General features: G+C 39.7%; 2 protein-coding genes across 6 annotated transcripts; one reads left to right on the plus strand and one right to left on the minus strand.

Moving 5' to 3' along the window:
* Positions 1 to 41,328: 41,328 nt before the first annotated feature.
* Positions 41,329 to 45,371, minus strand: DNAJB9 (DnaJ heat shock protein family (Hsp40) member B9). The gene is made up of 3 exons (XM_069588026.1): positions 45,064 to 45,371; positions 42,754 to 42,979; positions 41,329 to 41,822 (listed from the first exon to the last, which is right to left on the minus strand). The coding sequence occupies exons 2-3, from the start codon at positions 42,968 to 42,970 to the stop codon at positions 41,368 to 41,370; spliced, it is 672 nt and encodes a 223-aa protein (XP_069444127.1). The 5' UTR covers positions 42,971 to 42,979; positions 45,064 to 45,371; the 3' UTR covers positions 41,329 to 41,367.
* Positions 44,615 to 54,016, plus strand: THAP5 (THAP domain containing 5). Of its 5 annotated transcripts, none has more exons than XM_069588017.1 (4): positions 44,933 to 45,625; positions 45,916 to 46,085; positions 49,144 to 49,336; positions 49,846 to 54,016. In XM_069588017.1, exons 3-4 carry the CDS (start codon positions 49,190 to 49,192, stop codon positions 50,758 to 50,760), a joined length of 1,062 nt encoding a protein of 353 aa, XP_069444118.1. In that variant the 5' UTR covers positions 44,933 to 45,625; positions 45,916 to 46,085; positions 49,144 to 49,189; the 3' UTR covers positions 50,761 to 54,016. The 5 variants fall into 5 exon arrangements, with proteins under 5 accessions (XP_069444117.1, XP_069444118.1, XP_069444120.1 ...); XM_069588019.1 differs by having other exon boundaries at positions 45,414 to 45,625; positions 45,916 to 46,140; XM_069588018.1 differs by having other exon boundaries at positions 45,434 to 45,625; positions 45,916 to 46,297.
* Positions 54,017 to 65,420: the final 11,404 nt, after the last annotated feature.

The raw sequence follows: 65,420 nt of genomic DNA on the forward strand, positions 1-65,420 counted from the left end.
TGCTTGAAGAACATACCAGCATGTGGAATATCAGGCCTTCATTTGAGGAGCTCAAAACATTTTGTAAACACTCTCACAGTGGCCCTCACAAAAGAATCCTTTTTATTCTGTGCCCTGAAGTTAGAATTGGAATATTAGAGAATCCAGTACCTTCATACAACCTGTGGGATATCCTGTACTTTCACCAAGGCTAGAGAGAAGACAGTGATGATTTAGAAACTGGAATCTCAGTTTGTTTTGCAGGGATTACACATACTTCTAGAACCTCTGAAGGATCTGTTACTTACTGTGAATCAAAGCATCTGTGGTAGAGTGTACCTACCAGATTAATCGCATTTCCTGTGTTGATTTGTTAAGCAATTAGAACATGTGCCATATAAAGTCTTACACCCATTATGCCATGCTGGTAAATAGCCAGCTTTAATCTTCAGTATCTTTAAGCAGTTGCCATTGTGTTATATTGTCCTCAGTGGATCCATGCATTTCTACTTACAATTCCTCTATTTCTAGAAGTGTGGTTTGTAAAATAGCTCTGACCTGTCAAATCTATAATATGGAATTGATTCTCTTTACTAAATATATTTATAGCACTTTATATCTAAAAATGGATCTGTTTAGGTAAATGTGGCTATTTCTTTTTTTTTTAACTGAAGTAGAATTGCTTTACAATGTTGTGTTTATTTCTGCTTTACAATAAAGTGAATCAGAAGTGTGACTATTTTCATCTTACTCTGGAAGGCTAAAGATGACATGGCTATAATTTACCCACTAAACCCATGATCAAAACAATTAGAAGTCTATTGATACTCAGCACAGTTTTGGCTCATGTTTTTCTTTCACTGAGGCAAAAAAAAAAAAAAAAAGAAATATGGACAATTAAGGATTTTCACTTAACTAATGATTATAGATAGAAAAGCTGAAAGACTCAGACTAAATCCTTCCCTAATTCTCACTTTATATCAGTATTAGTGTTTCTGGCAAGAATTACTGTCTAAGTAGCCTATGAACTGATATTTCAACTTTTCTTCAGTTATTAAGGTTTAGGTAGACATATGCTTGGACTGTGAAGAAGGCAGAGCACCAAAAAATTGATGCTTTTGAACTGTGGTGTTGGAGAAGACTCTTGAGAGTCCTTTGGACTGCAAGGAGATCCAACCAGTCCATTGTGAAGGAGATCAGCCCTGGGATTTCTTTGGAAGGAATGATGCTAAAGCTGAAACTCCAGTACTTTGGCCACCTCATGCAAAGAGTTGACTCATTGGAAAAGACTTTGATGCTGGGAGGGATTGGGGGCAGGAGGAGAAGGTGACGACAGAGGATGAGATGGCTGGGTGGCATCACTGACTCGATGGACGTGAGTCTGAGTGAACTCCGGGAGTTGGTGATGGGCAGGGAGGTCTGGCGTGCTGCGATTCATGGGGTTGCAAAGAGTCGGACATGACTGAGTGACTGAACTGAACTGAGCTGAGACATATGCTATAGAACAAACACTGTAATTAGCTTTAGGGGCCTCTAAGGGCAATCACAGGACAAAAGGCAGGTCCAGCCCTCTTCAAGTGACTTCAAGTGTGCTCAGAAAAACACAGCATAGACACACAAAATATCTTGATTAACCAGTATGCCCAAAGATGTGAGACAGTATTCACATCAAATCCTAATAAATATATCCAACTGCAGAGCTGAGAAAACTTCCTGAGCCACTGTCAACAGCCACTTGGTTTCAAACAATATTGAGCCAAACCAAATTCCAGCATAACAAATGGGTAACATTCTTTAGGCTTTGCTGTGACAATATTTGAAAGCATAAACCGAATGAATACATGCTGAACTATGGTTCCCCAAGCGTGATCTCAGACTCGCAACATCAGCACCACCTGTCACTTGCTGAAGTACATATTCTCCAGGCCCTGCCCAGACTTACCAAACCAGAAACTCTGGGGAAAGAACCCTACAATCTGTTTTCAGAACTTTTCCAGGGGATTCTGAGGCACACTAAAGAAAAGTCATCTGTTTCAGGTGGAATGAGATCAGAAATGTTTCTTGAAGGAAGAGAATCTGTAATCAGATTTGACAAGAATTAGAAAGCTTGCCTGAACTACAAGCAAGACCAGAAAAACAGATTAAAATTTACGTTTTCAAAGAAATGTAGGCTCTGTTAAAACACTAAACCATATTATTCAGCCACTTTGGCTGATCTATTTTCCATTGATGTTGCAACCTCAAAAATATATACTTCCCAGCGAGCCATTAAAAAAAAAAATTGATCATCATCCCCAAAATATTTGAGAATTTACATGCTATCATTCAAGATGAAAAGTGAAGTATTTCCCATCGCTGATAATTATTATTTCTTTTCTTTGTCCATTTCATAAGCCATATATTTAGCTCAAAGGTGAAATTTGTAGAAAATTTACAAAATATAAAGAGACTAAGGCTTCTGTAGTGGCTCAGTGGTGAAGAATCCACCTACCAAGGCAGGAGACAGAGGTTCAATCCCTGGTCTGGGGATATCCCACATGCCGAGGAGCAATTATGCCCAGTGGGCCGCAACTACTGAGCCTGCGCTCTAAAGCCTGGAAACCACAATTACTGAAGCCTGTGTGCCTATTAGAGCCTGTGCTCCTCCATAAGAGATGCCTCCACAATAAGCGAAGTCCACACACCACGACTAGAGAGTAGCCCCCAACTGCCGCAACTAGAGACAAGCCCGCTGCAGTGAAGACTCAGCACAACCACAACTAAAACTACATAAAGTTATTGAAAAAGAGATTTCAGCTTTCAAAATATTCTTTAAAAATATTATATATATATATACACACACATATATATGAAGGGGCTGAAATTAATGTGAATATGAAGCCACAAAGATTACTAAATTCTAGTCAACTACTTTTTTTAAGTTCTCATTTTTTGTGCAACAGATTACGTTTCTTCTTAACACAAATGCCCTACATTTTTCATTAGCCGCCATTTCATTACAATTTTAGTGGTCTACTTCCCCCTTGTGGTGAAAATTAAAATTTTACTGTTTTTGACATCGAAAAGAATCCCCGATAGTCAACAGCAAAAGCTTATTAATACCCAGTATCGTTTAGTAGAAATTGACAGATTCATTCCTCTCATTGTTTCTGTATCCCTTTGAAATACCTAATAGCTTGTAGAATTTGTGCTTTTCACCTAGATATAAGTCGTTATCTAGATACAGACAAAAACAACTGATAGGAGCAGCCAATCAATAAATTTTTTCAACCATTCAACTGTTAGTTTTTCAAAGTGCCTGAAAAAAAGAAATTCAATAGTTCAGAATAATATGATTGTTACAGTTAAAAATGAAGTCACTAAAACTACACAGAGAAGGTGTGGTGGGCTTCTCACCATTTATTTTGTAAATACTGTACTACTTAACAGACAGCTATCGCTAGAGGGGGAGAAAGCCCAGTTTAATCAAAATTTCATTATAAAATCTAAAATTTGCAGCTCTAGAGCTGTGGCAGTTTAAGTGCCACGACAGCAACACATTTCATTCACCCATCAGAATGAACTTGGGCTAAATTACTGGGGTTATGAGAGTGGTTTCAAGACTGAGAACTTAAAAATGAAAAAGGGAAAGAACAAAAAAGAGAGAGAGAGAGAGACGACAATTTCAACACCTAAGTGTGTTGGCATCTATGATACATCCAGTTTTCAACTCCTATCTTCCTTTGGTATCTGTATGATAACCTAAGGAACCTTGATGATGTGATCAAAGTACGCCACACTAGAACCACACAGGGGTTCCATGAATGAGATGAACTGGTTCGACCTCAGTCCAACCAAAAACTGAGAGAACCAACAACGAACTAGAATTTCAAGGAATTCTAGTTTCCTTCGTCTCGGAGACTGTTAGACAATGACATTTATTAAACTGCTATATTCAGGATGCTTAGCTAATGAGATACTCAGAAACCTTCTTGTCCTTGAAGGACCAGCTCAAATGCCAGAGTGTGTCTAAAGCTAGACAAAATTAGTTCTTTCTCTTCAATATATGAGCAATTTACTTTTACAGCTAAGAATGCACTTCACATATCGTTTGAAAACTATTGTGTGCCCATCTGTCTCTTTCACTAGACTCTGAGCTCTCTAAGCAGAGGAACTATAACTTAATCATATAGAATCATTAACATCTAGCATAGTGCCTAGCAAATAGTTCAGTTCAGTTGCTCAGTCATGTCCAACTCTTTGCTACCCAATGGACCACAGCACGCCATGCCTCCCTGTCCATCACCAACTCCCAGAGTTTACTCAAAATCATGTCCATTGAGTCAGTGATGCCATCCAACTATCTCATCCTCTGTCATCCCCTTCTCCTCCCGCCTTCAAACTTTCCCAGATTCAGAGTCTTTTCAAATGAGACAGCTCTTCGTATCAGGTAACCGAAGTACTGGAGTTTCAGCTTTAACACAAGTATTTACAAGGAATATTCAGGACTGATTTCTTTTAGGATGGACTGATTGGATCTCCTTGCTGTCCAAAGGACTCTCGAGTCTTCTCCAACACCACAGTTCAAAAGCATCAATTCTTCAGCACTCAGCTTTCTTCACAGTCCAACTCTAACATCCAAACATGACCACTGGAAAAACCATAACCTTGACTAGATGGACCTTTGTTGGAAAAGTAATGTCTCTGCTTTTGAATATGCTATCTAGGTTGGTCATAACTTTCCTTCTAAGGAGTAAGCGTCTTTTAATTTCATTGCAGTCACCATCTGCAGTGATTTTGGAGCCCCCCAAAATAAAGTCTGACACTGTTTCCACTGTTTCCCCATCTATCTCCCATGAAGTGATGGGACTGGATGACATGATCTTAGTTTTCTGAGTGTAGAGTTTTAAGCCAACTTTTTCACTCTCCTCTTTCACTTTCATCAAGAAGCTCTTTAGTTCTTCTTCACTTTCTGCCATAAGGGTGGTGTCATCTGCATATCTGAGGTTATTGATATTTCTTCCAGCAATCTTGATTCCAGCTTGTGCTTCTTCCAGCCCAACGTTTCTCATGATGTACTCTGCATATAAGTTAAATAAGCAGGGTGACAATATACAGCCTTGACATACTCCTTTTCCTATTTGGAACCAGTCTGTTGTTCCGTGTCCAGTTCTAACTGTTGATTCCTGACCTACATACACATTTCTCAAGAGGCAGGTCAGGTGGTCTGGTATTCCCATCTCTCTCAGAATTTTCCACAGTTTATTGTAATCCACACAGTCAAAGGCTTTGGCATAGTCAATAAAGCAGAAATAGATGTTTTTCTGGAACTCTGTTACTTTTTTGATGATCCAGCAGATGTTGGCAAATAGTAGGCACTCAATAAATGTTTGCTAAAAGAATTGAATAAGTGAAGGTGGATTCTACTTCAACAAATAAGTTGAAGTATAATCATTGCCCTTAGCTAGTTTTTATGGCTAATCTTGATAGGTTTTCTAAGATTATATTGACGGTTTGGTTTGTTGTATGATTATAAAAAGTGTGATCTCTCCTGGGATTAAGGAGAGGTAAGAAAGGTGTTTTGTTAGCTAAATGCCATTCAAACCAGCTTTTTCAGGTTTTCTTCCACTAGCCCTTCCCTTGAAGCACAGAACTTGTTTGCAGCCAAAGTGAGCTGGGAACCATTTTCTTTCATTCTTTCTTTTTTTGTTTTAATTCATTTTTGGCTGGCCTGGGTCTTTGTTGTGGTGCACAGTTTTCTTATTGTGGTGGCTTTTCTTGTTGTGAAGCACAAGCTCTAGGGTGCACGGGCATCAGTAGCTGAGGCTCACAGGTCCAGAGCGCAGGTTCAGTAGTGGTGCACACAAGCTTAGTTTCCTTGCAGCATGTGGGATCTCCCCAGACCAGGGATGGGACCTGTGTCCCTTGTGTTGCAAGGCAGATTTTTAACCACTGGGCCGCCAGGGAAGCCCTGGGCCCCTTTTCATGATCAGTGTTATTTTCCTCTCTTCACAATAGCTACATGGCCCCCAGCTAAAGGTGCACATGTTCAGAATCAGGAAATGGTCAATAAGGTACGTTTCTAAAGATAGAAAGAAGACCCCCATTTTCCAATGATATTTTCCCCATTGCTGCTGCTAAGTCGCTTCAGTCATGTCCAACTCTGTGCAACCCCATAGACGGGCTCCCACCAGGCTCCCCCATCCCTAGGATTCTCCAGGCAAGAACACTGGAGTGGGTTGCCATTTCCTTCTCCAATGCATGAAAGTGAAAAGTGAAAGTGAAGTCGCTCAGTCGTGTCCAACTCTTCATGACACCATGGACTGCAGCCTACCAGGCTCCCCTGTCCATGGGATTTTCCAGGCAAGAGTACTGGAGTGGGGTGCCATTGCCTTCTCCGCTAGTATGTTAATTAAATTTCACAGAAAGAATTGATTCCATTGTGTTATAAATCTCTCTACCATTTAAAAGTGCAGTTTCCCCTTGGAAGAGCAGTTCACCCAGTTCTTAGCACTTGGTATTTGTTGGTGTTTATTAAGCTATCTTTTGTCTGCTCTAACAGGAACTGAAAAAGAGCATGAGGATTCTGGATACTTGTTAAGGGAGGTGCAATGCTGACGGGTGAGAATGAACATAAAACTGACAGTGACGAGAGGAAGCCCTACCATTCCAGACCCCTGCATTCCTGGGGCTGCTCGGGGACCTGTGAAGGCAGCCTTCCTGGACACTTCCTGCTAGTACCTAGCCACCCACAGTTTATCACTACTGTGCCTCCCCTCCCTTCAAAGTGACAGCTAATTAATTTGACTAAAATCATTCCTAGGAGTACTATGAACTCTCAGAATCTTCTTCCTTCTCTAAGTAACATCCGCTAGCCTTCATGATGTGGGCAGGCTGTGACTAAGCCAGAACTAAATTCCATTCCCAGCAAGAGGAGTTGAAAACTCTGTCACCTAGCCCTGGGGCAAAGTAGTCTCATTGTCCAACAGGAGAGCAGCCAGCTGCAAGTACACAGACACAAGGTAAGATGCAGAGCGGCAGCTTCATGGAGCCCTGCTTCCTTCCTTCACAGACTAGCAAAGTAGGCATCCAGTGCAGTGGGGAAGACAGTAATGAGACACTGTGCCCTGGGGAACTGCTCTGGGTTTCCAGAGGTTATGACTCTTCACTTCAAATGCAGAGCGTACAGGTTCCAACCCTGATGAAGGAACTAAGATCCCACATGCTGCTCAGAGCAGCTGGAAAAAAAGGCACTATGCCCTGAACATCAGCAGATGGTGGTTAAGTCCTTAAAGTTATGCTCTGGGCCAGAGCTTAAATAATGCTAACAACTCTACATGATCAGGTATGCAGATTTCAAAGGAAGAGGTATTCATCATCTCTCAGACAGGATGCCAAGAACAGCCTTAAATACATTGGAAGGGAGTCACCCTGGATGGATCCCCAGCTCTGAAGAAGCAAGAAGGATTTAGAAGCTAGTTGACATTTGTTGTCATTATTGTTATTATTGTTCTGCTAAAAAGGATTCATTCCCTCTTTCTTATGTTAGCCTAACTCCTTTTAGAAAAATTACTTCTTCACCTCTTTGTAAAGTCTTAGTCGAACTGTACCTTACCCCAATCAGAAGTAGCACCAACTCATGAAATGCAACCCTCTCTCCATGGACTTTGAACACTGAGAAGAGTAATTCAAAGATAGTTCAAATAAATAAATAAATTAAGTTTGGGTCACATTCATTCCAGGAGCAGAGCCTGTAAAAGATAGCTAGACAGTTTCCATTGCCTGGAGACCTACCTGCATGCCCTGCTTTCTGTTTCTACCCTGTTATTGTGTAGAAGCCATCACATGTCTAAGTCAGTATATTCTGTAATGAATCCCTCCAATAAATTCTCATTTCTCTCTCTCATTCCCTCTCTTTCTTTCTATACTATATATATAATAAATCTTTATATATACTAAATAATAAATACATACAACTAAATAATGAGTCTAAGTATGATTATACTTAAATACCTATATCAAGTGGGGCTTTCCAGGAGGCTCAGTGGCAAAGAATACGCCTGCCAATGCAGGAGACACAGGAGACATGCATTCAGTCCCTGGGTCAGAAAGATCCCCTAGAATAGGAAATGGCAACCCACTCCAGTATTCTCGCATGGAAAATTCCATGGACAGAGGAGCTTGGTGGGCTACAGTCCATGGGATCACAAAGAGTCAGGACTGAGCATGCATGCACCTTTATCAGATATCCCACTTGACTGATTGAAGACACCTGTAGTAGGCAGAATTAGGTACACAATTCTGTCTTAGAGCTTATTTTTCTCTGGATAAGCCACATGCTACATTTTAATTCTATCAACTTATTTCCAGCCTCTCACTCTGGATGATCTCTGCATGAGCCAGGAGACATGAAGCAAGGATAAAATGTTGAGCATAATCCTTTTGACCCTCATCACATAAACCTACTGAATTGAGAATTCAATCTCAGTCTCTTGAAAGGGGGAAAGATATTTCTCAGATGAAGTGAAAGAATCAATAAGCAGTACCAAGCCTGAAGTCTATCTAATCTTCAATTCTCCCAGTCCCCAAGAAGATTTTTCTAGTGATTGAGACACTCTGGCTCAGGGTGGATGTGGCTGGCAACAGATTCACACTAAAACAAGTCTTTTTGGATTATCCCTGGCTGGCTCATGGCTAAGGTTCCCGTGAATGAGTTGAAGAAGCTAAGTTCAGGCAGTTCCTGTGTGCCTTAGTTTGGGCTGCTGTAACAAAGTACTGTAGGCTATGTGGCTTGACTTATAAACAACAGATAATTATTTCTCACAGTTCTGGAGGTTGGAAGCCCTAGATCAGTGGACCATTATGGGCGGGTTCTAATGAGAGACTTTGTCCAGGCTGCAGACTGCCAACTGCTCCTTGCATCCTCACATGGCTAAAAAGAGAGCAAAAGCCTCTTTTATGAGGACACTCACCCCATTCATAAGGGTTTGAGACCCAATTATCTCCCAAAGATGCCACCTCCTTATGCCACTGCACTGAGGGTTAGGATTTCAACATACTAATCTGGGGAAACCCAAATATTCAGCCCATTGCACTGAATGGCAGAAAAACCCCAAACACAGCAGTGCCCAGGGGGAGCTCAGACTCAGTTTTCTGGTCCATCTGCCCTATTCTTCTCAAAAGCAGGATTCATTTCCATTGACTTTACTCCTAAGCCCCACTCAGAGAAACAAAGGCAGAATTTAATTATGAGCAGAATTTAACTTTCTCATAGTTCTTGAGGCTTGACATTCAAGATCAAGGTGCCATCAGAACTGGTTTCTGGTAGGGCCTGTCTTCCTGGCTTTGGGGGGTATAATTTAGTCGATAAGAGGCAGACATAAGCACCACAGATTGGAAGGTTTAAACCACAGAAATTTACTTTCTCACAACTCAGATTACTTTCTCCTTATTTGGCTTGTAGATGGCCATCTTCTCTCTGTGAACTTGACATGGTCTTCCTTCTATACATGTTTGTGTAAAAGTTTCCTCTTAAAAGGACACCAGTTGTATTGGATTGGGGATCACCCTAATGACCTCATTTTAAGTTAATTACCTCTTTAAAGATTCTCTCTTCAAATGTAGTCCCAGTATGAGGTACAAGTTATGATGTCAACATACAAATTTTAGTCGGAGAAGGCAATGGCAACCCACTCCAGCACTCTTGCCTGGAAAATCCCATGGACAGAGGAGCCTGGTAGGCTGCAGTCCATAGGGTCGCTAAGAGTCAGACACGACTAAAGCAACTTGGCAGTGGCAGCAGCAATTCAGCCCATAACAGTAAAATAATAGATAAGTCAAGAAACTGAACAAACATTAAGAATAGGGAAGATGGTAAGAGAATAAAGAGCAACATTTGCTAAGGCTGGGTTAGAACTCTGAGATTCCCAGGTGCCAACACGGGGAGGGGAATGTGATCAGTTACAAGACACTCACCATGCTCTGCACATGGATTTTTTTAAGTTGTTTTTTTTTTTTTTAACTGTGGCTCATTTTTAAAGTCTTTATTGAATTTGTTACAATACTGCTTCTGTCTTTGCTTTGTTTTTTCGGCTGCAAGTCATGTGGGATCTTAGCTCCCTGGCCAGGGAGTGAACCTGCATCCCCTGCATCGGGAGGTGAAGTCTTAAACACTGAACCACTAAAGAAGTCCTTGCACAAGGGTTTGGATGAAGATGCTCTTTCAGAGGCAGTGTGCTTCTGTTGTCTAATAAAAAGTCCTGACTCATGGTGGGAGACTCAAGATGGGAAGGAAAGCAGAATAGAACCATGGCAGCCCAGGATTCTTTGATACAGTTTTATTGATTCCTTCGCAACACTGTCATGGGGTCAACTATCTGTACTTCACAATTCCAGGGTGACAAAGAGTGTCTGCAAAGAAACCAATGTTTCATAAATAATACATGCTTATGTATGCTTGCTTGGAGTGTTTCAAAAATTGTATTACTTCAATTACTTTTAATAACACTCTAAAATTAACTAGTTTTAATTTCTCAACTCAGTGACTAAAGTCACAAGGGATATTTTGATCTATATAGGCTCTACACAGTCTCCGGCATGTTTATGTCTCTGGAAGACCATTGCAGCTCCGTGGGCCAAGATGAAAACGATCCAGGTACTGGAGTACAAACTTTAATCTTTGACTTATATCTTGGCAGACCATTTAGATCACCTTTGGAAGGGGAACCGCATATTTGCGAGTGAGGTAACACACAGGCATACATGAGGACGAATGTCATAGGCTGGGCCTAGATTGTCAGTCTTTCCAGTCCAGTTCAGAGATAAAGTTTATCTGTCAAACTGATAGGAATTATGAAGTAAGCCTCCTTTTCTACCCGCCGACAGAAGTTCTGTGTAGTGCTGAAAGGACATGAACTTGGGGGACAACCTTCCTGGGTTTGAATTCCAGAATCACCACTTATTAACATTTATGACTTTGGGATATTTCATTAAGCTCTGCACCCTGGTTTCCCCATCCAACAAGGAGAACAATTGCACTTATTTGGGGGGTTATGAGGATTTAGTTAAATATGTACAGTGCTCACAACAATGCCTGGTATTTAGTAAATGCTATTATTCTTACACAGTTCCTTAAGTTCTGAAAATTATAGGTTGTATATTCAAATTTCTGTTAAATTGTTTGGCTAGAAATGATAGAATCAGAACAGTTCTGGCCACGTGTGCATATTCACAAGACCCCAGTGCACTCTGTACCGTGAACAAGGTTCATTCGGTCAGCTGTGTAGTGAAGACCTCGCTCTGTTAGTAAAGAGGGACATAAGCTCCTTTGTCAATGCTTCATAATGAGACACCTCTACATTAAAAACCCCAAGAGGGAACTCTCACCTTTTGGAGCTGTTGTAATACCTTGCAATTCTAATAATATTTGCTAACTGCTTTCACGCCACATCCAGGCTTTACACAGGTTTTCTCCAAATAGGTATCTTTACTTAAGATTTTGTTCCCCAGGTGTGTTTGTGTTCACTTTGCTCAGTTGTATCCTGTATTCTTTTTCCTGTTTTTTGGTTCAAGCCTCTGAGCTCCCTTAAGCCTTTGTAAACTATCTCAGTCTGTAGTGTTCTCAGCATCACTATTTGGTGCTAGACTGTAAGCCTTATTGGAACATCTCTGCCGGATCATTAATGACGTTTTCAAATTTACATCCCAGTTCTTCTTGGTCTTTTGCTTACATCCCACAAGCCTTTCTCTACAAAATGCCGCTGGCTGACTTGGTTCTTTTTCTCTGTTCCCTCTCCTTCATTCTCTTTCTCCCCTTTCTTATGTCCTTTTAAGAATGAAGGGAAACTTTGTTACCCAAATAGGTTTTATTCCAAGATGACTTGTCTCTTAGTGTATTTGGTGCAGGTATATAATTAGTGTAGAACATATTTGTATGGGATCTTTTGTTTTATAAATTACAGCCACAGACTCATCCGTTTTTCTGTATGTTCTCTTTTTTTCCCTGGTACCTAAGGTAACCAGATTTATGCTGCTGTTTATGTTGACTCCCTGTTGTTCTTGTGATGTGTGACATCTGTTATTTTACAGCACTTAACTCATGTGCACTGGCAGCCAGGAACCTACTGGAAATAACAATTAAGGGCATAAATAACACACATCTGCGTGAGTTTTGGTTCCCTCTCAGGTATTAACTCTGCTTACCACCTTCCAGATTTTTTCTCTTCTGCATTGTGATAACCATTTGATTTTGAAGACTTTAGCTTTCCTCCCTGTGGAGATTTTGGCATACATTTTATGTAATTGTCTGTTTTTGTGGATTGGGACTTGTGTGTACTGTATGCTCTCTGATAATTGAACATTCAGGAAAAAAAGACACTCCCCATCGTGTTCTCGTATTACAGTGTTAGCCTTCCCACCTGAATAGTTTATACAACAACATCAAGCATGACTCACTGGTAATCCCTGCTCACATAAAAATTCATATGCCTGTGTTTTCTTCTGAAGGCAACGATTTGCATTTCTGTAGAGGTCTGAAAGAATAAGAGAGTGTCATTATCAGTTATTATTTGCTGACCACCCAGAGCATTCACAGTGGGGTACAAGAGACAGAAAGGGGAGAGGTCAGTTCTTTAAAATGTATGTGTAACCAGTTCAGAGCCAATGCAAGCATCTTGGTGGCACTTTAATTAGCAGTTTCCAGGGTGAGAGGACTCCAAAAATTTTCCTAACATCTACTCTGAGTCCATGGAAAGTGCCACTTCACAGACTCCTGAGATGAGAGGGCTAGCAGTGAACAGCTGTGAATTCTCTCTGCTTCTCAGCTAAGCAAGATGGCTAGCCCCACCTCACTCCTCCTTTGTAGAGCTTGAGGCTGGCATGCTCCCTGAATGCCACTAGCACCTGCTGGAGGCCACACAAAAGCTTGAAATGTTTGTTTCCCCTTAAAAAAAAAAAGAAAAGAAAACCAGAAATGAAGAAGGGAGGAACCATTTGCACACAGTGGTTGAGGGCTGGTGCTTTAGATGGCACTGTAATGGCAGGACAGCCCAGATCCACTGGGAGAGAACGTTGCTGGGCAAGGAGCTATTCTGATGGTTATGTCAGACTAGAATCCTAAACCCATGCTTCCTAAACTAATCGTTAGAAAATAAAGTGGCTTTTTCATTTTTCAAAACAAAAGCATAGCTTGCAACACCAACAGTACCCTTCCTTAGAACATTCTAATTTTTTTCTCTAAAAGCCTCTCAAATATTTCTAAATGACAGAGTATGAGGTCACAGAGTTTCTGTTTATTTTTGTAGGATAACAGGTGAGTGAGATTAAATAGGTCATGTATAAACTGTGGTTTCCAAACTATACACAAGAACTATACACTCAGAAATTAGGGCAAAGCTTTATGTCTAAAATGTCACAATATGATAATATTAAAACAAAAATCTAGATATGTAAGCGTCCAATGACAGGGAAATGATTTAGCTATGGTCCATCTATAACTATTAGACAACTACAGAATTATGCTTTCAAGTCATTTTAATGGTTTGCAAAAATGTTCACTATAATAATGCTAAGTGAAAGAAATATAACACAAAACTACTTCCAGTGTGATTTTATTTATATGTATATCTGTACAGATGTATACACACACATACATACCAACACTGGAAGGAAACACACCAAATTGTCAATAACACAGTTATATCCAAATTAGACCATTAGAGATTATTTTTATTTCTTCTGTATTTTTTCAATCTTTCCATGACTAATGTAGTTTACTATTAAAATCAGAAAATAAGTAAATAGTTTAAAATACCTAGCCTGAGCTGGAAAGATAACTCAAGTCATTAGCAGGACAAATATGCACTTATGTGATAGAAATTTAACAAGATTTGTAAAAGTCCATCTTACCCCCAGATCTCTTTCATTAATATCCTTCAGGTACCCCAAATTCCTAAGATTAGAATTCATTCAACAACAGTTGAATTCACCTGCAATGCGGGAGACCTGGGTTTGATCCCTGGGTTGGGAAGATCCCCTGGAGAAGGGAAAGGCTACCCACTCCAGTATTCTGGCCTGGAGAATTCCATGGACAGTTTAGTCCATGGGGTCGCAAAGAGTCAGACATGACTGAGCAACTTTCACTTTCAACAACAGTAAACAATCTCGAGCAAAGAGTATATATTTATGACCCCATTTCTTTTTTTTTAATGAGTATATACTTTAAATCTATTTACTTGTCATTTATTTATATTATTATACAAGTGTTGGGGCTTCTCTGGTGGCTCAGATGGTAAGGAATCTGCCTGCAATGCGGGAGACCTGGATTCGATCCCTGGGTTGGAAAGATCCATGGAGGAGGGCATGGCAACCCACTCCAGTATCTTGCCTGGAGAATCCCCATGGACAGAGGAGCCTGGAGGGCTACAGTCCAAGGAGTTAAAAAGGGTCAGACACAACTGAGCATCTAAGCACATACACAGATGTGCTGGGAACTGACCCAGTCCCATTTGTTCACAATCACAGGTTCTTTTTCATAGAGAATGGTAGGCTCTAAAGGTTAGAAGTAGGTGATAGTAAAGGGCTCTTCTTCCACAACTGTCCCCACTGTGGGTATCTGGTACAACAAAAGCAGGTCTCACAAGAACTTTAGCTCAGAAGACAAAGATTTATTAGCAGGTACAAATAAAATCACACTTACTTCTCTTAGCTCAAAGAATTGTCCCACAGGACAGAATAAAATCCTAAACCTAGTAAAAGAAATTGTTAGTCACTCAGTCATGTCCAACTCTTTGTGAATCTATGGACTGTAGCCCACAAAGCACCTCTGTCCATGGAACTCTCCAGGCAAGGGTACTGGAGTGGTTTGCCATTCCCTTCTTCAGGGGATCTTCCTGACCCAGAGAGCAAAGCCAGGTCTCCTTCATGAGCCACTGGGGAACCCAATATAATATTTCTAATCAATTCACATATTTCAAACAGTAATAATCTTACTAAGGGAATATTATTTCTAATGTCCATTATGCTAAAAAATAAATACTCGAGTCCCACCTAGGGTACCAAAAAAAATTGTTTTTTAATTTAAAAAATAAAAAATAAACCACTGGAGAACTAGTTTCTCCAGTGTAGGGGCTTCTGATTAGAACTTCAGTGGTAACTGACCAATCCTTGAACCCTAACCTTGATTAGGATATATCAAAGATTAACTAATCAGCTCTAAGGTATTGATTAAAGCTAAAACACAGGCACAATTAACTAATTTATAATACATTATAGATCATATAATGATATGCACTTGCTTGAAAAAAATTCTGAAAAAAATAGCCAGCAAATTATTATTAGTGATTTTCTCCAAAAAGAATGAAATTAGAAGAGGGGGCATTTTTCTTGATATTCTCCCTATTATTTGAAGTTAAAAAATATTACTTTTATACTGTATTAATATTAATAAGAATGTTTAAAGGATGACATAAATGATAACAGAATTTTACTCATCTGAATTAAAGATTTACCCCTACTCACATTCAAAAGTACACAGCAGTGCGCTGGAAGTTTGCAAAAGCACATGATGGTCAGGAAAATCCCTTGGAGAAGGAAATGGCAATCCACTCCAGTATTCTTGCCTGGAGAATCCCATGGACAGAGGAGCCTGACAGGCTACAGTCCAAAGGGTTGCAACGAGTGAGACACAACTGAGCATGTATACACACACACACACACAGTCACACACACAGGATGGACAAGGTATGTATAGAGTGTTTCTGCTGGGAATTTCAGATAGGCTACTGCATTGTTTAGTGTCTAAGTCGTGTCCGACTCTTTTGTGAACCCATGGACTATAGCCAGCCAGGCTCCTCAGTCCGTGGGATTTTCCAGGCAAGAATACTAGAGTGGATTGCTATTTCCTCCTCCAGGGGATCTTTCCCACCTAGGAATCAAGTCTGGGTCTCTTGCATTGCAAGTGGATTCTTCACCTCTGAGCTACCAAGGAAGCCAGGAGCATTAAGTAACCTAAATAATAAATAACTTAAAATAGATTTTTAAAGCAATTTCTCTTTTGCTTTTCTTACCTCAGCCTTACACCCCTGCCTCTCACCCTACATCCCTCAGCCCCATTAGAGTTGTTCATTCACTGTAGTGAATTTAAGATTTAATGGAAACATTTGAGAAATTATACTCCTTTCTATTAATATTATCATCCATTAATACTTGTTATGCATTACTATGGCCTTCCCTGGTGGCTCAGACAGTAAAGAATCTGCCTGCAATGTGGGAGATCTGGGTTTGATTCCTGGGTTGGGAAGATCCCCTGGAGGAGGACATGGCAACCAGTATTCTTGGCAACTCTGATATTCTTGCCTGGAGAATCCCTATGGACAGAGGAACTTGGTGGACTAGAGTCCATGGGGTTGCAAAGAGTCGAACACAGCTGAGTGACTAAGCAGAGCACATGAATTAGTATGTGATCAAACAGTTACCTGCAAGGGTCAAGGAATAACTGAGAAAAGGATGTAACTGGTGGCAGGTGGTGGTTAAGGAAGTTGAGGAAAAAGGAGAAAAATAATCTGGAATTCAACAGATAATTGAGACCAGGATACCCCAAACCTTAGGATAGCCCAGCCATTAGCCCTCTAGCAACTAGAGCTCTGAAAATGTGTGCCTTGGAGCTAAATTGAAGGAGTGAAGCAGAAAGGACAGGGAGCATTAACACCAAATGATTTTATGTCACAATTTATCCCTCCCCAGGAAAACCAGAGGTACAAATTCAACAGCTACGTCAGTCATAAGATTTACTGCAGATGATAAACATCTGTCAGCTTACTTGTATCGAGCAGAAGAGCTGAAACTACAGTCTGCGTTCATGATAAATGAAGATTTGGAAGACATTTACTTTATCCTGCCTTTTGCTTACTTAAGCATCGTGCAGACACAAAAGACACTACCAGAATTTGCTTAGACAATGCTGAACACAGAGAGAAGGGAGGGAGAAAACCACCATGAAATATTGCTACTTCCACTGCTGTTCCAGAACCATCATTTCACATTGCGAACGCTTGCTGCTGCATATGAGGAACAGAAGCCTTTCCTGATCCAAAGGCCTTAGCAGGAAGCTTCATTTATCAGGCAAGGAAAATGCATAATTCAAAATGAAAGTCACCTAGCCTTGATAAGTGGAAACAAATGAAGCAAAACTTCATACTCTGGCTCAGCAGCAGGGAACCACTCCTGTCCCTCCAGAGAAGAAGCCTCCACCCTTTTCTCGCTTACTATCAGTCAGACCCTGTAAACCTAGTGAGAGAAGAGAGGAGGAGGTGGGGAGCATCGTAGGGCTCATAATATTTAACTGTTTTTTGTGTATTTGACTTCAGTGGTCTTAGGAAGTGTCTCTCACTTGCTCTTAATCTCTCTTCCTCTGTCACTGCAGAAGGAGAGCTTTCATTCTGCACCCCCTGTGTCCAAAAGATTACAAACCACTCCAGAATGTCTGCTTCCTTCTTTCTCCTGGCATCCCCCTTTCCCTCCCCTTTCTTTTTTATGGCAACTTCTTTTCCCAACCTCCCTCCCCATCAACCCAAAGTTTAACTCAGGCAGCTGGTGCCTGATAATGAGTCATCCTTTCATCCATCCCCCATCTTTTTGACAAATATTTATTTATAGTCTGTTATGGGTGAGATGTTTGAGAAGGGAGGAAAGGCATCCTTCTGTGCCCCGTTTTGCAGCTTATATTCCTGTGAGATTCTGAAAACTCTGCCCCCAAAGTGACTGTAAACAGTTTGCAGCTGTGATCTGTGTAGATCTATAAAGAGAAAGTATTACATAAAAATTACAGATCTATCCTAACAATGCTCAGTGATTCCTGGTTGAATGCTACCCTCCTCCTTCAGCAGCTTAGTCAAATGAACCAGCAGAGCAAATATGATCTGGTGGCCATGGCAACATACATTCCTGCTTTGAACTTGTCAATCCACCACAAGGAAATCACATTAACGGGATGTTTTTCTGCTACAAATAGCTTTTGTCTTCACATTTTAATTACAGAAAGAGATTTTTCTTGATTTCTAAATTCTTCAAAGACCTGAACAAAAAGGAAATAATAATAACAATAATAATGTTGTTTCAAAAATATTTTTTGAAATTCCAATTAGCCTTTTAGTTGAGGAAGGAAAGGTAGAGAAAGAGAAACCATCTATTTGTCCCTGTTTTTTTCCCCACCATATAACTTGGAAAATCAGAAATATAGTCAGATACTCTCTAAGCAACTTGCTTCTTAGTCTTTTTAAGATCATTTCCTCATCTGTAAAAATAGAGTAAACAATATCTGCCTCACAAGAGTGTATAAGGTCTAGTTAATGCTTGCAAAGTGCTAAGGATAAATGCTAGGATTATGAATTAATGTTGCTGGTTAATGCTGGATAGGGGACCCTTGGTTTCACCTGAGGCCCTTACCTAATTCATTCAGTTATTAATGCCAGAAAAGGCTCGTTTTATCTAAGTTTTATTGCTTAAAGGCGGACCATGGCTGTAGAAGTTTATCAACACATTTTATGAGAAGTTAGTAAGCTCATAAAAAGGGCTAATTTAGGACTAATTTCTACCATTGATAAAGCTGAGGAAATAGGATGACACCTATGTGCCACTGTGCTCGATAGGAAGCCCAAGGAAGACAAAATTGGACAATGAAAGGAAGAGAATCCATGGACATTTATGTTGCAGGTTTAAGTAGTCTTCATTCTGACCACAAAACTAGCCATATGATAAAAGAAGACAAAAATTAACCGCTTGCAAATGAGAGTTGATAATTTCTGAGTTTGTGAAGGTCTGGCTCTATAACTCTTCCCATCTTTTCATACTGATTTTTGAGAAGAATAAAAAGGACAAATCTGTACAAAATAAAGAACTCATTTGCAGGCCTTGGTTTTACTCACTTTGCCCATCTGTAGGCACAGAAGATAAAAAGAGGTGGAATATGGCCCAGAGCTCTGGGCCCTCCACATTCTCAGGTTTTGGTTTTTTTTTCCTAATATTTATTTTTATCCATTTATTTGACTATTAGTTACAGCACATGGAATTTTCCATCTTCATTGAGGCATGCAGGATCTATAAACTGCAGCATGGGAACTCTTGCAGCATCTGGGATTTCTTTCCCTGACCAAGGCTGAAACCCTTTGAATTGGGCTCTTGGAGCCTAAGCCACTGGACCAACAGGGAAGTCCTTTGTTCTTAGTTGCTAAGGAGAAAAGCCAGTGCCTTAGGATTTTGTTGACGGAGGAAACTGAACCAGCTTCAGCTACTTCCTAATAGTCAGTGCCATCTGACTGCTTCCAAACCAGGCCCCATAGGGTGCAGAGAGCAGTAAAAAGTAGCTAACCTCAACTAAGATTGAGGTTTAGTCACTCAGTCATGTCCAACTTTTTTGACCCCTGGACTGTAGCCCACCAGGCTCCTCTGTCCACAGGATTTCGTGGCAAGAATATTGGAATGGATTGCCATTTCCTTCTGTAGGGGATCTTTCTGGCCCAGGAATTGAACCCATATTTCCTGCATTTCAGACAGATTCTTTACCACTGAGCCACTGGGGTTATCAAATCAAAACTTGGGTCTTCTCCCCAATGAAGCCTGTTTACTAACACTGTAGTGTTTATTTCAGGGCACCAAGCAAGGACTCCAGAGCAGCTAGTGCTCAAAACACCTGAGTTCCCCATGGGATTCTGGGAAGCATTTTCAAAGGCCAGATGAGGGAAGGGAGTCCAGGGTCAGTGATCAACTTGTGTACAATTCCCTGATTCGTTGATTATAAGCTAACAGGGCAGTGTCACAGGGGTTAACATTATCAGTCCTTAGTTTCCAATAGGCCTGCAGGCTATGTACACTGTCATCAAGTAGCTAACATCTTCCATTTGGTGGGGGCTTTAGTTTCTGTGAAACAACTCAGGAAATGTGCATTAGATACTATTATCTTAGGTACTAAGGTAATATGCAAAGATTATGCAAAGGTACACAAAGAGAGTCAGACATAACAATGACTACAACATTTCAACAATCTTAGGTACTTAGGAGAAGAGAAACAGCAGAGGACTTGAGGGGAGGCGTCTGTTCTGGGAAGACCCCATAGGGTCCTGCCTTGTTACACTCCACTCAATCCTTCACACCCATAACTTGCTCTTCTGAGTCCTTGAAGAAAATTATGGGCTGATCCTGCAGATATTCATGTCAGTATAGATAAGAAAAGGTCTTGTTGGTGAGGATGTGGAGAAATTGGAATCTTTGTGCTTTTTTGCTGGTAGCAATGTAAGGTGGTGCAGCTGCAGAGAAAACAGCTTGGCAATTACACAAGAAATTAAACAGAATTACTGTATGACTCAGCAATTTCAATCCTAGGTATATACCCAAAAGAATCAAAACCAGGAACTCAACAGTAGGCCAATGTTCATAGTAGCATTATTCACAACAACCAAAAGCAAAAGCAACCCAGGTATTTATCAACAGATGAACTTGTGGTATATACATATGATGGAATGTTATTCAGCCTTTAAAAGGAAGTTCTGACACAAGCTACAACATGGATGAAGCTTGAAGACATTATACTAAGTGAAATAACTCATTCACAAAAGGTCAAATACTATATGATTTCACTTATACAGAGTATACCCAAATAGTCAAATCACAGAGACAGACAGAATAGTGATTACTAAAGGTTGTGGGAAGGGGAATGGGGTGATATCATTTAATGGGTATAGAGTTTAGATGAAGAGCAAGTTCTGGAGATGGATAGTGGTGACAGCTGCACAACAATGTGAATGTACTTAATGTCACTGAACTGTACACTTTTACACGATTAAAATGGTAAATTTTATATTATATATATTTAACCCCCCAAGCATTTTGGGCAATAGAATATCTTGCTAAATTCAATACTCTTTATTCAGTTTTATTTCCTCCAATCCCACCCCAGCCTCTACTTGTTCCATCTGCAGGTTAGACAGCCCTAAGATCAGAAAACGTGGAGTGGGAAGCACAGGATACGGTGGAACACTTCATCTTCCTTGCTTTGGTTGCTATTACCCTCTGGGACCCTTCAAGGGAGACCAAAGTGAGAGGAGAAGGATGAGTGGGAAGGAAAGTCTGGGTCCAGCTGTCTTTTTTGCCTTAGAGCTCAATGAGTTGAGCAGATGGCCAAGAGAACTGCTTTGTGAAAGGCTTTGGTAGACTCTTCTGAGATCGCTCCTCATCAGAAACACACATGCACTCACACACAGGACCTCTTCTCTGTAGTTCTCTTGGTGCTGAGGGACTCCTGCAATGGCTTCCGTTCAACTTCTTGCTCAGCCCCCTAGTTCCCAGTTCCCAGTCAAGAGGTGGGCATTGGAAAATGGGGTCAGAACCAGACTTCATCTTGTCTTAGCACAGCTGCCCTTTGCTGGTAGTACTCAATATCTACTGGGTTGCTACCAGCCTTTGAAGCCTCTGCCTTCCTCTGAAGCAAAAGCAAGAGCTGCATTTAGTGTTCTAAGAGGTTTCTGTTTGCTTGTTTTGGACTTTCAATTAGATGTTTAATGATGCAGAAGTGAAATAAATAATACACAAGTAGGTTATGGGGCGGGGGGGGGGGCGGGGGGGGCGGGGGGGTGGGGGGGGGGCGGGGTGTGTGTGGCAAATAACAGTAGGGGAAACTCCTGAAGGATGCTGGAAGATAACAAATTTGTGTAAGCAGCATAGAGGTCTTCTGAGGAAAGAAGGACTCAAAATCTCAATCTTTTGTCTCAAGATTCAGTCAACGAGATATGTGACTACATTGGTGGCTAGTCGCTAAGTTGTGTTCAAGTCTTGGGATCCCATGGACTGTAGCCCGCCAGGCTCCTCCATCCATGGGATTTACCAGGCAAAAATACTGGAGTGGGTTGCCATTTCCTCCTCCAGGCGATTTTCCTGACCCAGGGATCCTGCATTGCAGGTGAACTCTTTACCGACTGAGCTACTAGGCACTGACCAAAGGTCAAGGCCAAAGACAGTCAAGAGGTCCCTGTGATTAAAAAATCACTGAAAGAGAGGAAAAGAGCCAGGGAGTGGGGACAGCACCAAGTCAGGTAATCAGTGGGGTAACACTATCAGGTCTCATCTGAGGCTGACTCCAGCGTTTCTGCTGGCAGAGCTCTGCAGATCCTTATCCTTGGAGAATTGTGAAACAAGGCTTAATTTTCCTTGGGTCTACGAGCCCCACTGTGACATGGAATATTTAATTTACTGAAACATTAGTATTTATTAATATATTATACAATGTAACCTTTAGATTAAAAGGTATGTGTTAGTATTCATGATCTCCAATAAATATGAACCATTAGATGAGACAACTTGGAGCAAATGAAAGACGTAATCCATAATCCAGGAACTGGTGATAGAGAAGAATTCTCCCCTCTAACACCACTGGTCTAAACCTGATGAAGTACCAGGAGGTACTCACTTTTTAATACACATGCAATAAAAGAGATGCTGCAGCTGGTAGCTTCCATCCTACTCACTGCCAGGATGGCAAAGTTTTATCTGCTCTCCTAGAGATCTCACTAACTCCTAATCCCTTTCTTCCTCATAATTCCATGAGGATGCTAGCTAGAGCTAGAGTTACCTCAAGTAATATTTTTAATGAGGACAGTTCATCTCCAAGAAGAATGTTCTACACCTGAAGGTCGTTAGACACCAGACACATAAGAAAGACCAGCACCCTCATGGAGCAGAAATATTATTAATAGGTGAGGGAGTGAAGACTTCTCGCAGCCAGTCATTGTTAAAGACTCAGGGAAATTCTGCAATAAATACATGGTTCTTTATAGTGTCTATCACCATGTTCTCCAAGTTTATTGAACACATTGAAACATTGTGGAAACAGCCATGACACATCAGTTTGGAAAATCTTTTAGCAAATTACAGTGCCGGAATAGCTAACAGCCACCTGGCTGAGAGATGGCCCATAACCTTTGCCCTCATAGAATTCTGGTGAGAATGAGATGAAATGGTTGGTGTGAAAGTTCTCTAGTGCAGAAGGAACAGTGAGTAGGAACAATGAGTACAGTATTAGAAGAACCAAAATATGAATCAAAATCCTTATGAAGAAACAAGACACTGAAAAGGTGTCCTGATAAATATATCAGGAATGCCCAAGGAAGTGAGGCCTCATGTATCCTGCGTGTCCAAAAGCAGGGTAGTGGATACTGATGAGCAAAATGGGAGGAAATAAAGGAAAATCTCAGCTTCCTCATAGTGCGACTTGTGGTAGAACCAGTTTTAACCTCTGATTTTCCTGCTCTCCCCGCTTCTGACTTAATCCTCTCATTCTCTATGGCCCACTCTAAAGGCTAAAAGCTTGCACAAGGCACAGATGATAGCTAACAATTAAAATAGAGCAATGGAACACAGAAGGAAAAAGAAAAACCTGGAGGATGTTATTCATTTTTACAACACACTGCAGCACCCAGGCGGTCCATGGCTTTAAAGCAAAGCAAGGCCTCCATCTAGTGGAAAAGTGGAGGTGTCTGACATTGCAAATGTTATTTGCAAATGTTATGAAACCCTCCTCCACCCTCCATATTAAATTTGGCAGCTGTTAAAGCTATATGCCAACTAAATCATCCTTGACAATCATATTTGTTTCTGGCTACTTAATTCATTCATTTAGTCCAGTAATAGATATTAACAACATTATATTCCCTACAGCAAAGCAAACAATTACAAACATTTGTAATGTTCCTGCTTCTGCTGTATCACAAATACTAATGCATCAGTGAAAATAAATGAAAAAAAATCTGTCCTTCAGGCAGTAGGTTAAGTAGAATAAAGGTAATTTTTTTTCTCTTTTCTAATAATAGTGGGGAAAAATGAAACATACAATCATTTTGAAGAAAGTCTTTTCACCTTTGGATGAAATATATTTTTTAATCCATCTGATTAAAATGAAAACTACATTTTAAACTACAATTCAATCAATATATGTCAATTGCTTTTTATAAGAAATAATAGCAAGAATAAAGACTGCAAAGTTACTCTATATGTTACAGTTTAATGCGGAAAATATTGAATACTTTTAAATATATGAAAAATAGCACCTGATCACCCAAGACACAGTCAATAAGTAAAATTAAATGTCTGAGAGTTCTTATCATTACTCAAAGTATTTGGGAAAAGCAAAAAGATGTGACCTGGTATCACCAATATATGAGCTTATCAACCCAATTGGTAATATGTTTCCATTTGAAATGACATTGAATTGCTTTTGCCTTTTAATTATATAACAGAAACTGCAGAAGCTGTTTCAAATCAATTTAAAAATTTGAGAAACTGATAGGCAAATGATGCATACACGCTTAGTCGCTTAACAGAAGAAAATAAAGTATGTAAAGGTCCGAAAATGGGGGGGCTTTAAAGAATATGAAGACTAGTTAGAATCCTAAGAGAGGATAGATTCATGATCTTTCACGATGATTAGTGCCTTTTACGGAGAAGACAATAGCACCCCACTCCAGTATTCTTGCCTGGAAAATCCCATGGATGGAGGAGCCTGTTGGGCTGCAGTCCATGGGGGTCACTAAGAGTCAGACACGACTGAGCGACTTCACTTTCACTTTTCACTTTCATGCATTGGAGAAGGAAATGGCAACCCACTCCAATATTCTTGCCTGGAGAATCCCAGGGATTGGGGAGCCTGGTGGGCTGCCGTCTATGGGGTCGCACAGAGTTGGACACGACTGAAGCGACTTAGCAGCAGCCGCACCAGCAGCAGTACCTTTTAAGATAACAACAGGATGTCTTCAGAAATGAGGATGGAAGAGGGAGGGCTTGGGCCTAAAGAGCATTCACTGAGGTGGGAGAGACAGGCCAAGAATAGAAGAAATGAGGGAATTCCCTGCTGGTCCACCCTGCTACTGGTTAAGACCTAGCACATCTACTGCATGGGGTGAGGGTTGGATCCCTGGGTGGGGAACCAATAGCCCACATGCCTCAAGGCAAAAAAAAAAAAAAAAAATAGAAGAGATGAGATTTGTAACTAGTTGGCTACTGCTCAAAGTGGGTGCAAGTTGAAAAAGGAAAAGAGAGAAAATGAAGTCACTCTTTGCAACCCCACGGACTGTAGCCTGCCAGGCTCCTCCATCCATGGGATTTTCCAGGCAAGAGTACTGGAGTGGGTTGCCATTTCCTTCTCCAGGGGATCTTCCTGACCCAGGTATCAAATCCGGGTCTCCTGCATTCCAGGCTGACTGTTTACCATCTGAGCCACCAGGGAAAAAACGAACTCATAAAAGTTTGGCTATGATTATTAACAAAGATGGAATAGTGCTACTGATGGTAAAAATAATGTCAAAAGGGAGAAATGCATGAACTTCATACAGTAGAAATCCTCCAGGAAAAGCACAATTAGGGGTTTTATAGACACAGTTGTAAAGACTTGACACTAGCGATTAGTTCAAAAAGTGACTTCAAAAGAGTATAAATGAACAAAATTCAAAATTGATGTTATACAATTGACAACATTTTCATTCTTCCATGATTTTCTGATACAAGTACATCATTTTCCAAATAAAATTAAATCTGGTTTGGATCTCCCACCTACCTGCTGATGGGATGGTAAATACCATTACTGATGCACCTTGCCATCCACTGAGAAATGTATGAGAATCCCAGGACTCAGATAGTGACAGCAAAGTGGGGCAGGCCTGGCCCTTAGTCACAACTGTCTTCATCATCCACCTTCTGCTGCTTTATTTTTCCACCAAGCACTGAGCCTCTGTCCTCTATGGGACCCTGTCTTATTTTCCTACTGTAGCTGGAACAAATTACCACAAATTTAGTAGTTTAAAAACACAAATCTATTATCTCATAGTTCCAGAGGTTAGAAGTCTGAAACAAGCTTTACTGAGCTAAAATCAAGGAGTTGGCAGGCCTGTGTTCCAGTCTGGAGACTCTAGGGGAGAATCCATTTTCTTGCCTTTTTCAAACCTTGTAGAAACTGCCTTCATTCCTTGATGAGTAGCCCTTTGCTCCACCTTCAAAGCCAGCAATGACAAATTGAGTCTTTTTCAGAACACCCTGTCTGTCTCAGATTCTTACTCTTCTGCTTCCCTCTGACCCATTCAAAGACCCTTGTGATTGCGTTAGGCCCTCCTCGATAATCCAGGAAACATCCTTAGGTAAAAGTCAGATGATTAACAATGGTAGTTCAATCTTCAACCTTAATCTTCCCTTGTCACCTACCTGAGCATATTCATGGGTTCTGGGAATTAACATGAACATTTTGGGAAGGCCATTATTCTATCTGCTACAGACACTATGAGAGAAGACCCACGATGTAATCCTCTCTAGGCTTTCAAATCTTTTTTACATCAGGAAACTCAATGAAAATGAAAATATTTGATAGCATACTGGGGCAACTGGTTAACTCTGTCATGCCTCAGCACAATTTTGGGGAAGCAGTCTACAGTGACTGTAGGACTGGTCACAGGGCTTACAATAATGCCATTGAGACTGAGACTTAATAACACTATTAAGGGGATCAAACCACAGACCTACATGTGCTGTCTCCATGAAGTCTTCCAGGACAACCGAGTGGGAGGGGAAGTTCTGCCATCTTTAATCTGCCACACTTGCTACCTTCCAGTCTCAGAGGATCCTTCTCTCCATGGGGCCAGCACACATTCAACTTTTTATCCAAGCAAAAGAGCCAGACACGACTGAGCAACTTTCACACACAAACACACACACACACACAAGCTTTTTTTGTCTTCCTATCCTCCCCTTTCCTTCCCCAGGACAACCCAATGTGGTTACTCATTGCAATTGACACTCAATGAAGGATTTGTGTGACAGCTGCTAGACCTCAACTACCTCAGTCTAACTAACATAAAAAGAAGACTTTTGTTTGTTTGTTTGTTGCACATAACGAAGACCCCAGGAGAATTATTGGCTTTAGGCATAGTGGGATCCAGGGATAAATGACTCTGGATCTGTTTATCTAAGCTTCTTCCATGGAAGCTCTTTCTCTGTTTCCATAATGTAACCCTTGGCAGCATGAGGTTGACATCATTTTTCCTATTAACAATCTCAGCTGAAAGCACATCCTATAAATTTTCTGAACATGGATTCACTAAGATTTCCTTTGACTTATTTTATGATCAATTTAAAAATTTTCCAGAAGTGTTGAAAGAGATAGAATTCTTTTGTTGATTTCTAATTACCAAGTAGGGGATATTTTCAGTTCAGTTCAGTCACTCAGTTGTGTCCAACTCTTTGTGACCCCGTGAATCACAGCATGCCAGGTCTCCCTGTCCATCACCAACTCCTGGAGTTCACTCAGACTCACGTCCATTGAGTCGGTGATGCCATCCATCCATCTCATCCTCTGTAGTCCCCTTCTCCTCCTGCCCCCAATCCCTCCCAGCATCAGAGTCTTTTCCAATGAGTCAACTCTTCGCATGAGGTGGCCAAAGTACTGGAGTTTCAGCTTCAGCATCATTTCTTCCAAAGAAATCCCAGGGCTGATCTCCTTCAGAATGGACTGGTTGGATCTCCTTGCAGTCCAAGGGGCTCTCAAAAGTCTTCTCCATCACCACAGTTCAAAAGCATCAATTCTCTAGTGCTCAGCTTTCTTCACAGTCCAACTCTCACATCCATACATGACCACAGGAAAAACCATAGCCTTGACTAGATGGACCTTTGTTGGCAAAGTAATGTCTCTCCTTTTCAATATGCTATCTAGGTTGGTCATAACTTTTCTTCCAAGGAGTAAGCGTCTTTCACTTTCATGGCTGCAATTAGCATATGCAGAGATTTTGGAGCCCAAAAAAATAAAGTCTGACACTGTTTCCACTGTTTCCCCATCTATTTCCCATGAAGCGATGGGACCAGATGCCATGATCTTCGTTTTCTGAATGTTGAGCTTTAAGCCAACTTTTTCACTCTCCTCTTTCACTTTCATCAAGAGGCTTTTTAGTTCCTCTTCACTTTCTGCCATAAGGGTGGTGTCATCTGCATATCTGAGGTTATTGATATTTCTCCCAGCAATCTTGATTCCAGGTTATGCTTCTTCCAGTCCAGCGTTTCTCATGATGTACTCTGCATATAAGTTAAATAAGCACAGAGTTAAATAAGTTAAATAAGAATGGAGGTTCGCGACATTGTACAGGAGACAGGGATCAAGACCATCCCCATGGAAAAGAAAAGCAAAGAAAAATGGCTGTCTGGAGAGGCCTTACAAATAGCTGTGAAAAGAAGAGAAGCAAAAAGCAAAGGAGAAAAGGAAAGATATAAGCATCTGAATGCTGAGTTCCAACAAATAGCAAGGAGAGATAAGAAAGCCTTCCTCAAGATCAATGCAAAGAAATAGAGGAAAACAACAGAATGGGAAAGACTAGAGATCTCTTCAAGGAAATTAGAGATACCAAGGGAACATTTCATGCAAAGATGGGCTCGATAAAGGACAGAAATGGTATGGACCTAACAGAAGCAGAAGATATTAAGAAGAGATGGCAAGAATACACAGAAGAACTGTACAAAATAGATCTTCACAACCCAGATAATCATGATGGTGTGATCACTCAGCTAGAGCCAGACATCCTGGAATGTGAAGTCAAGTGGGCCTTAGAAGGCATCACTCCAAAGCTAGTGGAGGTGATGGAATTCCAGTGGAGCTATTTCAAATCCTGAAAGATGATGCTGTGAAAGTGCTACACTCAATATGCCACCAAATTTGGAAAACTCAGCAGTGGCCACAGGACTGGAAAAGGTCAGTTTTCATTCCAATCCCAAAGAAGGGCAATGCCAAAGAATGCTCAAACTACCGCACAATTGCACTCATCTCACACACTAGTAAAGTAGTGCTCAAAATTCTCCAAGCCAGGCTTCAGCAATACATGAACCATGAACTTCCAGATGTTGAAGCTGGTTTTAAAACAGGCAGAGCAACCAGAGATCAAATTGCCATCATCCACTGGATCATGGAAAAAGCAAGAGAGTTCCAGAAAAACATATATTTCTGCTTGATTGACTATGCCAAAGCTTCTGAGTGTGTGGATGACAATAAACTATGGAAAATTCTGAAAGAGATGGGAATACCAGACCACCTGACCTGCCTCTTGAGAAACCTGTATGCAGGTCAGGAGGCAACAGTTAGGGGATATTTTCAGTACATAGTTATTATTCAGTACATTATTATAGCTTTAAAGTAAAATTTAAATTGCACATTTATGTCCCTGTGCACACAGCTCAAAGGGGTTTCAAGAAGGAAGAGTTATCATTTTCAAAGTTTTTGAAAGAAAAGCTCACATATCCCCATTCAGTAATGAGTGTCTATATAAAAAAAGTTAACAGCTGATTTTAACTTCTTAGCTCAGTAAAAGTTCTTTTAAAGTTCGTCTTTGATCTTCTTATAAGTGAGGAGACATGTCCTAGTTTTCTGAGTATCTAAAGATCCACTAGTATCAATATATAAACTAATTTTGTCTCCTTTCAAAAATAATTTCTTATGAGATATTATCTCTGACAGCTGAGATGATAGTATTTGAACAGAATATTACTTTCTAACACTATAATGTCTGAAAGAAAAATAATGAGAAAAAACTAATAGCAAAAGAGATGTTATCATTTGGCAAAAAAATCTGCTGGATGACTACATTAGATTCTCAATGTTTTTATGAACAGATGTCATTTATCTGGTATAATCAAAATGTCCCTATTCAGATTAACCCCTTTCTAAGAGATAAATGAAAGATACTGCAATGTTTCCAAAAATCAAATTGCTGTGATATGCCATCTTATTGAGATGTCTAATTCATTCATTCAGTAAATATTGAGTGTCTAATCTATGCCCGCCACAGACCTAGGTACATAAGACACATGAGTGAACAAAACAAAGATTCCTATCCTCATGGAACTTAAATTCTATCAAGAAGAAAAGTGACAACATAATAAGTAAACAAATAAGAGGGAATTTTTTTTTAAATTAAAAAAAAAAAAGAGAGATGAAATGAATGGGGAAGGTGGAGGAGGGACACTTCATAGTATTAAATAGGATGACCCAGGAGGTTCCAATGAAATGGTAACATTTGAGCCAAGAATGAAAGGAGGTGAAAGCACCAACCGTATGGTAGAAGAGTGTTCCAAAGAGAGGAAAGTGCTAGTGCAAAAGCACTAAGGAGGAAGTGTGCCTGGCATGTTCCTGAAAGAGTAAGAAGCCCAGCCTGGCAGGAACAGAGTGAACAAGGGGAAAAGGAGTAGAAGATTAAATTAGTGAGTTAAGAAAGAGGGTGGGCTGATTGTGTATGACCTCGTGGACAGTTATAAAGGATTTAGCTTCTACTGTCGGAGAAGGCAATGGCAACCCTCTCCAGTATTCTTGCCTGGGAAATTCCATGGACAGAGGACCCTGGCAGGCAACAGTCCATTGGGTCACAAAGAGTAGGACATGGCTGAGCCACTAAACAACAACTAGCTTCTACTGAGAATGAGAATGGAGTAAATAGAAAACTTTAGGCAGAGAAATATCAAGTTCAGACTTACCTTTTAAAAGAATAATCTTAGTTGCTGATTTGATGACACACTATAAGGAAAAAAGGATGAAAATATACCTTTTTCACCTACAAACTGGCACTTACCAAGAGCATTGCAAATGACTGAACAACAAAGCATTTGCCATCTGCCTCTATGAAGAATGAACCCAGGGCTGCTATGGCTGTTGACCTTCAACAATCCCTGAGGGATTTCAGGCTGGAGTGAGGCACTCTGTGCTCCAGGGAATCTAGTGGGACAGTTCAGTCGCTCAGCAATGTCCGACTCTTTGCAACCCCATGGACTGCAGCACACTTGGCTTCCCTGTCCATCACCAACTCTTGGAGCTTGGTCAAACTCATGTCCACAGAGTCAGTGATGCCATCCAACCATCTTATCCTCTGTCATCCCCTTCTCCTCCCACCTTCAATCTTTCCCACATCAGGGGCTTTTCCAATGAGTTAGTTCTTTGCATCAGGTGGCCAAAGTATTGGAATTTCAGCCTCAGCATCAGTCCTTCCAATGAATATTCAGGACTGATTTCCTTTAGGATTGACTGATTGGATCCCTAGTGGGAAAGGTCTTTGGATAGTTGGATGTTTTTAGGAACAGATTTTATTATCTCAATCCTTCCGTCTCCTCATATCTAGAGAAGTACTAAATCCCTTCATGATTACATCAGATTCTCATGACTAACAACAACAACAACAAATCTTTTGTCAAATGAGAGCTTCATGGTATTGAACTCCCTCTTTGCCAAAACCTGATATATTGACCTTCACCCACTGCCGCTTTGGAGCAGTCACTCAGAGCTATCTGAGATGCTGCTTTCCAGACCGCAGTCCTCATTTTGCCCCAACTAAAACTTAACTTGCAACTCCAAGCTGTACATCTTTTTTAATCAACACTTTGACCCTACTAATTCATGTGAGAGATGATGGTGTTATTAATATTAGGGTGATAAAAAGTTGTGAGATTCTGAAAATATTCTGAAGATATGGCCAGTAGAATTGGCTATGTGGTGGGATTGCAAGAGCAAGAAAAAAACCAGAATCAACCTGAGCACCTGGAAGGATGGATTGAAAATCAGCTGAGATGAAGCAGACTTGAGTTGGAATATCTTGAATTCTATTTTAGATATGCTGAAGAGAGCTGTAGATAGTTGAATATATGAATTGGAGTTGAGGAGAAAGAGTTGGCCTAGAGACAGAAATTTGAAAGTGGCAGTTGTACCGATGACTTTAAAATCACAAAAAGAGGAAGAGAGGTAACAGATGAAAGGGGAAGGGAAGAAGAAAAAGGAAGGAAAGAAAGAAGAGGGAAGAAGAAGAAAGAGAAGAGGGAAGAACCAAGACTGAGAAGACACAAAGAAGAGAAGAATCAGCAAAGAAAACTAAGAAGCAATCAATGAGGGATAAGAAAAACTAAGAGTTTGGTGTTCTGGAAGCTCAGCCAAGATATATATTAAGGAAGAGAATGTTGAACTGTGTGTAAGATGAGGCCTGAAAAGTGGCCAATTTATTTGTTATTTGACATTGATATGCAATGTGGAGCTCATCAGCAACCCTGATGAGAGGAGTTCTGGTAGAGAGTTCTGGTGGGAATGGAAACTCTTTGAAGAAGTCTCGATACAAAGATGAGCAAAGAAATGAAACAGCAACTGGTTGGAAAAGTAGAGTCAAGAGAAAATTTTTTTTAACATAGAACTAGCAATAGGTTTGGAGAAGGCAATGGCACCCTACTCTGGTACTCTTGCCTGGAAAACCCCATAGACGGAGGAGCCTGGTGGGGTCACACAGGGTCGCACAGAGTCGGACATGACTGAAGCGACTTAGCAGCAGCAGCAGCAGCAGCAATAGGTTTGTTTCCTGGTAGGAATTATAGAATGGAAAGCAAAAAACTGATAACAGGAACAAGAGGGAAGAGTTTCTGAAGAATATTTTTGAATGTTCTGAGAGATGTGATCCAGTCTATGGCGGAGGGGTTGGCTTTAGGAGGGAACACAAGGAGTTTACTGATGATGGTGGGCTCCTAGAAAGGCAGAGGAAGTGGAGCAGCCTCTATTGGAAGATGATGGGAAACTTGGGGAGTTCTTTTCAGAATTCTTCCATTTTCTCAATGAAGAAAGAAAATTGCCAGCTATGAATGAGCATGGATGCATTTATCTTTGCGCTTTTTTTTTTTCCATCCAGGTGAATTTTCTGATACTGAATTTTCTCCAATACTAGTTTATTATATGCATATTTTTAATGTCATTTTCCAGGTGGCAAACCAACACAGAGATGTCAGTGGGCATTCTGAGAATAAGAAAAAGAGGACTTTTAGGCTTGGATCCCTTAAGGTGCATTACTATGTATAATGTATCTCTCAAGCATATGTATTCTATCTTGATGACCAAAATCTAACATTAATCCAGAGCTTTGTAATGTTTATAACAAAGAAAAGCAAAGTAATACTATACACATGTGCTTTACACTTTCAATGACATGACTGTCTCTTCAAATCACTCTTCTAATAAATTTTCTCTACTGCCCACAGTAGTGCTATAAGGGACACTAATCCTAACACTTATTTATGGAAAACTTTTAAAGTTTTTTAAAGTTTGCCTTTTCCACAAAAGTGTGTTATTAGATTTAAAGGTATTGGTAGTCCAGAGTTTCCAGAGTGTTACATGGAATTCTTTTACTTGATTGGTCCAGAGAGATGCTCCTAGAAAAAGGGTTTTTTTGATCATAGGTTTAGAATTGCTTCAAACTATATTTGCTTCTCAGAGCTATGCATGTAAAAAAAAAATTGAGGAGTCTTAGGGGAATACAGGATTCCCTGGTGGCTCAGAGGTTAAAGGGTCTGCCTGCAATGCAGGAGACCTGGGTTCAATCCCTGGGTCGGGAAGATTCCCTGGAGAAGGAAATGGCAACCCACTCCAGTTATTCTTGCCTGGAGAATCTCATGGATGGAGGAGCCTGGTGGGCTACAGTCCACGGGGCGCAAAGAGTCAGGACACGGCTGAGCGACTTCACTTTCACTTCAGGGGAATAAAGAAAACTAGTGTTTCCCATACTTATTTTCATTGAACACACAAATAACACAGTTTACAGCTATTCTTTTTTTTAAATATAGCATTAAGTAATACAGTCATTAGGCATATTTATTTTGATATTATTCCAATATTTAAGAAAATGAATGTGACTGATATATTATTACAGGGTAGATTAGCCTACTCCAACTAACATAGCACATCTACCTACAAGAAATGGAGCGAAGGAACAAAAACCCTCTCTGAAAAGGAAAGAAAAATGTTTTTCTCTGTGTCTTACATCTCTAATGTATGTGGGTCTATATTCCTGATGTGAATCAGTATTATCTAAATTATAAGAATGAATACAAATAACCAAATAATTATGCACTAGCAAACACCAATTCATTCCATTTCTAATTATGAAACATAATGTAGAAAATAGTAAAATTCATTTAAAACAAGAAAATGTTATTGCTCTTTTAATACCAACATATTAATACATTTCATTGTCACTAAAAGTAAACTGCAAAATACCAGCAAATGATTTTAATGACTTTTCCCTAATATGTGTAATCACACATGTAATTTTTCAAGTGGTCATTATTACTTGAAATTATATTTGAATAATAAGAAATTAAGTTTAAAAAATTAAATAGTGGAAAGTTTTTTTTATTTTAAGCTGCTAATTTAGTGAGTGATAATTATATAATATGTCATAACCCAAAAAAGACTACCATGAAGCATCTTTGAGATGTCAGCAGCATAGATTGGTGGAGGGAAGGTTAAAACAATGTTTGCAGGTGTAGATTTGACTCCCTCCAGGCCAGTAGTTAAAATTCAAAACAGGTATTCAAATAAATGAGGGAAATTGAGGTTTGACAGAGGCAGGATGGGGCAGAATAGAACGCAGTGGGTACAAAAGATTTGATCTGGTAAATGGATCATGGTAGCAACCAATCTTCACATGAAAAAGAATACAATAGCCTCAACTTTGAAGAAGGAAACTTATATCTCTAATTTAGTGAACACCATTAGCATATGATTTCCTTCTTTAAATGCCTACACAATGATAAATACAAGCTATTCAAAGATATTTTTATTTGTAGATACTGGATAGGTGGCTAGTCTACTTACTACCTAGTAATACACTAGTATGGTATGGAATTCCATTTTATACCTCAAAAAAATCACAAATTCTTATACTACAGAAATTTGGAGTCTGTCCCAAATAGTGGAAACCACAAACATTAAACCTACCAATGCCAAGATTCTGTAACATTTAAGATGAAGTTGGTTCCTAACTGAAAAATTCAGCTATCAGTTCAGGGTACAAAGAGAAAAGCCCAGTCTTCTTTAAAAATCTCTAATGGTGAGGCTTCCCTGGTGGTCCAGTGGTTAAGAATCCACTTGCCTATGCAGGGGACATGGATTCAATATGGAGCAGCTAAGCCCGAGTGCCCCAACTACTAGAGCCCATGAGCTCTAGGGCCCTCGAGCCTCAGCTGCTGAGACTGTGTGCCCTAGACCTGGGCACTGCAACTATCAGCCCATGTGCTCCAACTACTGAGAGTGGTGTGCGACTCAGGCTCTACAGCACAGGCGCAGTAGTTGTGGCACATGGGCTGTGTTGCTCTGTGGCATGCAGGATCTTCCTAGATCAGGGATCAAACCTGTGTCTCCTGCATTGGCAGATTCTTCACCTCTGAGCTACTAGGGAAGCCCCATTTTCTACTTCTTGATAAACTTTTTTTCACTTTCTCCCAAAACTCCTAACTCACTGGCTGCCTCTTCTGAGATATCTTTCTGTATTCCTCATTTTCTTCTCATGCTTTTTTTGGGGGGAGGGGAGGGGCTGTTTTGCCTTTAATTTTAGAGCACTTGAGGGCTTAGTTCTTGGATTGTTTCTTTTTATATCTATAAATATTCCCTTGGTGCTTTTAGACTTGTGGTTTAAAATATTCCCTATATTTTGACAATTCAAAAATATACATCTTCAGCTCAGCTCTCTCCAAATTCCAGGCCTATCTCTAAACCTGTATATACATTATTTCAAAACTGTATGTCCAACTGAACTTCCCATCTTTCCCCTTAAATGTCTTCTTGCAGCTTTCCCCATCTTAAGTTAACGACAACTGTCCTTCTGGTTCTCTAAACACTAAGCTTGGAATAATCTTTTTATCCTCTTTCACGCCTATATCCAATTGTTAAACAAATCCTACTGGCAACTGCTTGCAACCATTCCCACAGGTGCAGCGTGTGAGCTGCATTAATTTCTCATCCAGGAAAAATGGAAAAGGTCTAACTGATCTCTCTATTCCACCATTGCCCCTCTATCGTCTACTATCAACACAGCAGCCAGTATGATCCTTCTAAAATCTATGAAAGATACTCATTTATTTGCTCAAAACTCAGCTATCACATTCCAATGTCAAGTATTTACAAAAGCTGACAAAGCCCTGCAGGATCTGTCCTGCCCACCTACCTCACTATCTTTATAGACTCATCTCCAACTACTTCGTCTTATCAGTGACCTCCAGCTATACTGGCTTCTTCACTTTTCCTAGAACTTGTTACACATTTCCATCTTTCATACTCAAGTCTGTAAATTCACCTTCTCAATGAGGCCTACACAGACAATCAGTAAATACAGGGTTCAATGTCCAGGCTTCTATTCCCTACCGTTGGTTTTCCTTAAATGTCTGAATTCCTTGAGCATATGTATGTGTTTATGAAGGAATTCAATTTGCACAGATGAGAAAAACAGTTTCTTCAACAGTAATGTATGCCTGCATTACAGCTCCTTTTTCAGTAGGAGCTAGTTTCTTGTAAGTCGTCAGGGTATTTCAACCTGCAGGCAACTGCAGTAAGTATGTAGTCAGGATGCAGAAATTATTGCTCCCTACACATCAAAATAAGGTTTTATTTACTCTGGGAGTAGAGTGTTAGTATTATTCAACACCACCCTCTCCACTACCACGTGAAAATTCACCTCTGGTCAACCTATCATGTCATCTCAATGCCCACAACTGGGGAGCCTGCCCAGAAATAATCTTTTTCTTTGAAGAGTTACATTAAGTCTCTGACCTTAAGAAAAAGCTGTCAATAGTCTACCTGAAGGCAAAAGGGGAAGGGTTCCCAATGCAGTTCTTCAATGAATTAACATAATTGAGCTCTGGCCCATTTCTTCCTAAAAATCTGAGACTTAAAAGCTTCTCCAACACCTTAACTATGGTTCTCGGATTTACCTCTCAATTCAACCTCTTTGCCCTATACCCCTTCTTTTATAATCATGCCCCAAAACTCCTGGATGTTATTTTATAAGCATGTTTATGGCTTCGTTTAGATTAGATCTGATAGAGTGCCTGAAGAACTATGGACTGAAGTTTGTGACATTGTACAGGAGGTAGCAACCATCCTCAAGAAAAAAATGCATAAGGCAAAATGGCTGTCTGAGGAGACCTTACAATTAGCTGAGAAAAGAAGGGAAGCTAAAGGCAACGGAGAAAATGAAAGATATACCCATTTAAATGTAGAGTTCCAAAGAATAGCAAGGAAATAAAAGCGCCTTCCTCAGTGATCAGTGCAAAGAAATAGAGGAAAACAACAGAATGGGAAAGACTAGAGATCTCTTCAAGAAAATTAGAGATACCAAGGGAACATTTCATGCAAAGATGGGCTCGATAAAGGACAGAAATGGTATGGACCTAACAGAAGCAGAAGATATTAAGAGGAGGTGGCAATAATATACAGAACTATACAAAAAAGATCTTCATGACCCAGACAACCACGATGGTGTGATCACTCAGCTAGAAACAGACATCCTGAAATGCAAAGTCAACCGGACCTTAGGAAGCATCACTATGAACAAAGCTAGTGCAGGTGATGGAATTCCAGTTGAATTATTTCGAATCCTAAAAGATGATGCTGTGAAAGTGCTGCACTCAATATGTCAGCAAATTTGGAAAACTCAGCAGTGGCCACAGGACTGGAAAAGATCAGTTTTAACTACAATCCCAAAGAAGGGCAATGCCAAAGCATGTTCAAACTACTGCACAACTGTACTCATCTCACACGCTAGCAAAGTAGTGCTCAAAATTCTCCAAGCCAGGATTCAACAGTACATGAACCGTGAACTTCAATATTCAAAAAAAGGCAGAGGAACCAGAGATCAAATTGCCAACATCCGTTGGATCACTGAAAAAGCAAGAAAGCTCCAGAAAAACATCTACTTCTGCTTTATTGACTACACCAAAGCCTTTGACTGTGTGGATCACAATAAACTCTGGAAAGTTCTGAAAAAGATGGGAAAGCCAGACCACCTTATATGCCTCCTGAGAAATCTGTATGCAGGTCAAGAAGTAACAGTTAGAACTGGACATGGAACAGACTGGTTCCAAATCAGTAAAGGAGTACTCAAGGCTGTATACTGTTACCTGCTTATGTCAGGCTCGACGAAACACAAGCTGGAATAAAGATTGCTGGGAGAAATATCAGTAACCTCAGATTCGCAGATGACACCACTCTTATGGCAGAAAGCAAAGAACTAAAAAGCCTCCGATGAAAATGAAAGATGAGTGAAAAAGTTGGCTTACAACTCAACATTCAGAAAACTAAGTTCATGGTATCTGGTTCCATCACTTCATACAAATAGATGGGGAAACAATGCAGACTATTTGGGGGAGCTCTAAAATCACTGCAGATGGTGACTGCAGCCTTGAAATTAAAAGACGCTTACTCTGTGGAAGTAAAGCTATAACCAACATAGACAGCATATTGAAAAGCAGAGACATTACTTTGCCAACAAAGGTCCATCTAGTTAAAGCTATGGTTTTTCCAGTAGTCATGTATGGATGTGAGAGTTGGACTATAAAGCTGAGTGCAGAAGAATTGATAATTTTGAACTGCGGTGTTAGAAGAGACTCTTGAGAGTCCCTTGGACTGCAAGGAGATCCAACCAGTCCATCCTAAAGGAAATCAGTCCTTAATATTCATTGGAAGGACTGATGCTCAAACGCCAATACTTTGGCCACCTGATGCAAAGAACTGACTCATTTGAAAAGACCCTGATGCTGGGAAAGATTGAAGGCAGAAGGGGATGACACAGGATGAAATGGTTGGATGGCATCAACAACTCAATGGGCTTGAATTTGAGCAAGCTCTGGGAGCTGGTGCTGGACACAGAAGCCTGGCATGCTGCAGTCAATGGGGTCACAGAGTCGAACACAACTGAGCAACTGAACTATGGCTTCATTATATTTTGTCATTGGAACCAAGGCAGGAAACAACCATGAGTGACTTTATTCAGTATGTCACATGGAACTAAAGGTGCCAGCATTAACATGAACAATATAAACTTTATAGAGACCTACTGCTGATACAAATTTCTGTATTCTGTTCAACAGTGGTCTCACTTTCCCCTGCTGCTGCTGCTAAGTCGCTTCAGTCATGTCCGACTCTGTGCGACCCCACAGACGGCAGCCCACCAGGCTCCCCCATCCCTGGGATTCTCCAGGCAAGAACACTGGAGTGAGTTGCCATTTCCTTCTCCAATGCAGGAAAGTGAAAAGTGAAAGTGAAGTCGCTCAGTCTGTCCAACTCCTCACGACCCCATGGACTGCAGCCCACTAGGCTCCTCCGCCCATGGGATTTTCCAGGCAAGGGTACTGGAGTGGAGTGCCATTGCACCATTTCCCCTAGTGTGCTTTTTATTTAGAAAAATTAAAATAACTATTTCATGAATGTATAAATTCTTAACTGACCTTAGGCAACCTAAATTTTCATGGAACTGATCTCAAATTGGATCTGAAATTTAGAGCACAAAACTGCCTACCAATTTAGAACACCAAAAGAACTTCAAACTACCACATGCACTACAGTACCCAATGCAAGACGTACTCAATCCCCAAACTTGAAGAATTACACGTTAGCTCAAGAAAAATATATTAGCTCAAGAAAAATATAAAGTCATGTTATGTCACTATTTTATGTAGAAGGAAAAAAGGTGACAGATTTTGTGTTGACTTATATAGGGAGTAAAGATTAAGCTATCATATTGGTCATGCATAACTACAGGAGTTCACTGTTCTCTTTGTACATTCAACCTATACAAACTATGAAGAAAAAAATTCTAAATTATGGAGGAAACTGTTATACTGATTACTGCTCTAATTTCTAGTTGCTTATACAGCTAATTACTCACACACACATACCTATAGATTATCCAAGCATCTTTCTTTATATTTAGCTTGTATCATAAGTGTGTATGACGCATGGTACATTTTCCCTTGCAAAAAGTATGCCAAACAGCCAAATGGGAAGTTAAAAAAAAAAAGGGGGGGGGGGGTGTCAAATGTTTAAAACTAGATAAAATAATCTTTCATGTTTGTGATTTGAATTTTTTTTTGGCGGGGGGGGGGGGGGGGCTTATGTTTTTGCCTTACTTTTTCTGTTTAATAGGCCACAGAGAATTTTTAGACCAAAATTCAAGGCAGGCGATTTTCTCATTATCAAATGAAAGTAGTATGTATAACTTTTAGGAACTAATAAAGGTACCTAAACGTAACATTCATTTTCTTTGCAGATTTCAAATTAAAGACGATTACTAACAAATATAGATTCATGCAGTCTTTTTCCCAACCAAGCCTGAAGCGGAATGAACCAGTGGCAAGAATACTTGCTCCTAGCAAGCAAATATACCAAAATTAACAAAATCTTCAAACTTCTAGAATACAGTCTATGATCAGTATTAGCAGCTCAATTGCTTATATACCCTCCAGAACTGCAGAACAGACTTTTAAGAATAAAATGACAAGAGATCATATTGTAAATATTATATTTCTCTCACTCACAAAGCTGTATGAGATATTTACTAGTTTTAATATGTATCCATAGGATTAGTACTCATATGGAGTACAACACGGAACAAGTGCAGAACTAAAGAAATAAGTCCATCTGAAAACAAAAGCACACATTTCTTAGGATTTAAAAATATTGCACATAATAAGGTTGCACAGAAATTACTGGCTGTTTTTATAAACAGAATGAGGTATTAGTCAATCTCTAAAGATGAGTGCAAAGAAGAAAAACCACACACACACAAAAATACATAAATTGACACTAAGATCAAGAGGGCCAACTAAGAAAGAAACGTGAAAAGATTGTGTAAAACAGCTATGACTTCAACACTACAAAATCATTAGCCAGGGATCAAACAGATAACAATCTCTTGGCAATACTTCTGAAGCTTTCAACTGTCTTTTGGTGTTAAATAAGACTATGAGCAACACGATTATTTTCTTTACTCGAATTCTTCTGCATGGTTCTTATTAAACCATACTTTTTTCAAGCTTTCAGTGGAAATTAAACAAGATACTGCTTGTCATCCTTTGCTGAACAACTGAATTATAGTTTCACATATATTTTGCAATCTAAATCAGAGATGCCACAGAGCATGCAATTTTAAATTAGCAAAGGTTTCACTCCCCAAAAATAATTCATGTTCACACAATTTAAATCTAGAATAACTTTTAAAGTTTAACCTTTAAATATTTATCAGGCAAAGTCAATTCTTTCCTTGGTAATGATACTGGTCATGTTAATAAGCCCAAGGACAAGTAGAGAAAAAAAGACCAGGCAGAATTATAGCATCTTTTTGTAAAGAATCTTTTCTAATCAGGGAAATTAATTAGCTATTGGTCTCCTAATTAAATGTTGCTGAATTGTCAAAAACAATTTAAATATATTTAATAGCTATATTAAGTTAAGTGAAATCATGCACTTGTCAAAATAGTTCACAAAAAAATTCTTTCTGCATCAAAGATACTGAAGAGGAGTCAACTAATTGGGTTTAATGAGAACAGAAAAAGAACCAACTACTGTCCTGAACAGTCAGTGTATGTAGTAACCATATTTCCTCTTCGTTGAGTGACAGTCCTACAGTGCTTGCTGGATCCATGGAATCTATTTTCAGTCTGTACTGTATGTCGATTGTTGGTGGTGTCAAAACCACTAAAAGAAAACATTTTCTCCATATCTTCAAACATGTCATCAAACAAACCACCTCCAAAAGAAAACTCCTGGAAATGGTGCCTTTGTCTACTGGAACCATCTTGGCGTGTCTGGAAGTGATTTTCAAAATGCTTCTTGGACTGAGTATTTTGGTTTTGACCAAAAAAATCAAAATCCTTAAATAAGTCATCAAAATTGAAGTTAAACGAGTGCTCAAAAGGACTTCCACTAGCTCTTTGTCCTTTACCATTAGTAAAAGCATTATGTCCAAGTGTATCATATTCTTTCCGCCTATTAGCATCTGAGAGAGTTTCATATGCTGAAAAGAAATAAAAATACTTCAGTAACTGAAGAGAAACAAAATTACATATATCCAAGCCTTTTAAATTTATCTATTTTAGGAAAGATTTCATAGCACAAATAAAACCAAAGCCTACAAGCATAAGAGTAAAGAGTCACAAAAGGCAGAGACTTTTTGTCTTATCCACTGTATGCTATCAGCAGTTAGCACAATACCTGCTTCTAGTATCTATACAATAAATGTTAAATAAATGCTACCATTACTAAAAATAATTATATGGGCAACAATTTCAGAGTTATTCTTCATACTATTTGCGTAAAGTCACTACTTGCATTAAAGAATTTAATGAGCAAATTAAGAGGAATTCAGATTTTTCACCTCCTTACTAGCTGAAGTAAATGTTTAACTCCAACTCCCAGTTACCACCACCCAACAATTAACTACTGAATGCTCAGGAGATGCAATCTGTTTCAGAATTAGTATTAAATCAAAACTTGTTTAACACTTTTCCTTTAAAGACAAATATGGCTTTGAGATGTAGACCAAGTGAGGAAGAAAAAAAAAAAAACGGCACTTAAAATCTATTTAATTTTTTTATGCTCAATAGTTTTATATTTAATCTCCATATTTCATAAAAACTTTAAATTTGAAGTATCTAAAGTTCCCTCTAACATAGAAACAATAAGCAATTTTATAAATAATAAAAGAATGAAATAATACATTTTCAACATTTTTAAGATCTGAATGCCCAAAAAAGTATATACTTCCATACATCCAGGATCAAAATGTTATAAGAAAACACCCTTGAGACTCTCACTACATTTACATATACATCCCACTTTACCTCTCATCTCCAACAAAACCTTCAAATATATACAAACTTCTTACCTTATCATTTTTCCTTTACTACTTAATACCTTTGAGACCTTGGAGATAGTCATTTACATACCTTCTGCAATCTCTCTGAATTTTGCTTCAGCATCAGGGCTCTTATTTTTATCAGGATGATATTTCATGGCCAACTTGTGAAAGGCCTTCTTGACTTGGCGCTCTGAGGCCGACTTTGGCACACCTAAGATATCATAGTAACTTTTGGAAGCCAAAATTAATTCTGTTATCATTAAAATGCAGATTGCAAAGATGAAAACTGATTGGGGAGTAGCCATTTCAATATCCTAAAAAAAGAAAAGAAAAAAAATTATGGAACTAATCTTTAGATTTTTCTTTTAAAAGGAACTGAGTGAGCTTTTAGGATTTAAAGTACACTAATGCAGTACCAAAATGTTAAGCCTATATAGTGTATCTTGTACTTGTTTCCATGTTATTTAATTTGTACAGGCTTTACACTCCCTTAATTGGTAGTAATCTTCTTGAAAGCAAATATAATTCAACCAAATTGAGAAAAATCTCTCATGGCTTTGCCTTTCCACTAACACTCTGGCCATAAACAGATACAAAAATATTCAATAACGGATATTTGATCAGTTACTATCAAAGCCTCATTACATGCAAGCCTTGTAAAAAGGGTGGAAAATCAAAATACTTTCTGAAAGAATCCTAATATTCAAGAATGTATATTCTGCTGCTGCTGCTGCTAAGTCTCTTCAGTCGTGTCCGACTCTGTGCGACCCCATAGATGGAAGCTCACCAGGCTCCCCCGGCCCTGGTATTCTCCAGGCAAGAACACTGGAGTGGGTTGCCATTTCCTTCTCCAATGCATGAAAGTGAAGTCGCTCAGTCGTGTCCGACTCTTCCCGACCCAATGGACTGCAGCCTACCAGGCTCCTCCACCCATGGGATTTTCCAGGCAAGAGTACTGGAGTTGGTTGCCATTGCCTTCTCCGATGTATATTCTAAAGGGGTTTAAAGAAATTGAATGGGAAAAAGTTCATTACCAAGGTAAATAGCTCCGTATGTCTAAATTAGTAGTATCTTCCCTCCCTAAGAAACAGGCTTCCCAGATGGCTCAGTGGTAAAGAATCAGCCTGCGAAGCAGAAGACGCAGGTTCAATTCCTGGGTCGGGAAGAACCCGGAGAAGAAAATGGCAACCCACACCACAATTCTTGCCTGGAAAATCCTATGGGCAGAGAGAAGTGTGGTAGGCGACAGTCCACGGAGTTGCAAAAGAGTCCGACACAACTTAGTGACTCAACGGCAACAAAGAAATTTTCAGTTTTCATTTGGGTAAAAGGAGCCAAGGATTGCACTTAGAGAATCTCAATATCACAATAATATTGAAAACTCACCACAACAGAACGTAATCTCTTTAAAAAAAAAAAAAAACTGTAAGAGCTCAAACATTTAATAGAAAAGCATGGATATATGTTTTGTTAAAAACTAGTAATTAACAAAATTTAGGATTTCTGCTAAGGTTGCCAAAAGAAAATGAACTTTCATTGTTTGTACTACAGATAAGATAAACTTACTTTCAAACTTCTCAGGAGTCATTAAACTATTTCTCTAACCTCAAAGAAGTTTCCACCTAGAATACAACTTGGAATTCTCGAGCCTACAGATTAACTGGTTCGCGATTCAAAAAGAACTGATTCTGTTTTTTGAATATAACACGTCTGACGAAAGATACTCTGGTTTGTGGAAACTGTCTGCCTTGCTCTCCTGTGGCCCGTTTGGAGCGTAATTAGCAGACAGATCACTTCTTTCCAGAGAGTTAGTCACAGTCACGGGTACCAAGGATCAAGTACAGACTCCTGGTTAACGAACACAAACCGAGCATGTACTGCGGCTGTTGCCAAAGGGCGGGTCTAACACTGGCAGAGAGGTACCTTCCTGGTTTAATAAACTTCATTTCACAGTTTCAAGGTGAATATCCCGTACTTTCCTAGAAGACTGACTGCCTTATACTGACTCCTCATTCCTAAGAGGGACCAGGCAGACAGTCCCGGGGGTCTCTCTCCCCAGAGCCGGTGACTGCTTGGGCTAGACCGTCAGCCCTCACCCATACTCGCCCTAGCAGACCAGATGCAGCCATTGGGTTGAAGGGCTCGGAGTCCCACCCGGGGTCTGAGAAGAGCTGCCCGACGCCCGAGAAACCCAGCAGCACAACCCCACAACAAACCGCACTACGCTGTGTTTCTGCCATCACCTTTCCCCTATTATTTTCCTCCAGAACACCGGGCAGCCCGAAGCCCTAGCGGCGGTCGAAGAGGACACCGAGGCCTAACCCCCCTCCCCGAGACCTCGGCCTCGTCTCTCGTCCGCAACCTCCAGCTGCTGCTGCTCCTGACCGGCGACACTAACCAGCGACTCCACACGGCCGCTCGGCTCGGCCTTCACCCCGGCCTCAGCAGCTTCCGTGAGCCGATACGGGCCCACTGCCTCCTGTGCGCCGACCTCACACGCCTCTCACAGCCAACCTTCTCGCACAGCCCGCTCCCCACTGGCTGGCGGGTAGCTGCGGGCGCCTAAACCTCAGGAGAAGACCTACACGAAACGCTTTTCTATTGGCTCCCGCCTCCCCACCTGACCCTGGCGCCCTACGCGCACGTGGAAAACTGTTGTTGCTGATCAGCCCATGCGTCACTTCCGGCTCCAACCCCCGAAAGGGCCGAACCAAAGCCGGCGGAAGCGGAAGTGAGTTCAGGGTTGCCGAGTCTTTCCAGTCTACCTCGCCTGGCGCAGGCGCGATACCTCGGGCAGCAAGGACCTGCAGCTCCGCCTCGGTGAGGAAGTCCATCCTGTGCCCCTTGGCGGCTCGGGTCTCGTGTGGCTGCGCTGCAGCGATGCCCCGCTATTGCGCAGCGATTTGCTGTAAGAACCGCCGGGGACGAAATAATAAAGAGCGGAAGCTTAGTTTTTACCCGTAAGTTGCCCCTAACGCGGAAGCTTCAGCTTGCCTTTGGGTCGCTGTAGTGTGGCGTTTGGGGTTAGGGTTTGGCGTCTCTCCTGTCTGCTCTGTAAATTTGTCCTCGGTTCTCCGGGAGTGTTTGATTTCTGCGCAGGAGGAAGGCGCGAAGGCGCGAGTTGAGTCTATCTGGAAATGTTCTGACATTTCTAGGGAGGACGCTGGGCGTGTGGCGAGCCTTAGGGGTCTGTTGAGGGTATTAACAGCATTTTAAGCGGTAAAGTTTGAGCGATACTTCTGGTTTTCAGAGCGTTTCCCAACCTCCCCTGACCTCATTTCATTGAACAACGCTAGTGGACGTGAGTTTGAGTGAAGTCCAAGAGTTGGTGATGGACAGGGAGGCCTGGCCTGCTGCAATTCATGGGGTCGCAAAGAATCGAACACGACTGAGCGACTGAACTGAACGGAATCACTTCAGGTGCATCAAACGTGCCGAATGGGACGGTGCCCTCCAAGTTTATCTTACACCTCCTGTGAGTTAGGTCGCGTAGATGTTATTCCATTTTCTCCTGAGAAAACTGAGGCTTTTCAGAAAAGATCAGGTAACTTGAAAGTTTTGTGGCAGAGGCGGAATTATAATCTGTCACCTGCTCAGGGCTCTAGATAATTCTTCATTCATACAGAGAGCAGGTAAGTAAGGGCTAACAGATTTTCCCCCCTCTCCCAACGTAGAGCGTTCCTAGGAAGCCTTTTCTAAGCGAGGAAGCAATTGGTTTTATTTCGTAAAAGCGAAAAATTTGTTTGGGCCCTAATACCTGTTAGACCTAACTTTTCCTAAAAGTGAAGTGGCAGAAAGCGTACTCTGGAAAAGTAGGGAATATTCCACTTTATTCCAAATTACTGTATGTATTCCAAATAACTATAGCCACGAAATATTTTTTTGTGGAACCCCAAAAGTACTCATTTTTATTTGGAACAATAGAGAAGTATTGTGTACTACTTATTAGTAAGAGACGCGGCTCCAAAGCCAGATTTAGGTTGAAATCCTGGCTCCATCTCTTTGAAGCTGAACGACCTGTAAATTATTTAACCCTGCTACCTAAGACCTTCCATCTGTAAAGTGGGCACGTTAATAGTACCGAATTCACACGTAGCGTCTAAAAACATAAAATAGCACTTGGCATTCATAACATGCTTCGTGTTTGTGAAAAATCAACGTGTTTAAACTATTTCTATAATTTCCTATATTTCTTATGTGAAAGTGTTTGTCGCTCAGTTGTGTCCAACTCTTTGCGACCCGTGGACTAGAGCCCACCAGGCTCCTCTGTCCATGGAATTCTAAATAATTTAGCTCTAATGTGAGTGTCTTTAAGTTTCACTAGTTATTTTGTGAAGCTTTTTTGACTTTAGACCTAAAGCTTGTCGTTCATTAATAACTCAGCTGCTTTCCCTTGTCTTACCTAATGAAAAAAAAAAAAAAAACCCAAAAAACTGATAACTCCAAATGATTCGCACTATGTGCCATATTTCCAGAATTATCTTCCCTGAAGCCCTTCCACAGGTTGCAGAGATATTTTAGGGGGATAAACATACTCTGGTATATGAATATCACTGGCTCTGAGGAGGTTTGTAGCAAAGAATCATGTTGAACTTAACACCATATTTCCCATATTTATTTGGCCTTGGATTTGGGGGGCTCATAACCTCAGACTAGGACTTCTTTAGTCTTGTGGACTGCATAGTTATTATTTTTAAGGAGAGAAAAATAATAATGCCAGAGAAAGTCAATTATAGATTTTTATTCCTCAAAATGTGAATTTACTGGAAATGGAACTTTTTATTGACTTTTTAAAATTTTATGTGTTCAGTCCGCTAATAGCATCCAACTTGAAGAATTTTCTTACTGACACTGTCGCGTTCTGCAAAATAAGTTTATATTAATTAGGAAATTCAATGAATATAGTGCTCAGTTTATACCAGTGATTATTCTAAGTCCTCTGAAAGTAAAATTCTTTTTGCCACTAAATGCCTTTTCTCATTATGCTTATCATATTTATAATATAAGTTACTGATATATGTAAGGTTAAAAACTTTTCAAACTGTGTATGAATATTGTATCAATGCTAAAAAACTTCCAAAAGCAGATAATATGATTTTTTTCCTATGGAATGATATCAGCATTAAAAATTATTTCCATCAAAGCACCCAGACTCTTTTCATCTAGCATCTTACTAAGTTATCAATATTTGTTTTTTATAAGATTTTACTACTGCAAAGCATAAATGGTTGTAACTGGGAGAAATGTTTAACAGCTGCTGCTTGTATGAGAACCTTTTGTTACTCCTTTTTAAAAATAGGAAATTATTATATAGTATGTGTCTTGGCTTGTGTTCCTATAAAATTTTCAAAAAAATTTGAATCACTGTTGCTTAGTGCAAACCTGTTTACACTGGTAGAATAAAGTTTTCTGTCAAATTCTGCAGCAAGTCCAAATTTTACCCTAAAACATGTAGAGTGTTAGAGCCAACTCTGAATATCCAGGCTATTTGGTACAAGAACAACATATATAAAGAGCTCTCTTGCCTTTCTCTGTCTTTTCTATTTGTTTCCTATTATAAAATATGAGTCTGCCCTCTTAACATGTTTAGTTCACTTTCAGAACTTGAATACTTGAATTTTAGAGTTCCCAAACCACTGGCTAAAGAATATCGGACTTTTGGACTCAGAGGGAGAGGGAGAGGGTGGGATGATTTGGGAGAATGGCATTCTAACATGTATACTATCATGTAAGAATTGAATCGCCAGTCTATGTCTGACGTAGGATACAGCATGCTTGGGGCTGGTGCATGGGGATGACCCACAGAGATGTTATGGGGAAGGAGGTGGGAGGGGGGTGCATGTTTGGGAACACATGTAAGAATTAAAGATTAAAAAAAAAAAAAAAGACTAGAAATGTTGGGCTAGATTACAGATGGTTGGAATTGAGGCTGATTTCAGTAAAGAAAATGGAATATTAGTAGTTTTATAAGATATAGTATTCATTTTATGTTAGCTAAACCATTTTTTGAATTAACATCTCCTTATTTTAAAAATATTAATATAAAAGCCTTAGGTATAATTCTTCTTACAGACAGGAAACGGTTTGTTATATTACTATGAAGTATATTTGAATAGGACTTCTTAGTTAACAAAACTCTTACCTAGTTCTACAGACTATACAACAGAATGAAAAAGAAACATAATCCATAGAAAATATGAATAGACTTTATCCTTTGTAGTAACATATATGTTTTACTTGAAGGGACCCTGGGTTATGTTTTACAAACCAGTCTTCTCAGACAAAAGCTTTGGCTACACATCTCATATCTTAGCTTTCTTTGCTGCAGAGATGATATGACAGTAGTTGTCATGAAGATGCTATTGTATGGTAGGAATGGTTGTCTTGTCTTTGTGGCCCTTAGGTTACCCCTATATACAGGCCTGGAGTTTGGCATTATTGTTAAAATATAGCAAAATTTTCCTTTTTTTAATTTCAGGTTTCCTCTCCATGACAAAGAAAGACTTGAAAAATGGTTAAAGAATATGAAACGAGATTCATGGGTTCCAAGTAAATACCAGTTCCTGTGTAGTGACCATTTTACTCCTGACTCTCTTGACATCAGATGGGGTATTCGCTATTTGAAACAAACTGCAATTCCAACAATATTTTCTTTGCCTGAAGACAATCAGGTATTGGAGGCAGGGAGTAGGGGAGAAGGGGCTAATACTGATTATGGTGGCAGATTACAGGGTGGCAGGTAGTCAGGAAGAGGGGAGGAGAGTGAAAAATAACTGTTGGGAAAACACATACTTGAGAAAGGAAAACTAATGTGTACTTTTTACTGAAAGTGATAATTTTTTAATAAACCATTCTGAAGCATGGCTTAAGAGGAGCCAAAGATAACACATACATTAATTATCAGGTTGAGTTTTTAATGTAAATTAATGATCTAAGATTTTTTTACTAGTCTTATGAATGATCTGAGATTTTTCTTCATATATTGATTATGCATAATTTAAAAAAAAAATGCCTTCACATATATTTTGAGCTGTTACATACTGAAAACATTTTTTAACTGAATAAATTTGTTTGGCCAGTATACTACTCAAAGTTGTACTGAAATAATCAGCACTATCTAATAAGAGGATAAAGCCTAGTAAGGACATCTTTTTTAGAATTTGAAAATGTTATTTTATAGGAGAAAGATCCTTCCAAAAAAAAATCTCAGAAGAAAAAATTGAAAAGTGAGAAAGAAGTATGCCTAAAAGCCAAGTCAGAAGAATCTTTTGCATCAAATGAGCCAAAGAAGCATCCAGTTAATACAGATCTCCTCCCTGAACATGCAGAATTACTTGAATCATCTGCCTTGGTAAAGCCACCAGATCCAAAAGCAGAAAGTGTGCAAAGTAACATATTAACTCTTAGTCTAGTTAAACAAGATACCAGAAAACCAGAATCTACCTTGGAAACATCAGTTAACCAAGACATGGGTATAGGTGGTTTTCACACATCATTTGAGAATCTAAGTTCTACAACTATTACTTTGACAACTTCAAATTTAGAGGGCATTCAGCAGCCTTTAGAAACCCAAGAAGTGATTGAAATAACTACTAATCATCTTGCTAACCCACACTTTACAAATAATTCTGTGGAAATTAAGTCAGCACAGGAAAATCCATTCATATTCAGCACAGTTACTCAAACAGTTGAAGAATTAAACACAGATAAAGAATCCATTATTGCCATTTTTGTACCTACAGAAAATTCCAAACCTGCAATTAACTCTTTTATACCTGCCCCCAAAGAAACAGTGGAAATGGAAGAAGATATAGATATTGAAGACTCATATAAGGATGTAGACTATGAGACAGAAGTTTTACAGATTGAGCATTCTTACTGCAGACAAGATGTAAATAAGGAACATCTTTGGCAGAAAGTGTCTAAACTACATTCAAAGATAACTCTTCTTGAGTTACAGGAACAACAAACTCTAGGGAGATTGAAGTCTTTGGAAGCTCTTATAAGGCAGCTAAAACAGGAAAACTGGCTCTCTGAAGAAAATGTCAAGATTATAGAAAACCATTTCACAACGTATGAAGTTACTATGATATAGATTAAGAGGTTTCCAAGTTTGTGACTTTCATGTAAGATTTCTGTTAGCCAAACCAAATTCTGTGTAAAGTGAACTTTTTCCTGTGTAAAGTTCTTAACCTTAATGAAGCTAAGCAAGTGCTCTAATGTTATGAACTGCATCCTATTATTATTATGCTCATTTTCTGAAAACAACTCAAGAGTTGTTGGGTAGATGACATTTCATTGCTTGTTAATTTTCCAAATTTAAAGTAAAAACATAGTGAATAAGTAATATGATTCAGTCATAAAATGAGAGAACACAGATATGGTAAACAAGAGCCCAGAATAGAAGTCAGGTTCCAGAATCAGTCCTGATTGTACCACTGAGGTGTGTCTTGGACAAGTTACTTATTAAGATTGAGTCCCAGTCTCTTAATTTGTAGAAGGAGGGCACTTAACTAGATCTTACATAGTCTGTTTCTTTATAGTTTCTTCCCTTTCTAGAAGATACTTTTAATAGAAAAAGTTTTCTGTATGATAATCTTACACAAAAGTAGATGCTGGCTAGAATTTTCTATTACCTGTTAAATTCTTCCCAATATGTATTAAATTCTGTGTTGCTTGACCTTTGGGCTGTAATTTTTTGCATTATACAGCTTCCCTGATGGCTCAAGCAGTAAAGAATCCACCTGCAATGCAGGAGAGCCAGGTTTGATCCCTAGGTCGTGACGATCCCCTGGAGAAGGGAGTGGCAACCCACTCCAGTATTCTTGCCTAGAGAATCCCATGAACAGAGAGGAGCCTGGAGGTCTGCAGTTCATGGGGTCACAAAGAGTTGGACATGACTGAGCGACTAATAGTTTTTGTATTTTACCGGAAAATACTCCTGTTAGGTTTTATTCCCGTTGAACTAAAATAAGGAATCAACCATTGGCCTAATTTTTAGGAGAGATACTTTAAACTTGAAAGAATATGTACCTTATATGTAGCTGACCATCATAGTACACAGTTATTTAAACTCGACACCCTGCAATAAAGTTATTTTTATAAATCAAAAATTTCAATGAGGTTAATTTTTTAAATATTTTTTAGGAATTAACAGTTTGTATCTATTTAAAACGTATAACCTTTAAATGTGTGCATGTGTCATTTTAAAATTCCAGAATAATAGGTTAATTCTTATACCTTCCCACTTAACATGTATTTTATTAAAAGAAATTATAGATAGGTGGTGAAGACCATGGCTTTCCAGGTGGTGCAATGATGAAGAATCTGCCTGCCAGTGCAGGAGATGCAGGTTGATCCCTGGGTTGGAAAGATCCCCTGAAGTAGGAAATGACAACCCACTCCAGTATTCTTGCCTAAAAAATTCCTTGGACAGAGTAGCCTGATAGGCCCATGGGGTTGCAAACAGCTGGACGCGACTGAGCACGCGCACATGGTAATGACCTTAGGGAGACAACTAAGAAAGAGAGGAAGGGTGGTTTTTTTGATTTCTGTAAGGTAATAAATGGGTTTTGGTGCTGAAAAATAGGACGTGCTCAATAAATAATTGACTACATAGCAGATAGTATTTTAATTGTTTTTCTAAGTCAATGATTATTTGGGGTTATATTTCACTTAGTTTTTTAAGCTAATTAGTATTATATGAATGTGTGTCAGCTCATTATAAAAAAGTTGATCAGAGGTGTCCTTATAACCATGGGGGGGGGAATGTAACATTTTTGCATAAATTATGTACATATAATTAATAAAGTTGATATATTAAGTTCTGTTTTGATAATATTTAAAATACATACTCAATGTAAATAGCCCTTTTAAGTCATTATAAAATGTTGTACATTATAGTTATTTTCTATTTATAGTTTACTCAGGAATAATTTAGGAGAAGGCAGTGGCACGCCACTCTGGAGGAGCCTGGTAGGCTGCAGTCCATGGGGTCACTAAGAGTTGGACACGACTGAACAACTTCACTTTCACTTTTCTCTTTCATGCATTGGAGAAGGAAATGGCAACCCACTCCAGTGTTCTTACCTGGAGAATCCCAGGGACGGTGGAGCCTGATGAGCTGCCATCTGTGGGGTCCCACAGAGTCGGACACGATTGAAGCGACTTAGCAGCAGCAGCAGGAATAATTTAGGAGAAGGCAGTGGCACCCCATTCCAGTACTCTAGCCTGGAAAATCCCATGGACAGAGGAGCCTAGTGGGCTGCAGTCCATGGGGTCGCTAAGAGTCTAACACGACTGAGCGACTTTACTTTCCCTTTTCACTTTCATGCATTGAAGGAAATGGCAACCCATTCCAGTGTTTTTGCCTGGAGAACCCCAGGGACGGGGGAGCCTGGTGGCTACTGTCTATGGGGTCACACAGAGTCAGACACGACTGAAGTGACTTAGCAGCAGCAGCAGGGATAATTTAAACTAGTTGTTATTTCTTTAAACTACTATATTACAAGTATCTAAGATACTCTTGTATATTCTGTTCAGAATGTTCCAGCCTAACTCAGTTAGCTGTTAAATTTTATTTGGGGGTTTTGACCAACTTTGTTTCTTACTTGGATTATTATAGGAACCTCTTAACTAATAGTACCTATATTTTGGATCTCTGCTTTTGTATCTTCCTGGAGTCTACTGTTAAGTTTTTTACCTAAACTGTACATCTAGCTGTATCACCTGTGTACCACTTAATTTTCCTAGCTCAGAAATCGGTAATCACCCTTTAATACTTACAGAATAAAGAAAAACTTGTTTCTATCATGTATATAATCCTCTGTGATTCTGTTCATCCTGTGTTCTAGCCATACTCGAATTCTTAGCATTTCTCAAACATGCTGACTTTGTCTTTCTGCTTATTTTATTCTTTAAATTCAACCAGTTAAAATTACATTTCAGCTTTGTGGGAATATCATCCCTTTTACCAATCAAAATTGTTTTTCCTTTGTTTCTACAGGGTTTGTATTATAACACTGTAGCAGTATTTACACGTTTTTTAAATTAATTTTTATTGAAGTATAGTTGCTTTTGTTTATCCTTTTTTTAATATCATGATGTTATGGCTTTCTGTTCAACTTGACTATGTTTTTTTTTTTTAATTCTAGTGTTAATTGAATAAATGAAAGTACAGCTTTTAAGGATCAAAGAGACGTGTTAACGTGGGATGGGGGAAGGTTATGTGATGAAGTACAAAGTAAAAGCAGACGAGAGAGTCCCTGGCTTCATAGCCAGGGCTCATCTTCACTTTTGTTTCATTGATAATGTAATATTCACTCAATAAAGGTTTGGATGAATATTCTGAATTTGCCTCCTTAGAATTTCTTATTATTTAAAATAAAGAACCTTCTTAACAAATACGTCCTTCATACCTTGAGAATGTTCAGGGAAGGATATTGATCTTCATATAGTCTTTGAAACATTCTATGTTTCCAGTGGACAGTACAATTTACCAGTTATGTGCTATGCCACCTATTAATTGATTTTTGTTGTCGAAGGCTATCCCCACCACAAACTATTTCCTCTCTTCTATCCCAGGTAATTAGAAAGGATATTAAGTCTAAGCTGTGTATCTTCATGCCTACACTTCAGGGTGATTGGTAAGTCAAATTTAAAAAGATTTCATCATAAATAATACATGGCATTGATCTAAACATCAAGCAGGAAATTTTTCTGCATACTTTTGATCTTGAAAAAAATGAGTCATCCATCGAGAGTTGGAATATTGATGTGCAGATTAATTTTACTATTACTAGCTAAATTAAACAGTTCTGTCAACTAATTTGGTGTTGAAGTACATGCTTTTTTCTTTTTTAGATTATACTATTTTGTTTTTCTGTGGATGAGGTGAGTGGGTTAAAACAGCTGTCAGGGAAAAAGCTATAGAAAAAGGTAAGTGTGGAGATATTGACCAAGATGCATTTGTGTTAGAGAAACTTTCTTCAAGGAATGGTCTGTTTCATTTATCACTTTTAACCTATTCACCACCCTCTGTTTTTTTGGTTGCTTGACCACCTTATTTCCAGTGAACTCTTCCTCCATTCCCTCTCAGCCACGTCATTTCCATGGTAAGTTGTAGACCTTTGTCATTTCCAGTACTTGAATCCGCTTTGAAAATTGTCAACTTCAAGCTCTTCATTCTGACCACCAGCTTCTATTCTTTAGCATAGTTTTTGGGACATCTTGCATTGCAACCAACCTTTTCCATGAAGGATCGAACCCAGGTCTCCCACGTTGCAGGCAGATTCTTTACAATCTGAACCACCAGGGAATGAGGCCTACCTATATTGGGGAGGGCAATCTGCTTTACTCTCTCTACTCATTCAAATGTTAATCTCACTCAGAAACACACACAGATTGACCCAGAATAACATTAAACCAAATATCTCAGCACTCTGTGGCTCAGCCAGGTTGGCACATTAACTGTTAGAGGTAGCAATAGAAAACCAACACTATCCCCCTTCTGTATTCTCCTCCATCCTTACTCTGATGCTGTGAACCATCATAACTACTCTCCAGTAAAACCTTAAACAGGATTGATTCCCTGTCTATGGTTCTCACTTGCCTAAACTCCATCTCGTTGAATTCAAATACCTGTCTGCCTTTTGCTACATCAGAGTAGTTAGACTTAGCTGGAGAAGATCACGTCAATGGACAGGCTTAATTCCACGTTCATATCCAGAAACCCCAAGTGGACCCAGCAGCATTATTGTATTTCTCAAATGAGTTCATATCTCCAGTCTGATTCTCCCTCACACTGCTCCCTTCGTCTCCTACTACCCCTTCCTACTCTCCCAAGGTGAGGATCCCATCTCCTGCTTCGCTGAAAAAGAAAAAATCCGAAACACCTCTATAAACCAAAGTAGACTGTTAGACAGTAGTAGTTGAATGAACTACATGTACATGTATCAACATGACTGCTCAAATTATGTGAAAAAGGTAAATTGCAAAACGTCTGACAACAGTCTACCATGTGCTGTGCTGTGCTCTGCTTAGTGTCTCAGTTGTGTCCAAATCTTGTGACCTGGTGGACTACCCCACCAGGCTCCTCTGTCTGTAGAAATTCTCCAGGCAAGAATGCTGGAGTGGGTTGCCGTGTCCTCCAGGGGATCTTCCCAACCCAGGGAACAGTCTACTACTTAATTAAATTTTTAAAATACACAAAACAGTAACATGGTGCTTATGTTTACATTCCAGCAGAAAAGAAACACCAACTTCAGGATAATGATTACTTCTCAGGAGGCAAGAAGGGGTGACGGTGGAGAGACTTTATATGTTATTCCTTTAAAAGAGAAAAGTGAGGAGCTGAATAAAGATGACAAATTTTGTTACCCATTTAAATAATAAGTACAGGTCTACTATTTTTTTAATGTTTCAGAATTTAAAATTACATATTTTACTTGAAATGACAGAAGACTGTTAGGTTTATTAAAGTAACTAAAGAAGGAAATGATAACCCACTCCAGTATTCTTGCCTGGAGAATCTCATAAACTGACCAGCCTGGGGAACTACAGTCCATGGTGTTGCAAAGAATCATATATGACTGAAGTGACTGAGCATGCAAACTTGGATTTGAAGTTAGGCACTGTGCTAGGCAGAACAATAGCCCCTCCTCACTAACTCTCTGAAAAGGGGCAATTTCCCTTTTTAGTAAGTGGCTAAAGTGGGGTGGAATGGGGTAGGGGGGAGCAGGTCACAAACTTTAGCTCTCTGCAGCAGTAAAATAAGGGCCAAATGAGGATGACATTTTGCATATCATTTTCCCACTTGCTAGCACATTTCAGTTTCATGTCTCTCCTCGAGCTTGTAGTAACAGACTGGCCCGCTTCTCTATTCCCAGGGAAATTCCTGATCTACAACCAAGATGGGGTTGAGATGCACCAGGGGTCGACCTGATGGCGTCCCAGACCAATGCCCAGTTTCTCGCCGTTAAAAACTTGCTTGCCTCTGATGTCACACAAGGTGTAATCAAGGTACCTTCCAGAATGCCTCCCAAGCTAAGATCACTGGGGAAAACATTTGTCACCTGAGTGCCAGTGTGTGGCCCTGAGTATATTCCTTACCACAGTAAGACCGATACAAACATAAAACCGCGATGTTCGTTCCAAGTGTCACCACACGAGTATAAGTGATTGCAAAAGAGATGGTGAAGGGCTGGCCAGTCAGGAAAAAGTGATTTTTTTCCTTGAGTTATTAGGCCCAGTCCTTCAGTTCATTCCCACAGATTCCACAGAAAGAATTTCTGAGTAGTTGGGACAGAAGTTACTGGAGAGCCTCCTCTGGTCCCACTAAGAGCTAGTGTTACCAAAGGAAGAAGCCTGCTGTACTTCCTATCTGAGTAACCTTTAACCTGAGAGATGCTCTTGGAGCTTGAGCTCCCTCTAGCTTCTGAATTTGGGTTCTTAGCAAGGCTGGGCACTTCGGGACTACCAATCCAAGTTTGGGACGTTAGTGACAGTACAGAGTAACATCATGGACAGCAAATCCCTTGAAAATCTATGATCCGACAGATGAGGTTAGTAGTTCTAATTCCCAAGAAGTTATGAAATTGTCAGACCAGAAAGCTTGACCGAGAAAGGAGTGTTCGGTCCACACACTTTGCCCATTTCTGTTTGCTCCCCTCACAGGGAGGTTGGATGTCCTTGGCATTGGCAGGTTGGTATAAACCTCCAACGAGGCGCCCCTTTTTGAGGCTGCCTTCAGTAATTATGAGGCATCTCATTTAAAACAGCAGAGCAGGGCTCCTCACTTGCTTTGCCCAGGGCATATCATTCATTCACACAAGCACACCTTAGAGTTAGTAAAGTACAACAGAAAACGTGTTTGCTAGAAGAACAAAGAACTAGAGCTCCAAGCATCCTTACCTTGTCCTGAAGAATCCCAGATGATCCCCCAAGGTGAAACGTCATTGCTAAACCACGAAGATGCCAGGATTCTTGGCCTCCAGAGGAGAATAATTCAATCCGGAGCCAGAGATGAGGCTTGATCGCTCAGAGCTTTTGTGTAATAATTTTTTCTTTAAAATATAAAAGAGATAGAGAAAGCTTCTGACATAGACATCAGAAGGAGGCAGAGAGTGTGCCTCCCAGCTAGTCTTTAGCTGAATGTTACATAGCTACTAGCAAGCTGTTAATTATAGAAAGGGGATGTCTCGAAACTCAAAACTGAGTGGCACCAGGCCCCTCACCCACAACATGCATTTTGAGATAACATTAGCACCAGGTGAGTTATCCCAGGCCATAAAGCAGTTGACATGAATCTTGAAGAAAGGCAGGTTTCCAAGTAAATACGGAGTTTCATTAACATAGATTAGAAGAACAATGTATGAATAAACATACTGGTTTGTCAAGTCAGTTCTGAATCTTAGGTGGAACTGACTAGAAGACACAGTCTAGGGCAAATACATTGTTCCCTGGTGGCTCAGTGGGTAAAGCATCTGTCTACAATGCAGGAGACCTGGGTTCGATCCCTGGGTTGGGAAGATCCCCTGGAGAAGGAAATGGCAACCCACTCCAGTATTCTTGCCTGGAAAAAAGAGTCGGACACGACTGAGTGACTTTCCCTTCCCTGCCTTAACATAGTTGAAGACAAACATCTCCATAAGAAAAACGCATTGTTTAGCTCAAGGTTTGAGAAAAGTTAAGATCTGGTGGAGCCAGGTGTCATGGCAACACAGAATTTTAAGGGAAACCTCTTTTTAAATTTGTATAGAGAAGGGGAAAAACTCTTTAACACTTGTTTGTTTCCTCCTGCTGCTAAAGAGAGAGATAAAAAAATGTGTGACATTTGCAGCCTATTTCATCTGTTTGGAGACCTTCCTGCCTGTTACCCTCTCAATTTTATATCAAAAGTCTCAAAATATTGCCTCCTCTGTACCCTTTCCAAGGAAGACATTGGAAAATGTATCCTAGGGAAATTAGGCCATAAAAGAAAATCAAATCTAGAATGGTTTCCGAGATGATAATTTCTCATTCAACTGAAATCCCAAGTTGTTGGTGAAGGGCAGTTCCAACGTCACAACTGGACTACAGACCTAGAGAGCCACCCATACATATTAGAGTAGGTCAGATAGCTCAAAGACAGATGAACATTGATGGAATAATGTGTTGAACATCTTCAGAGGAAACTTACATATCTGTCGTAGCATTTAGAGATGACAAAATACTAAGTACAGGGAGAATTACATACAAATCAGACAAATATTGATGCAAAATGGGTAGCAAAGATTAGGCCACTGTATCTTGGTACATTGTTGTAGCCACCCGTTCCGGGAAATAAACTCACTCAAAAGGACAATGTAGATCAGTTCAGTTCAGTTCAGTCACTCAGTTGTGTCTGACTCTTTGCGACCCCATGAATTGCAGCACGCCAGGCCTCCCAGTCCATCACCAACTCCTAGAGTCCATCCAAACCCATGTCCATCGAGTCGGTGATGCCATCCAGCCATCTCATCCTCTGTCGTCCCCTTCTCCTCCCGCCCTCAATCTTTCCCAGCATCAGGGTCTTTTCCAGTGAGTCAGCTCTTTGCATCAGGTGGCCAAAGTATTGGAGTTTCAGCTTCAGTATCAGTCCTTCCAGTGAACACCCAGGACTGATCTGCTTTAGGCTGGACTGGTTGGATCTCCTTGCAGTCCAAGGAACTCTCAAGAGTCTTCTCCAACACCACAGTTCAAAAGCATCAATTCTTCAGCGCTTAGCTTTCTTCACAGTCCAACTCTCACATCCATACATGACCATAGGAAAAACCATAGCCTTGACTAGACGGACCTTTGTTGGCAAAGTAATATCTCTCCTTTTGAATATGCTATCTAGGTTGGTCATAACTTTTCTTCCAAGGAGTAAGCATCTTTTAATTTCATGGCTGCAGTCACCATCTGCTGTGATTTTGGAGCCCAGAAAAATTAAGTCAGCCACTGTTTCCACTGTTTCCCCATCTATTTCCCATGAAGTGATGGAACAAGATGACATGATCTTAGTTTCTGAATGTTGACCTTTAAGCAAACTTTTTCGCTTTCCTCTTTCACTTTCATCAAGAGGCTCTTTAGTTCTTCACTTTCTCCCATAAACGTGCTGTCATCTCCGTATATGAGGTTATTGATATTTCTCCCAGAAATCTTGATTCCAGCTTGTGCTTCCTCCAGCCCAGCATTTCTCATGATGTGCTCTGCATATAAGTAAAATAAGCAGGGTGACAATATACAGCCTTGATGTACTCCTTTTCCTATTTGGAACCAGGCTGTTGTTCCATGTCCAGTTCTAACTGTTGCTTCCTGACCTGCATACAGGTTTCTCAAGAGGCAGATCAGGTCGTCTGGTATTCCCATCTCTTTCAGAATTTTCCACAGTTTATTGTGATCCACACAGTCAAAGAGTTTATGACAGTCAATAAAGCAGAAATCGATGTTTTTCTGGAATGCTCTTGCTTTTTTGATAATCCATTGGATGTTGGCAATTTGATCTCTGGTTCCTCTGCCTTTTCTAAAACCAGCTTGAACATCTGGAAGTTCACAATGCAGATAGTGAAGTGCAGTTTATTACACCGGCGGGCCCAAGGCAGAGTCTCCTCTTAGCCAAGGACCCCAACTGACTTTTGTGAAAATCTTTTATATCTTAAGTATACTGCTCAAGCTCACATTCCCAAATTCCTTAAACCTAGCCTGGAAAGTGTTAAAGGGAAATACAATCAAGTTACAGCCATGATTCATAATCAAAAGGGTCAGCTGATTATATATTGTAGCCTACACAAATGGGTGCCATAAAGATTACCAAGGTGATTGACTACATAGGGGATTATTACATTCTTTTTGGCGATGGAAAATCTTGGTATGGAATCTGGTATTTATCAGTCTGGGAGGCCAGTTTAGCCATAGGTATGTTATCCCTGTGGCTACTAGGCACATAGTCCAAAGCTCACTGAAAGTGCAAGAGGAGTTTTCCTCTTTTTCAAGATGGAGTCAGCTCGGCCTGTTCCTTTCCTCCCTCAACATAACTGTATTTACATGGTCAAAATAATGTAAGCATAATATAAATACTGACAAAATGGGAAGATGAGGTATGGCATGGGAGGATGTGTGTACATGTGCATAGGTTTGTGCTAAGGCCAGGAGCAAGGGATTGGAAGATAAAGCGATTAAAGAGAACAAAATCTTCATCAGTAGGATATCAAAAGATAATACCTAAATTCAAACTCTTTAAAATGCAAATTAAACGTGTTAATTTTGAGATACATAGATAAATCCACAGAATCTGTATGTATCACTGGAAGATATTAACTCCGGGGAGCAGAAAATGAAGGACAGCAGTTTTTGTAACAGTTCTCATAGAAGACTGATTTTTATGCACATGTGTCAGAGGTATGGGCTCACTCCTATTCATCCTTCAGAACTGACTTGTTCCTTATTTTATTTGGAAAGCCTTCATTTGCTCTTCCAGATGCCCTTCTTATTTACTGTATTAGACATCTTTACTTACCCTATGATAATACCTATCTTCTAGTATCACTATTGCTCTTGTCTTCATAACCCCAATGTAAGTTTTCATACCCTTAGTGTGTGTGTGTGTGTGTGTTTTACAAGTTTTTTTACTTCATTGCCTAGCACAATTCCAAGTACATAGTAGAAGCGCCATAAATATTTGTTAAGTGAATAACAGCACCTACTAAACCATATTTAAGGAGCTATTTGCCAAGTCTAATTCTAGCTCCACAGTGAGACAACTACCAAATAAATTAACTAATTTGTAGCTCCATGAGTGTATTATTACTCCACTATTCAAGCAGGCTCTGTTAAATTATTAACGTGAATTGTAAGGTAAATAAACTACTTTAAATCTTTTATAGCATGCTATAAATAGTACCTAGTAAAGGCAAAGTAATAGTCCTTCCAACTAGTGTTTTGTACCTTAGAGGTCTTTTTGGAAGCCCCTAGGAAAGTCACTAGAGAATACCCTAAAATTGAATGCAAAATTTTGTGTGCAGGCTTTTTTCTGGAAAGAGAACCCATTATTCCTGTTAAATTAGGAAGGAGGGAATGATTTCAGAAATTTAAATGGCACTGCTCAGGGCAACATGCCTTACATTTTGCATTGTGCCATTTTTTTAGAAAGGTATAAGACTCTACATATTTTGTTTTCTAAAAATCTTGAAACATAGAGATGGGAAAGCTACTATTCTAGACTTGAGTATACAAAAAACACCAATTCAGTTTTGTGATTTTAATTAATCAGGAATAGAACTCAAATTGAAAGAAAAATTTACCCATATCCAAAAGCAGGCTGTGTAAATTCTACACAGAATTATTATGAGTTTTAGGCCAGTGTTATTTCATATTTTATGAAATATAAATTTTAATGTTCAAGTAGAACATTACTATATAGAATGTCAGGTAAATTAAATATTAAATAAGTATTACTTTTTATTGTTATAAAATACTGTGTAAGTTCAATTTGTTTGTTTCTTGATTACTGAAATATAATTCAAAACAAGAAGCGATAGAGCAGGAGCCAATTTCAGAGGAAGCTTAGTCTTTATTTTTTTTCAGTCCATGGTTCAGGAATTCCATTAATAAAAAGACATGGTTTTTAAATATGCACAGTGGACTAAAATATCATAAATGTGAAATGACATTAATTTTATTGAGCATTCAACCTTGCTTAGTCTAGGTAAAAATACAGTCACTGATATGAGACTAGAACATATCTAAGCCATAGAAAAATAGTCAATTCAGTGATGTGATATTAAACTATGAGAAAAAATTTGCAGGGAAGTGAAGAGGGAAAGGCAAAAGATAGCATTCCAATTATTCAAATAATCCCCAGAAAGTCATTAAATAAGAAAGCATTCATCTATTCCCTTTTGGAACATCAAGTAATATGTTCATTCATTTCAGCTCAGTTGCTCAGTCCTGTCCCACTCTTTGCTGCCCCATGGACTGCAGCACGCCAGGCCTCCCTGTCCATCGCCAACTCCCAGAGTTTATTCAAACTCATGTCCATTGAGTTGGTGATGCAGTAAAAACATTTCATCCTCTGTCGTCCCCTTCTCCTTCTGCCTTTAATCTTTCCCAGCATTGGGGTCTTTTCCAATGAGTCAGTTCTTCGCATCAGGTGGCCAAAATATTGAAGCTTCAGCATCAGTCCTTCCAATGAATATTCAAGACTGATTTCCTTTAGGATGAACTGGTTGGATCTCCTTGTAGTCCAAAAGACTCTCAACAGTCTTCTCCAACAGCACAGCTTAAAAGCATCAGTTCTTTGGTGCTCAGCTTTCTTTATAGTCCAACTCTCACATCCATACATGACTGCAGGAAAAACCATAGCTTTGGCTAGACAGACCTTTGTTGGTAAAGTAATGTCTCGCTTTTTAATAAACTGTCTAGGTTGGTCATAACTTTGTGTCCAAGAAGCAAGCATCTTTTAATTTCATGGCTGCAGTCACCATCTGCAGTAATTTGGGACACACACACACAAAAAAGTCTGTTACTGTTTCCACTGATTCCCCATCTATTTGCCATGAAATAATGAGACCAGATGACATGATCTTAGTTTTCTGAATGCTGAGTAAGCCAACTTTTTCATTCTCCTCTTTCACTTTCATCAGGAGGTTCTTTAGTTCTTCTTCACTTTCTGCCATAAGGGTGGTGTCATCTGCGTATCTGAGGTTATTGATATTTCTCCTGGCAATCTCGATTTCAGCTTTTGCTTCATCCAGCCCGCATTTCTCATGATGTACTCTGCATATCAGGTAAATAAGCAGGGTGACAAATACACAGCCTTGACGTACTCCTTTCCCGATTTGGAACCAGTCTGTTGTTCCATGTCCAGTTCTAACTGTTGCTTCTTGATTTGCATACAGATTTCTCAAGAGGCAGGTCAGGTGGTCTTGTATTGCCATCTGTTTCAGAGATGGCACAGTTTATTGTAATGCACACAGTCAAAGGCTTTGGCATCATCAATAAAGCAGAAATAGATGTTTTTCTGGAACTCTTTTGCTTTTTCGATGATCCAGCGGATGATGGCAATTTGACCTCTGGTTCCTCTGCCTTTTCTAATCCAGCTTAAATATCTGGAAGTTCACTGTTCATGTACTGGAGAATTTTGAGCATTACTTTACTAGCATGTGAGATGAGTGCAATTGTGCGGTACCCTGAGCATTCTTTGACATTGCCTTTCTTGGAATGAAAACTGACATTTTCCACTCCTGTGGCCACTGCTGAGCTTTCCAAATTTGCTGACATATTGAGAGCAGCACTTTCCCAGCATCATATTTCAGGATTTGAAATAGGTCAACTGGAATTCTCTCACCTCTACTAGCTTTGTTCATAGTGATGCTTCCTAAGGCCCACTTGACTTCTCATTCCAGGATGTTTGACACTAGGTGAGTGATCACACCATCATGATTATCTGTGTTGTGAAGATCTTTTTTGTATAGTTCTGTGTATTCTTGCCACCTCTTCTTAATATATTCAGCTTCTATTAGGTCCGTACCATTCCTGCCTTTATTATGCCCATCTTTGCATGAAAATTTCCCTTGGTATCTCTAATTTTCTTGAAGAGATCTCTAATCCCATTCTATTGTTTTCTTCTATTTCTTTGCACTGATCACTGAAGAAGGCTTTCTTATCTCTCCTTGCTATTCTTTGGAACTCTGCATTCAAATGGGTATATCTTTCCCTTTTCTCCTTCACCTTTCACTTCTCTTCTTTTCATAGCTATTTGTAAGGCCTCCTCAGACAACCATTTTTCCTTTTTGCATTTCTTTTTCTCAGGGATGGTCTTGATCACTACCTCCTGTACAATGTCATGAACCTCTGTCTGTAGTTCTTCAGGCACTCTATCAGATCTAATCCCTTGAATCTATTTGTCACTTCCACTGTATTGTCATAAGGGATTTTATTTAGGTCTGCATGGCTCAGATGGTAAAGCATCTGCCTACAATGCAGGAGACCTGGGTTCAATCCCTGTGTTGGGAAGATCTCCTGGAGAAGGAAATGGCAACCTGCTCCAGTATTCTTGCCTAGAAAAGGAAGGCAGTCCATGGGGTTGCAAAGAGTCAGACACGACTGAGCGACTTCACTTTCTTTCTTTCTTTCTTTCTTTTCATACGTGAATGGTCTATGGTTTTCCCTACTTTCTTCAATTTAAGTCTGAATTTTCCAATAAGGAGTTTATGTTCTGAGCCACAGTCAGCTCCCAGTCTTGTTTTTGGTGACTGTATGGAACTTCTCCATCTTTGACTGCAAAGAATATAATCAATCGGTATTGACCACCTGGTGATGTCCATGTGTAGAGTCTTCTCTTGTATTGTTGGAAGAGGGTGTTTGCTATGACCAGTGTGTTCTCTTGGCAAAACTCTGTTAGCCTTTGCCCTGTTTCATTCTGTACTCCAAGGCCAGATTTGCACATTACTCCAGGTATTTCTTTATTTCCTCCTTTTGCATTCCAGTCCTCTATAATGAAAAGGACATCTTTTTTGGGTGTTAGTTCTAGAAGGTCTTGTAGGTCTTCATAGAACCGTTCAACTTCAGCTTCTTCAGCGTTACTGGCCATGGCATACATAGACTTGGATTACTGTTTTGAATGGTTTGCCTTGGAAATGAACCGAGATCATTCTGTCATTTTTGAGATTGCATCCAAGTACTGTATTTCGGACTCTTGTTGAGTATGGTGGCCACTCCATTTCTTCTAAGGGATTCTTGCCCACAGTAGTAGAT

The sequence above is a fragment of the Ovis canadensis genome, chromosome 4 (genome assembly GCF_042477335.2).
Source record: "Ovis canadensis isolate MfBH-ARS-UI-01 breed Bighorn chromosome 4, ARS-UI_OviCan_v2, whole genome shotgun sequence".
Lineage (NCBI taxonomy): Eukaryota > Metazoa > Chordata > Mammalia > Artiodactyla > Bovidae > Ovis > Ovis canadensis.

Bases quoted from the DNA above. Each gene is read 5' to 3' on its own strand.
- THAP5 (XM_069588016.1), top strand. From the start codon at position 45,546: ATGCCCCGCTATTGCGCAGCGATTTGCTGTAAGAACCGCCGGGGACGA. The intron at 45,626-49,143 runs GTAAGTTGCCCC...TTTTAATTTCAG, and splicing joins CGGAAGCTTAGTTTTTACCC to GTTTCCTCTCCATGACAAAG. The intron at 49,337-49,845 runs GTATTGGAGGCA...GTTATTTTATAG, and splicing joins CTTTGCCTGAAGACAATCAG to GAGAAAGATCCTTCCAAAAA.
- DNAJB9 (XM_069588026.1), bottom strand. From the start codon at position 42,970: ATGGCTACTCCCCAATCAGTTTTCATCTTTGCAATCTGCATTTTAATG. The intron at 41,823-42,753 runs GTATGTAAATGA...ATTTCTTTTCAG, and splicing joins ATTCAGAGAGATTGCAGAAG to CATATGAAACTCTCTCAGAT.